This window comes from Rana temporaria, chromosome 9 (assembly GCF_905171775.1).
Source record: "Rana temporaria chromosome 9, aRanTem1.1, whole genome shotgun sequence".
Taxonomy (NCBI): domain Eukaryota; kingdom Metazoa; phylum Chordata; class Amphibia; order Anura; family Ranidae; genus Rana; species Rana temporaria.
Genome location: NC_053497.1, coordinates 119,128,609 through 119,189,556, shown reverse-complemented (window position 1 = coordinate 119,189,556; position 60,948 = coordinate 119,128,609). Strand labels below are relative to the sequence as shown.

The window sequence follows — 60,948 nt, the reverse complement described above, 5'->3', positions numbered from 1 at the left end:
TGAATTATGCGCGCTTACGCCGGCCGATTTACGCTACGCCGCCGTAACTTATGACGCAAGTGCTTTGTGAATACAGCACTTGCCTCTCTAAGTAGCGGCGGCGTAGCGTAAATAAGATACGCTACGTCCGCACAACGTAAAGCCGCCCTACGTGAATCTAGGCCTTAATATGTTTTCTATTTTCCATTGTGAATAAAATATGAGTTTGTGGTTTGCAAAGCATTGCATTCTGTTTTTTTGTAGATTTTACACTGCGTCCCAACTTTTTGGGAATTGAGTTTCTATATCTATAGCCTTGTACACACAATTGGATTGTCCGACGGGAATTAAGTGATGGCAGGATGTTGTCAGATAATCCGACCGTTTGTATGCTCCATTGGACAATGGTCTGAATTTCGGACAATTGTTGTTGGAATTTCCGACAACAAATGTGGGATAGCATGCTTTAAAATTTTACGACAACAAATGTGTCTTGTTGGATTTTCTGATCGTGTGTTCACAAGTCAGTCGGAAGAAAATTCAAAGTACAAACACGCATGCTCAGAAGCAATGCTAACCATAAGACAACATTAGCAGAAGTTGCCCAAAGGGTGGCGCTAAATAGCTGAAAAAACACGTTGTTTCGTGTTTGTTGGACGACAATTCTTTGCCTTTTTGTATGCAGGACAAGTTCACGGCCAATGCCCTTCGGGCAAAAGTCCTATGCTTTGTCTGCGGAAAATCCGATCGTGTTTACGAGGCTTAAGAGTGCTTGCACCAGGCAGTTGTTTTTCAGTATTTGAAAGGCTGCGCCTGGTCCTCTGTTCACTTGCTATGACACTGAATACCAGAGATAAATGAAATCTTGACTATAGAGTCCAGGATCCTGATGATGTTGGTATTATTAAATACATTGTATATAACTTGTGACATACAGGATATTTTATGTGCGTTATTGGAATATATACATGCCATGGCACTGAATATCAGGAATATTAACCTTACGATACACAGAATATAGAGTCCTGGGATCCTGATTATTTTGGCATTATGACCTCATACACATGGACAAAAAAAGGAAAGGATGCCACCCTAGACCACCAGGGATGAGGAGGACACAAAAAATGGATGCCAATCAGTGCCCACAATGGGCATCACTGATTGGCAGGCATTGTTTGGCACTGATTGGCATCCATTAGTACAACACATACAATAGTGCCCATCTATGCCCATCCGTGCCGCCTATCTGTGCCCGTCCGTGCTGCCTATCTGTGCCCAGCTGTGCCGCCTATCTGTGCAACCTATCCTTGCCCATCCGTGCTGCCTATCCAAGCCCATCCATGCCACCTATCCGTGCCGCCTATCAGTGCCCATCCGTGCCGCCCATCAGTGCCGCATATTAGTGCCCATCAATGCCACCACATCAGTGCCACCTCATCAGTGCCCGGCAGTGCAGTACCATCAGTGCCCATCGGTGAAGGAGAAACCGTACTTATTTACAATGTTTTATAACAGAAACAAAAAAAAACATTTTTTTTTCTAAATTTTCGGTAATTTTTTTATTTTTTTTGCAGAAAATAAATATCCCAGAGGTGATCAAAGCTGTTGAAAAATGTTGAAAGGGGGAGGATGCCCGTGGCATTAGACACTTGGGGCCAGATCCACAAAGAAGTTACGCTGGCGTATCTATTGATACGCCACGTAACTTCTAGTTTGCTCCGACGTATCTTTGTTTTGTATCCACAAAACAAGATACGCCTGAAGCTGGGCTAGATCCGACTGGCGTACGTCTTAGTACGCCGTCGGATCTAAGGTGCATATTTACGCTGGCCACTAGGTGGCGTTTCCGTCGATTTCCACGTTGAGTATGCAAATTAGCTAGATACGGCGATCCACGAACGTACGTCCGGCCGGCGCATTTTTTTACGTTGTTTCCCTAAGGCTTTTTTCGGCGTATAGTTACCCCTGCTATATGAGGCGTATCCTATGTTAAGTATGGACGTCGTTCCCGCGTCGAATTTTGAAAGTTTTACATCGTTTGCGTAAGTCGTTCGAATAGGGCTTTGCCTAGAATGACATTTACGTCGTAAGCATCGGCTTGTTGCTTGTTAATTTTGAGCATGCGCACTGGGATACCCCCACGGACGGCGCATGCGCCGTAAATTTTTTTTTTTTATTTACGTTGGGTCAAGTAAAATTAACATAAAACACGCCCACATCTTTAACATTTGAATTCCGCGCCCTTACGCTGGCAGATTTACGCTACGCCGCCGTAACTTTAGAGGCAAGTGCTTTGTGAATACAGCACTTGCCTCTCAAAGTTGCGGCGGCGTAGCGTTACTACGATTCGCCGGACTAAAATTACGATCCGCTACGTGTATCTGGCCCTTGGTGTAAGAAGATGGCATCCCCAAGCTTCCAGGTGTGAAACTTTGCGTCCGTATTTCCCAGAGGGAAATATGCATGACCAGTGAGCGGTAATAAAGGGGAATTGTGCAACCATTTTGTGATTTACATAATGCGTCCCAAGTCATAAAAGTGGACCAGGTGATCGGTGAGGTGGTGGGAGAGAGGCTTCTAAATCTCCTAGAAATCCAGATGTGGGGGAAGAGATCTTTCCCACTAAGCTCTATTTCAAGGTCCACCCAGAGTTTTTAGTTTTTTTGTAGTATTTCCAGTCTGACACTATTCAATACGATCGCCAGGTAGTAGCTCTTAATGTCCGGTAAAGCCAGACCCCCCTCTATTTTAGGTCTAATAAGTACATTACTGATCCGCCCCATGTGAAAGGGGCCTAAGTCTTTGACTGGGCCATTCTAACACATGAATATGCTTTGATCAAAAACATTCCATTGTAGCTCTGGCTGTATGTTTAGGCCCCTTTCACACTGGGGCAGGGGTGGCGTCGGTGGTAAAGCGCCACTATTTTTACACTTTACCGACAATTTTGCATCGCTATTCGGCCGCTAGCGGGGGCAATGCATAGGCACATTGCCGGTGGTATAGCCGCGGTGTCCCATTGATTTTAATTGGCAGGAGCGGTATACACACTGCTCTACAGATGCGGCTAGCAGGACTTTTTTTTAACTGTCCTGCTAGTGCACCGTTTCAGTGTGAAAGCCCTCGGGGTTTGAGCTATGAGTAAACACTGAAGTTAGTGTGAAACGCGTCAACTGTGATTTGTAGTGCCTGTTTCCATTTTTTTACATTAAAGTTACGTTGGATTGGAGTGCGGCTGTCCTGATCATCTTTTGTTCTTATTTGCTATGTGCAGTGCTATCACCCTCAGTTCCTGAGAAGAAGATTTGCACCCAACAAGACCTGCCTGGAGCTGCAATTTCTGTCTCTAGCCTGTCAGTTTAGGTTGACGGCCATGTCTTAGTAGGTTTGCAGTTGTGCCATACTCTTCATTTTCCGAAGATGGATTAAACAGTGCTCTGTGAGATGTTCAAAGCTTTGTGTATATATATATATATATATATATATATATATTTTTTTTTTTATAACCTAACCCTGCTTTAAACTTCTCCACAATTTTTATCCCTGACCTGTCTGGTGTGTTCCTTGGCATTTGTGATGCCGTTTGGTCGCAAAGGTTCTCTAACAAACATCGGAGGGCTTCACAGAACTGCTGTATTTATACTGAGATTAAATTACACACAGGTGGACTAATTAGGTGACTTCTGAAGGAAATTGGTTCCATTATATTTTAGTTAGGGGTATCAGAGAAAAGGGGGGCTGAATACAAATGCACGCCACACTTTTCACATATTTGTAAAAAATGTTGAAAACCATTTATAATTTTCCTTCCACTTCACAATTATGTGCCAATTATGTTTTTGGTTGTAACATGACAAAATGTGGAAAATTTCAAGGGGCATGAATACTTTTTCAAGGCACTGTATCTACGCAACATTAGAGGAAATATTCTGCGAAGTTCTGTCAGGTAAAATCTAACATATTGGGCACAAAATTCTTCCACCTGTGTGCATGAGGCGGTGGTGTGAGGTGTTGGAATGGATCCCGATGATGATATTTGTATTTTTAGATATATATTTTTTGTATGTGCGATATTTTTTGTTGTTTTTATTTTTATGGTTGAACCAGATGGACTTGTGTCTTTTTTTCACCTAACTATGTATGTGAGGTGTTGGAGGATTGTACATGCTATGACACTGAATATCAGAGGTAATAATCCTGACATACACACAATGGGTGATGTTGGCTCTATTTTATGTCATAAATTATAGTATGAAATCAGTGTGTGGTGAAGATAATGATGTACACACACACAGTGTGTGGAGGGTAGCATTGCTGGATGTCATTAGAGCATCTCCAGGGAAGATGATGCAGCGCGGAGGGATCTTCATCTCCAGCCTCATCACCAAGGTCATCCACCCTGTCCATCCTCCGCTGACACAGCCGCCCATTCAGAGCCCTGGTCAGCCTCAGTCGTTCCGGTAACTCCAGGGTACCCCTCAGCTTACCCGGTTCCGCCTCCCCCCGCCCTCTGGCCCCTCTCCTCAGCTCCTCCCGCCCCCGGGGGCCCCGGCTCTTCATCGGGGACTACTTGTCGTCGCGGAGGCAGACAGGGCGGTGCTGCTGTGCAGCCATCTTTGGTCCATTAGATCCGAGCTGTGCTAGAGGCAGAGGAGCTCCCCCCCGGGCACCGACTCAGGATGGATGAAGAGTACGATGTTATTGTGCTGGGCACCGGCCTGACAGTGAGTATGAGGGGGGACTTCGTTGTGCCAGGGCTGGGCTCTGCATGGGGCTGTGCCATCCTCTGGGGGGGAATACTACAAGTGCCAGCGTGCCCTGCTCAGTGTGTAGTGACTAGGCTGTGTCATCAACTGGAATGTATTGTCACCATGGCGGTTCCTTATATGGAGGGCAGGCCTTGTGTCTATGGAAGAACTACAAGTAACAGCACACCTTGCTTCATTGTACAATGACTGGGCACTGCCATAGGGGCACCTATACCCCCCTGTGCTATCAGCTGGTCCATATAAACAGATTGGGGGGGGGGGGGGGGTTCCTTATATGGAGGGCAGGCTGTGTGTCTATTGAAGAACTACAAGAATCAGCATGCACTGCTTCATTTTACTATAACTGGGCACTGCCATAGGGGCACCTATACCCCCCCCTGTGCTATCACCTGGGCCATATAATCACATTGGGGGTTCCTTACATGGAGGGCAGGCTTTGTGTCTATGGGAGGACTACAAAGATCTTCATTGTGCAATGGCTGGGCACTGCCAAAGGGGCACCTATACCCCCTGTGCTATCAGCTGGGCCATTAGTCATCATAGGTGTTCCATATATATAGGACAGGCCTTGTGTTTATTAAATAACTACAAGTAACAGCATGCCATGCTTTATTGTACAATGACTGGGCATTGCCAGAGGGCACCTACACCCCCTGTGCTATCAGCTGGGCCATTAGTCATCATAAGGGTGCCATATATGGAGGTAAGGCCTTATAATTATTGAAGAACTACAAGGATCAGCATGCCCTGCTTTATTGTATCATGAGCACCAACACCCACTGTGTCATTAGCTAGGTCATTGAACCATCATGGGGTCCGGGTAATGGAAGGGGCCCGGGTAATGGAAGGGGCCTGGGTAATGGAAGGGGCCTGGGTAATGGAAGGGGCCTGGGTAATGGAAGGGGCCCGGGTAATGGAAGGGGCCCGGGTAATGGAAGGGGCCCGGGCAATGGAAGGGGCCCGGGTAATGGAAGGGGCCTGGGTAATGGAAGGGGCCCGGGTAACGGAAGGGGTCCGGGTAATGGAAGGGGCCTGGGTAATGGAAGGGGTCCGGGCAATGGAAGGGGGCGGGCAATGGAAGAGGCCTGGGTAATGGAAGGGGTCCGGGTAATGGAAGGGGCCTGGTTAATGGAAGGGGTCCGGGCAATGGAAGGGGGCGGGCAATGGAAGAGGCCTGGGTAATGGAAGGGGTCCGGGTAATGGAAGGGGCCTGGTTAATGGAAGGGGTCCGGGCAATGGAAGGGGGCGGGCAATGGAAGAGGCCTGGGTAATGGAAGGGGTCCGGGTAATGGAAGGGGCCTGGGTAATGGAAGGGGCCCGAGCAATGGAAGGGGTCCGGGTAATGGAAGGGGTCCGGGCAATGGAAGGGGCCTGGTATCTGTTGGAGGAATACAGGTATCCCTATCTCTTCCCCATTGTGTTGTAGTGAGCATTGTAACCGGACACCACTGTCACCTGTCATCTGATGGATCATCATGGCTGCTGTACTTATTGGGGCCCAGGCCTTGCTGCCTTTGGAGAACTACAAGTGTCAGCATGTCCTGCCCCATAGTGGGCTCTGCCATCTCCCGTGCACTCAGTAAACCTATGGACTGTATAGTTGTGGGGCTATACCTATCCTCAGTGACTGGGCACTCTGATGCCATCTGCACTATATGGCCGTGTATAGTTGGGGGACTACAAGGGTCAGCTTGCTTTATCAATGCCCAGATGTCTTCATAGGCAGCTGTTAGACATGGCCGATGTAGCTGCCAGCATGGCCTGTTTAGGTTGTCTTCGCAGTACAATGACTTCCATGCACTGGGCACTGCCCTCCTAATGGCTAAACACACATTGATTGGGAGACAGTAAGGTCTCCCTGTTTATTGGGGAACTACAAGCTCCAGCATGACCTGACACTGTTGTAGAACACTAATGTCACCTTTGTGGCCAGCTAGATGTTATTATATACAACGCATTTGTTAAAGATTGGAGAACTATCAGCACCAGTTTTTGGAGTCCGCTTAGATACATACGAGTCCATGCAATCAATATTTTACATTTGTGCTTTTGGGGTACCACAAATCTCAGCAAGACCTGACTCCCCCCTCCTTACGATGCAGTGATGGGATGCCACAGCTGGCTCCCTGACTGTTGTCTAAATCAGTGGCCCCCAAACTGCGGCCCGTGGGTCTACCTATATCCGGCCCCCGGGTCTTTACTTCCAGTGACACTGGTGATGGGCCACTATTCCTTCCACTGACACAAACAATGGGGTACAATTCCTCTCACTGACACCGATGATGGGACGCAATTCTTCCCACTAACACCAATGGTGGAGCACTATTCCTCCCACTGACACCAATCATGGGGCTCCATTCCTCCCACATACACCAATGATGGGGCACTATTCCTTTCTCTGACGCCAATGATTGGGCACAATTCCTTCCCCTGATACCAATGATGGGACACCATTCTTCCTACTGACACCAATGATGGGACTCTAGTCTTAACACTAACACTGATGATAGGGCACAATTCCTCCCACTGACACTAATGATGAGGCACCATTCCTCCCACTGACACCAATGATGAGGCACTATTCCTCCTACTGACACCAATGACAGGGCATTCCTACTGACACCAATGACGCGGCACTATTCCTCCAACTGACACCATGATGGGGCACTATTCCTCCCACTGACACCATGATGGGGCACTATTCCTCCCACTGACACCAATGATGGGGCACTATTCCTCCCACTGACACCAAATGATGGGGCACTATTCCTCCCACTGACACCAATGACGGGGCACTATTCCACTGACACCAATGACAGGGCACTCCCACTGACACCAAGGATGGGGCACTATTCCACTCACTGACACCAATGATGGGGCACTATACCACTGACACCAATGATGGGGCACTATTCCACTGACACCAATGACAGGGCACTCTTACTGACACCAATGATGGGGCACTATTCCTCCAACTGACACCAATGACGGGGCACTATTCCTCCCACTGACACCAATGACTGGGCATTATTCCTCCCACTGATAGCAACGATGGGGCATTTATGCCAGGGCATTTTCCACTAACCCCCCCAAGGTCTGAAGGACAGTAGACTGGGTTTGGAGACCCCCGATCTACATGATTAGTATAGGGAGGGTATTTCTGCTCTCATTGTGCCCTTAGTGGAGACTTCAGGGAGGCTCTGCCATGTACAATGCACTTCACAACAACCATAAAACCTACATGAGCATGGTGGTTGGATGCTGTCATAGAACTAGAAAGCCCAGCATGTCCTGAGTACATGTCTTCTCACTTTATAATGTCTTATGTGAAATGTTATCATGACACCAGTTGTGTTTATGAATGAGACAATGCAGGGAAGATCTGTGATGCCAGGGAATGGGAATTGCATGTGAAGGGGAATAAAGCCGAGTGTGATGAGGCTGGGGGATGGGACCGTGCTTTCTCTTGCACAGCGGAGGGGAGCGGCGATAGGCCATGGACTGATGCAAGCTCCAGGTTTTCTGATGACAGCAACTGGCTGATTCAGTGTATCAGGCAGCGGTGATGTGTCAAGTGCAGTAACCTCTAGCAACCAATCAGATCCTCATTACTAGAGGCAGAGCAGGGAGACGTAAGCAGCGATTGGTTGCTGAGGAACTTTGCTCTTTGCCTTCTATGATAAGCCAGCGATTGTTCTCTCTCCCTGGTGCTGGAGGAGTTAATAGCACACCAGGCGGACCCACCCTTTTGCCCATACAGGAGATTGGGATGCCCGTAGGAGCGGGATGTGGATGCAGGCATCTGATGGGTGGGTGGCAGATGGCAGCCGGGGAATTGATATGTCGGCAGTACTGGTTGCATTTTTGCCAGATGATCTTCGATCCGCCCGTGTGTTCTGGGTGTCTGTGCTATGGGTGGGGGCTCTTACCCTAGCTGGATACTCTCATTGACAAGTGTCAGGTTTCTGCCGGCAGAAAGGATCTGCACATCCTGGAATTCCAGCTAAACACAAGCACTCATGCAAACCTGCCTGCCAGGGTGTCACCAAGCAACATGACACTCCGAGGTGTCACGTGGCAGCACAATGTCTATAGAGAGTGGCAGGTGTCACATTGTAACAGGATGTCAGTGTCTATAGTGTTGGGGTCACACAGTAACAGGATGTCTCTGTAGAGAGTGTCGGGGTCACAGTGTAACAGCATGTCTCTGTAGAGAGTGTCGGGGTCACACAGTAACAGGATGTCTCTGTAGAGAGTGTCGGGGTCACACAGTAACAGGATGTCTCCATCGATAGTGTCGGGGTCACACAGTAACAGGATGTCTCTGTAGAGAATTTTGGGGTCACACAGTAACAGGATATCTCTGTAGAGAATGTCGGGGACACACAGTAACAGGACGTCTCCATCGATAGTGTCGGGGTCACACAGTAACAGGACGTCTCCATCGATAGTGTCAGAGTCACACAGTAACAGGATGTCTCTGTAGAGAGTGTCGGGGTCACACAGTAACAGGATGTCTCTGTAGAGAGTGTCGGGGTCACACAGTAACAGGATGACTCAATCGATAGTGTCGGGGTCACACAGTAACAGGATGACTCAATCGATAGTGTCGGGGTCACACAGTAACAGGATGTCTCTGTAGAGAGTGTTGGGGTCACACAGTAACAGGATGTCTCTGTAGAGAGTGTCGGGGTCACACAGTAACAGGATGTCTCTGTAGAGAATTTTGGGGTCACACAGTAACAGGATATCTCTGTAGAGAATGTCGGGGACACACAGTAACAGGATATCTCTGTAGAGAATGTCGGGGACACACAGTAACAGGACGTCTCCATCGATAGTGTCGGGGTCACACAGTAACAGGACGTCTCCATCGATAGTGTCAGAGTCACACAGTAACAGGATGTCTCTGTAGAGAGTGTCGGGGTCACACAGTAACAGGATGTCTCTGTAGAGAGTGTCGGGGTCACACAGTAACAGGATGACTCAATCGATAGTGTCGGGGTCACACAGTAACAGGATGACTCAATCGATAGTGTCGGGGTCACACAGTAACAGGATGTCTCTGTAGAGAGTGTTGGGGTCACACAGTAACAGGATGTCTCTGTAGAGAGTGTCGGGGTCACACAGTAACAGGATGTCTCTGTAGAGAGTGTCGGGGTCACACAGTAACAGGATGTCTCTGTAGAGAGTGTTGGGGTCACACAGTAACAGGATGTCTCTGTAGAGAGTGTTGGGGTCACACAGTAACAGGATGTCTCTGTAGAGAGTGTCGGGGTCACACAGTAACAGGACGTCTCCATCGATATTGTCGGGGTCACACAGTAACAGGATGTCTCCATCGATAGTGTCGGGGTCACACAGTAACAGGATGTCTCTGTAGAGAGTGTCGGGGTCACACAGTAACAGGACGTCTCCATCGATAGTGTCGGGGTCACACAGTAACAGGATGTCTCCATCGATAGTGTTGGGGTCACACAGTAACAGGACGTCTCCATCGATAGTGTCGGGGTCACACAGTAACAGGACGTCTCCATCGATAGTGTCGGGGTCACACAGTAACAGGATGTCTCCATCGATAGTGTTGGGGTCACACAGTAACAGGACGTCTCCATCGATAGTGTCGGGGTCACACAGTAACAGGACGTCTCCATCGATAGTGTCGGGGTCACACAGTAACAGGACGTCTCCATCGATAGTGTCGGGGTCACACAGTAACAGGACGTCTCCATCGATAGTGTCGGGGTCACACAGTAACAGGATGTCTCCATCGATTGTGTTGAGGTCACATTGTAACTGGATGTCTCTGTAGAAAGTGTCAGGGGTCACATAGTAACAGGATGTCTCTGTAGAGAGTGTCGGGGTCACACAGTAACAGGATGACTCAATCGATAGTGTCGGGGTCACACAGTAACAGGATGTCTCTGTAGAGAGTGTCGGGGTCACATAGTAACAGGATGTCTCTGTAGAGAGTGTCGGGGTCACACAGTAACAGGACGTCTCCATCGATAGTGTCGGGGTCACACAGTAACAGGATGACTCAATCGATAGTGTCGGGGTCACACAGTAACAGGATGTCTCTGTAGAGAGTGTCGGGGTCACATAGTAACAGGATGTCTCTGTAGAGAGTGTCGGGGTCACACAGTAACAGGACGTCTCCATCGATAGTGTCGGGGTCACACAGTAACAGGACGTCTCCATCGATAGTGTCGGGGTCACACAGTAACAGGACGTCTCCATCGATATTGTCGGGGTCACACAGTAACAGGGTGTCTGTTAATTGTGTTGAGGTCACATTGTAACTGGATGTCTCTGTAGACAGTGTCAGGGGTCACACAGTAACAGGGTGTCCCTGTCGATAACGTTGGGGGTCACACGATAACAAGATATCCCAGTCATGTGTATCAGCATCACGCTGTAACAGGATGTCTCTGTAGAGAATGTTGGGGTCACACAGTAACAGGATGTCTCTATGTAGAGCAGTAACCATTTTTCTGATTGCTCTAATCTTCAGCCTGCGGGATGGTTGTGGCCCTTTACTTGCCTTTATCTGGCCCTTGGGGCACTGTGCAGTCCACTGACACCAGTGATGGGGCACCATTCCTCCCACAGACAGCAATGCTTGGGGCACCATTCCCCCTACAGACACCAGTGATGGGGCACCATTCCCCCTACAGACACCAGTGATGGGGCACCATTCCCCCTACAGACACCAGTGATGGGGCACCATTCCCCCTACAGACACCAGTGATGGGGCACCATTCCTTCCACTGACACCAATGATGGGGCATTATTCCTCCCACAGACACCAATGATTGGGCACCATTCCTCCCACAGACACCATAGTTGGTGCACCATTCCTCCCATGGACACCAATGATGGGGCACTATTCCTCTCACTGACACCAATGATGGGGCACTATTCCTCTCACTGACACTAGTTGTGGGGCACTATTCCTTCAACAGACACCAATGATGGGGCACTATTCCTTCTACAGACACCAATGATGGGGCACTATTCCTCTCACTGACACTAGTTGTGGGGCACTATTCCTCCTACAGACACCAATGATGGGGCACTATTCCTTCTACAGACACCAATGATGGGGCACTATTCCTTCTACAGACACCAATGATGGGGCACTATTCCTCCTACAGACACCAATGATGGGGCACAATTTCTCCCACAGACACCAATGATGAGGCACCATTCCTACCATGAATACCAACAATAGGTCACCATTCCTTCCACTAAAACCAATGATGGGGCACTTTCTAATCCCACTGGCCGCAGTTCGGCCCCCTAAAGCCTCAAGGACAGTAAACTGGCCCTTTGTTTCAAACATTTGGGGACCCCTGCTCTAATCTAAATAAAGTGGAGCTGTGGCCAGTAAAAGGATGTTTGGAGACTCTGCAGGTACAGAAACCTACCTGTTGATCTGCCAGAAATGTGTCCAGCGCCTAAAGCTGACCATAGACTTTGTTTCCTTTCAGCCTGATCTGATTCCCCCATCCCATCTACACGGTGCGGATGGACAAACCTCCCGCTGCAACTATTTTATCTTTTTTACTGACAGCCAGCCCTGCAGCTGTCAGATTCCCTAAACAGCACCTGCATCAGTCAAGTCAAGGCCAGCAGTCAAGGCCAGCAGGGCCACCTACCTACTCAATGAATTTGGGCTGGTTCATGAGGAACCAACCGAAATGTACTCTTTGTATGGCCAGCTTAACCACTTAAGGACCCCTCACTGTATATATATATATATATATACATCATTTTTTTAAAAATGGATATCTCGGTAACGGCAGCAGCTGCTGCCACAACCGAGATATCCATCTTTTCAGTGAGCGGTCCTTTAGCCCAGGTTCACACTGGTACGATTTGAGATGCGATTTTTACATGTCAAATCGCATCTCAAATCGGCGGCATTTGCCGGCAATTGTCGGCAATGGCACTGTCCTAATCGGTGCGACGCCGCATCTGCGGCACTGCACCGATTTCAAAAAGTAGTTCCTGTACTACTTTTTGCGATTTCGGGCCGCGATTTACATTGAACCCTGCACAGATGTCTCTTAAATCGCGGCAAAACCGCAGCGGCGAAATCGCGGTAAAATCGCGTTTTTACCCCGATTTTGAATTCGCAGCAGTGTGAACCTAGCCTGTAACGATAACGGATTTGCCGCAAGATCACCGTTATCGGCAGCGGGAGAGGGCCCCCCTCCCGCCGCTCTCTCTTGCCCTCCGCCACGTACCGGAGCCGTCGGCAGCGGCGGAGGCGTTCGGGTCCTGTGCCGTGCTGGGCTGGGATACGAGTGAGGGCAAGATGGCCCCCACCCGTCCCCATAGCATAGCAGGGCAGAAGCGACGTCAAAACCTCACTTCCGCCCATGCGTCTTAAAGCAATATTTTCTTGTTGTCAATTTTTCAAATGACAATTTTTTTTTTGGCATTTCAGTCTAAATATGAGATCTGATGTCTTTTTGACCCCAGATCTCGTATTTAAGAGGACCTGTCATGCTTTTTTCTATTACAAGGGATGTTTACATTCCTTGTAATAGGAATAAAAGTGATCCATTTTTTTATTTTTTTTTAGTGTAAAAATTAATAAAATACATAAAAATAAATAAGAAAACAAAAACATTTTTTTTTAAAGCGCCCCGTCCCGACGAGCTTGTGCGCAGAAGCAAACGCATACAAACCACACAAGTGATGTATCACCGCGATCGTTAGAGCGAGAGCAGTAATTCTAGCCCTAGACCTCATCTTTAGCTCAAAAGATGCAACCTATAGAATTTTTTAAACGTCACCTATGGAGATTTTTAAGGGTAAAAGTTTGAAGCCATTCCACGAGCGGGCGCAATTTTGAAGCGTGACATGTTGGGTATCATTTTACTCGGCGTAACATTATCTTTCACAATATATAAAAGAATTGGGCTAACTTTACTGTTGTCTTCATTTTTTTATTAAAAAAAGTGTTTTTTTTTCCGAAAAAAGTGCGCTTGTAAGACCGCTGCGCAAATATGGTGTGACAAAAAGTATTGCAATGACCGCCATTTTATTCTCTAGGGTGTTGGAAAAAAAAATATATATATAATATAATATAATATAAAAAAAAAATGAGCACAATATGAAATACTTACCTTAGAATGAAGCCCTGAGAGAGCTGACATCCCCCCCCCCCTTCCGGGTTCACAGGCTCCAGCAATGGGCACTGTGAGTGGCCAGAGCCACAATGACATCACTCCCACGGATGCGCGCGGGAGCCACCGTTTTCGGCAGGGGCTCTGATGGTCCGGCACTGTTAGTCAGACCTTCAGAGCGCATGCCCTGATGATGCGATCGGCTGCATGCACTCTGACTATCTTGTAAACTGTGCAAGTTTAAGAGTTATTGACAGTACCTAAAGATGAGCCTTATTATAGGCTTACCTGTAGGTACTAGTGGTGTAACAGGGTTTACAACCACTTTAAGATAACACATTTCCTGACTTTAGAACCACGTTAAGTCCTGTTGTGGGCTGATGACACAGCATTTTTTTAAACGCAGTGGTGTCAGCCTTGACCACGTTTTTGTTTGCTGAATCACACCCCTTTTCTCATGTTCACAATATAAGCACTAATCAATTTGTAGTCCAAGAACTAGGAGGGCTAATCGGGAGATAACACAGGAAGTGTGCACAGGACCCAGGATAGCTCTGAATTTTTGACAAGATCAGCAGTTTTTTTTACTTATCAAACAGATATAACAAAAGACTTTCAATGGCATTATCAACAGACCAAAAGGGAGCGAAGTTCTGGGTTTAGTAACACTTTCATGTACAAATGTAAAATGTAACAAAATTGTACAATCCATAATGTGTACTCACTGAAAATACTTGATGGTAGATAAGACCTTTCCTAACATGTGTGATACTTGTATTGGAACTGATGAGTTGTTTTTTGCCGTCTGACATGGATTGTGTGCTTTTCAGGAATGTATCCTGTCTGGTATTATGTCTGTCAATGGAAAGAAGGTCCTGCACATGGACAGGAACCCCTACTATGGCGGAGAGAGCTCTTCCATCACCCCTCTGGAGGAGGTACGTATCCTGCCCAGCGTTCATTTTTATTTGTAATTGTATGCATTTAAAGAGCACATGTCACTAACCTAAAGTGAGCCACTGTAGAGCAAAAAATTCAAACTAGCTGTAATTGGTCTTTTTTTTTTTCTTCTTTAAAGTGGAGTTCCACCCGTTTTTTTTTTTCCCCCCCTAAAGAATCTTAAAAAAATAAAATTGAATTTTTTTTTTTATACTCACCTGAAAGGGCTGCGGAGGTAGGTCTGCTGCCTCTTCTTCCACCGCGGTGGATCTTCTGGCTCGTCCTCCGTCGCTGTGTCTTCTGGTGAATGAGCCGCGCTGCCTTCTGGGAACAATGTGTATCCCAGGAGACAGCCGCCCATTCACAAAGCACCGCGCGAGTCGTGCATGTGCAGTAGGAAACGGGCAGTGAAGCCATAAGGCTTCACTGCCTGCTTCCTTTAGTAAGAATGGAGATGCCAGGACAGAGCGATCGCCATCGGGGGACCGACATCGCGGGCGACTAGGACAGGTAAGTGTCATTATTAAAAGTCAGCAGCTACAGTGTTAGTTGCTGCTGACTTTAAAAAAATAATAATAAATCGCGGGTGGAATCCCGCTTTAAGGATGTCCCTGAGTTGTTTTCTGTATGCAAATTTCAGGCCACACCCCTTGCGTCCTTCAATGCATTGCATAAGCCTGTGTATAGGTTATTATTTTGCATTGAATTGTGCTAGAGCTGCTAGAGTACTAGGTCGGCCTACAAGTTGGAATTAGCATACTGAATGTATGGGACTCCAACCCCCCCAGGGCCAACAGGATCACTTCACACAGGTTAATTTGTTCTGTGTAGGTGGACTTATATTGACTGCTATTAAGCAATTAGCTAAGAATGTTTCACTTTGAGCTGAACTCCAGGCACACAGCTAAACACAGATGAAATAGAAATAAGGGAGCAGTGTTACCTGACAAATTGTTTGTATTTCAGTCCATCTGGTCCTTAGATTTGCACAGCACAGTCCTGTCCGGCAGGGGAGGAGACCTGATCATTCTTTGCTGCAACTTCGTCTTCAGGCTAGGTTTACATATGTGCAAATTGGATGTGGGTTTCACTGCATTCAATTCACATGATATGCAAGTGTGCCTGGCTTGCAATAGAGTCGGTTTACACAGGACCAGGGTAGCTGCAGTCTGCATGCCTCTTTGGGTCCAGTTCAGGTGCGAATCCAGGCAAAAATTCGGACCTGATTTGCAGCCGAACTGGTGAACAGGAACACACTGGACCCCATGCTGGGAACTGCTGCCACACATATGTGAACCCGGCCTTACTTCACCCCTCCACCTGCTAGACAGTCAATGGAGAAGCAGCAGAATGATGAGCTCTTCTCTCAGTCATTATGTTCTTTCCTCCTATCAGGATGCTTTGTGTACTATAGTACACCTCATTGGCTTCTTGTGCTATTTCTCTCTGCCTCAGTTTGAGCTCTGCTGTACAGAGACCACAAGAGGCTAATTCAAGTACTTACACTTTTTGCATTTAGAAAAAAAATACATTTAATGCTGTATTAACCACTTAACCCCCGGGCCATACTGCTAGTCAAAGACCAGAGCCCTTTTTGCGATTCGCCACTGCGTCGCTTTAACTGACAATTGCGCGGTCGTGCAACGTTGCTCCCAAACAAAATTGGCGTCCTTTTTTTCCCACAAATAGAGCTTTCTTTTGGTGGTATTTGATCACCTCTGCGTTTTTTATTTTTTGCGCTATAAACAAAAATAGAGCAAGAATTTTGAAAAAAAATAATATTTTTTACTTTTTGCTATAATAAATATCCCCCAAAAATATATAAAAAAAATTATTTCCTCAGTTTAGGCCGATACGTATTCTTCTACCTATTTTTCGTAAAAAAAAAATCGCAATAAACGTTTATTGATTGGTTTGCGCAAAAGTTATTGCGTTTACAAAGTAGGGGGTAGTTTTATGGCATTTTTATTAATATTTTTTTTTTTACCAGTAATGGCGGCGATCAGCGATTTTTTTTTTCCGGTACTGCGACATTATGGCGGACACTTTTGACACATTTTTGGGACCATTGGCATTTTTATAGCGATCAGTGCTATAAAAATGCATTGGATTACTATAAAAACGCCACTGGCAGGATAGGGGTTAACACTAGGGGGCGGGGAAGAGGTTAAGTATGTTCCCTGGGTGTGTTCTAACTGTAGGGGGGGTGGACTGACATGGGGAAATGACTGATCTTCTGTTCATACATTGTATGAACAGACAGTCAGGCATTTCTCCCCTAGTGGCCGCTTCGAGAGCCCGACGTATAGCTACGGGCTCTCGCACAGGGGAGCCGACCTGCCGTCGTATAACTGCGGCGGCTGGTCGGCAAGTAGTTAATAACTCCCTGTGTTCATGTCCTTTACATTGTGTGCCTGAGCTGAGTAGATTTATCTTTTCTATTTGTTTTGGTGAATATTGTTACATCAAGACAGAAAGTCATGGGAAATCCAACATTTTAGGCCCCTTTCACACGGTCGGACCGTTCAGGTCCGCCTGTCAGTTTTGTCGGCGGACCTAAACGGCCCCTTCATGCAATCCTATGGAGCAACGGATGTCAGCAGAGACATGTCCGCTGACATCCGACCCGATCTGGTCCGCCAAAATCAGATGTATGGCGATACGTCCCCATCCGTCCATATCGGATCGGGTGAGATCTGATGAAAACGGACATGCTGTCCGTTTTTATCAGATCTCTCCATAGGAGACAGCGGTGCTGCACAAGCCCCTCCCAGCTCAGTGAGCAGAGAGGGACTTGTCATCCGCCTGCTCAGCGGAGATCAGCAGAGAGATATCCCACTGAGCCGGCGGGAGCTGGCGGACTCTGCTGAGACGGATCCGCCTAGTGTGAAAGAGGTCTTATTTAGAGTTGTGACCAGAACAGGATATGAGAGCAAATCTTCCAATGGGGACAACTGTCGGGGGTTCCCCTGTGTTAGTAGCGATTCCTTCTCACTTTTTACTGCGTCTCCAAGACGGGAAGTGAAGGGAAATCTCTGTAATGGGACACAGGCAACAGACAATGAAAAAACGTTTTTGCTATATATACACTTAATGCCACGTACACACGATCGGTTCGTCTGATGAAAACAGTCTGATGGACCGTTTTCATCAGACGAAGTCATCGTGTTGGGGCCCCATCAGTTTTTTATCCATCAGTGAAAAAACTAGGAACTTGTTTTAAAATTATCTAATGGTTAAAAAACCGATAGAAAAAAATGATCGTCTGTGGGAACGTCCATCGGTTAAAAATCCACGCATGCTCAGAATCAAGTCGACGCATGCTCGGAAGCATTGAACTTCATTTTTCTCAGCACGTCGTTGTGTTTTACGTCACCGCGTTCTGACACAAACGTTTTTTTAACTGATGGTGTGTAGGTAAGACTGATGAAAGTCAGCTTCATCGGATATCTGATGAAAAATCCATCAGACCGTTTTCATCGGATGAACCGATCGTGTGTACAGGGCATTAAGGAGGGTACGTCCTAGGTATATATATATATATATATATATATATATATATATATATATATATATATATATATATATATATATATATATATATATATAATTCCATGTTAATAATACAAATGTTATTTTTAATGTGCTGCATGTAGTTAGCGGTGTTCTGTCTGTGTATAAGCCGAATGTATGAACCACAAGCCAGAATGAACAAAATTACAAATATTTGGTGAAACAATTTACTGGATAGATTATACATACAGGTATCCAAGATGATTTACTAGATACAGGGCCAGATTCAGGTATATCTGCGTCGGCGTAACGTATCGCATTTACGTAAACCCGCCACAAGTTTTACGGCCAAGTGCTTGATTCAGAAAGCACTTGCCTGTAAAGTTGGGGCAGCGTATCGTAAATCCCCCCGGTGCAAGCCCGCCTAATTCAAATGATCCGGGTAGGGGGCATGGATCATTTAAATTAGGCGCGCGCATGCGCCGTCCCTAAAATTTCCCGACGTGCATTGCGGTAAATGACGTCGCAAGGACGTCATTGGTTTCGACGTGAATGTAAATGGCGTCCAGCCCCATTCACGGAGGACTTACGCAAACTACGTAAAATTTTCAAATTGCGACGTTGGGTTGGGGGCGGGTTTCATTTAAATGAAGCGCGTCCCTGCGCCGAATGAAATGCGCATGCGTCGTTCCTAAATTTCCCGCCGTGCATTGCGCTAAATGACGTCGCAACGACGTCATTTTTTTAACTTAGACGTGACTTACGTCCATCCCTATTCACGGACGACTTACGCAAAAAAAAATTTTTCTAGAGACGACGTAAGAGAATGCGACGACCGCGCGTACATTCGTGGATCGTCGGAAAAAGCTCATTTGCATACCCGACGCGGAAAACGACGCAAACTCCACCCAGCGGATGCCGAAGTATTGCATCTGCGATCCGAAGGCGTACGAAGCCTTACGCCTGTCGGATCTTACCCAGATACCGTTGTATATTGGTTTGAGGATTCAAACGAAAGATACGACGCGGGAAATTTGAAAGTACGCCGGCGTACTTGCTCTGTGAATCTGCCCCATGGTTTGCAATGACTTTGGCTACAACCTTTGTGATCTTTCCACAAACCCAAATTTCAAGCCTGCTAGTGTTGCTTTAATGGGCTTCTCAAACAATAGTGCCAATCCAAATCTACAGTCTTTCTGGTTGTTATATGCACCATATTTCTAACAGTCTCTTAGTCCAGGCACCTAATTAGGGCGGAAGGCCTGTGGGTAGTTCCTAGATACCACATAGAGAAATAACTGGGTGTTCAGAAAATAACAAATGTTGTCCCATTAGGACAAAACGGAAGTATACTAGGTGAAACTGGTAGAAACAAACAGTGGGTGCAGAGAAAATTCTGACTATTTACAGGTGGGCCTCGCTGTTGTAGTCATTTGAAAAGAAGTGGGGCTGTTATCAGTTTTGGAGATGGGTTAGAAAATCTGTCATGGTCCCCATTGTGGTAATTCTGATTCCCTTCCTGTGGGATCAGTAGGACAGGAAGCGAGAGGAAAGCTCTTCAACTGGATTTAAAAAAACAATAAAAACCTTACCTGTCACAGATTTTGTCCCTTATCATCCTTAAACTTAAAGCAAAACAGTTGTAGCCCGAGATACAATTAAGGCAGATCTCTAGGTTTTAGTGAACTTTAAATAGTCTGTTTGGACCAAGGTGGTCTAAACAAATTAATTACTTCACCAACAGATGCAGCGGCAGATTTTTGGGGGGTATGTGGATAGATTATGGAACCTTTAGCCTTTACTAGCAGTTTAAGGGAGCAAAAACAACTGCTAGGTTTTATATAATTCTGGACTGAAAATTTTATAATTCTGGACTGAAAAAATTGGCTTTAGACACACTTTATAGCCATGTAATGGGTATCATATTCTTGGGCAAGCTGTACATAAACTACTAGTCCCGGCATGATCAGGTACCATATCTTGAATATTGTGTATAATCTTCTTTTTTACCTACAGCTTTATAAAAGGTTTGAGATCCCCGATGCACCCTCTGAGAGCATGGGAAGAGGACGTGACTGGAACGTGGACCTGATCCCCAAGTTTCTCATGGCTAATGGTGAGTATATATTGTATCACATCCCAGATGCATTGTAGGAGGGAGATCTACTAAAAGGCTTAAATGGAGCGTTTGCACACGACAGGTGCAGTGTTCAAATTTGACTCAGAATTCAAGGCCCCCCTCCATACCATTGCATCACAGTAACATGGGTATTTTGTGCATTGCGGTAATAAGAGGCACCGTTTGCAGTCTTCATGAAGAATGGCCCCCCAGTGCATATTACAGTAGGTGCCGATGGGCCCACACCACAATTAAAAGTAAAAATCAGGTCCTGTTTTTACCCAATTTTGTGCGCTGGCAGCACATTCTAAATCAGGGGTGCCCAACCAGTGGCCCGCGACCTCCTGCTATGGGATGGAATAGAATACTGTTATTAAAGGTCAGTTTATTACTAAAATCAGTGTATATATGGGCATATCTGTTCTGCAGTGGTTACGGGGCTTCTTTCGAACTAATCCGCAGATGCAGAGCAGTGCACCTGTGGGTTACCTGCACAGAGCCAAAGACTTCTGTTTTTACCTGCGAGTTTGGTGAGCTTTCTGAAAGTGCACCAACCCTGCAGAATATAATGGAAGTCTCCAGTTTTAGTAAATTCCCCTCCTTCTAAGGCTGGGCTCACACTTATGCGAATTGGATGTGGTTTCCCCCGTACCCAATTCGCATAACAGGAGATTCTCTCAATGGAGCCGGTGCACACAGCTCCAGGGCGGCCGCGGTCCGCATAGGAAAAGGGTCCTGTGCGTCTTTGGCTCAGTTTCAGGCAAAAATTCAGATCTGATTTGCCCCTGAAATGGAGAACAGGGAAACAACGGACCCCTGCTGCGAGCCGTGGCCGCAGCTAGTGTAAACCTGGCCTTATTGGAATCTGGAGCTGTTAAAAAAACATGGCCTTTTTATCTGCTTTTCAGTTAACCACAATTGTGAAAAAGTTGAGTAATCCAAACACAAAAACGATGACTGCGTGTTGTTGTAAAACAGGAAGCAAAATCTGAACACAATGTTGAATCCGAGCCACAGAAGAGGAAGCGCCTGGATTGCAGCTGTATGTCAGTTTAGCCGGAGCTTCTAAGAATTGTGATGCAAACTGTGTATTTTCTGGGTGCTAATCTTCCTGTTTGTCTGCCACCTAATCCGCCATACATCCACGTATACTCCTCAGTTGTACTTCACTGTACTCCACTTCTCAGAAGTACCCAAATGTTAGCAAAGGGTAATTTAGTAAAATGTCCAACAATCCCTCCACCCTCCTTTTTGACGCAGTGAGAATGATTCTGATTGGTTTCTGTGGGCAATAAAGGAACTACTTTATCAAAAAAACGCCAGTAGCTTTGCAGGGAGCCTTTCAGAGTTTTTTTTTAGCGTTTTTGCAATAGCTTTAATCAGCGTTTTTCAGTGTAGCTTTTTTTTTTTTAATAGATAAAAAACGGCACTTTGAACGCAAATTTCGGGCGTTCAGAAAAAAGCCAATAAACTCCAAAGCTCATTAACACTAAAAAACGCCCAGGTGTGCATGGGCACATATGCTAACATAGAGTTCAGTTTATGGGCTTTAACCACTTAGTCACCGCTCTATAGACGAAAGACGTCTACAAGGCGGTTCCTTAACTCTGGGAAGACGTCCATGGACGTCCTCCCAGAATCGCGCTCCCGCGCGCCCCCTGGGGCGGGCACACGGGAATGTCCGTGACCGCCGGGTGATAGCGGCGGTTTACCACGTGATCGCTCCGTCCAATGACGGAGCGATCACTTGTAAACAAACCGCCGCCATGCGATGACGCTGGTTCCTCCCTCCCCTCTATGTACTGAACGGTACAGTGTGAGAGAGGGGAGAGAGCGGATGCAGCACGAGTGCTGTGGGCTGGATCTGTGACAAATGCAGTCACAGATCCAGCCATCCATCCATCCCTACATGCTCAGCTATCCCTACCCATACTGTGCAATACACAATACCCTGTGCAATACCCCACACTACTCTGCAATACCCCACACTACTCTGCAATACCCCACACTACTCTGCAATACATCACACTACTATGCAACGTCGCCTATGGGGATTTTTAAGTAGCGAAGTGTGGCGCCATTCCACGAGCGTGTGCAATTTTGAAGGGTGACATGTTGGGTATCTATTTACTCGGCGTAACTTCATCTTTCACATTATGCAAAAGAATGAAGAAAAAATAAAAAATGTGCTAAATTTTATAACAGAAACAAAGACAAATTCATTTTTTTTTACAGAATTTTCAGTCTTTTTTCTCTTATAGCGCAAAAAATAAAAAACCCAACGGTGATTGAATACCACCAAAAGAAAGCTCTATTTGTGTGAAAAAAAAGACAAAAATTTCATATGGGTACAGTGTTGTATGACTAAGTAATTGTCATTCAAATTGTGAGAGCACCGAAAGCTGAAAATTGGTCTGGTTATTAAGTGGGTTTACGTGCCTGGTGGTCAAGTGGTTAAAAAAAAAAGCTAAAAAGCCAATAAACTGCAGTTTATCAGCTTCAGTGTGCATGGAGCCTTAAACTGAGGGATGCTGGTAGTGGGAGGGCTTATTCTAGGCTGGGCTACAGTTCTTTTGCCAGTCCTCTAGTAGGCAGCAGTATACCCAAAGATGAATGACATCCAGTGTCCCTTAATGGACTCCAAGAAAAGGATTTCACTGTTAGTACGAAAAATTCCGGTTTTACTGGTCTCGCTACACTGAGCCTCTAGGCCCAGGTTCACACTGTACAGCAGGAATTAAATTGTGCGAGTTCAGCTGAACTCGCACAATATCATACCCGCATGTCAGTCCCGACTTCGAGGGCAATTTCAGAGACATCTGTGTGGGTTTCTGCACATATGTCTATTGAAATCGCACCCGAAGTCCCCAAAATTAGTACAGAAACTACTTTTGGAAATACGTGCGGCGCCGCAAAGTCGGCATCGCACCGATTTGGACAGTACCATTTCCGGCAATAACTGCCGATTTGGCATGCGATTTGACATGCCAAATCACTGCAACGTGAACCTAGATCTGTTTGTTCTTGGGTTTTCCTTCATACCACTTTTTATTTCAAGGTGGCAATGGGCATAACAGCATGGCTGTACCAATGCAGGGGATGAGACAACCATGTTTCGAGTTTGTTGGCATTGGATTCACTACATAATGTTCTCTCTCTTGCTTTGGAATGTTGGTGTGTCAAGGAATGAAACAAACAAACTTGTAACCTCTAATCTTTTTTTTTATATAATTAAAAAAATAATTTTTCCTTACACAAAAAGTACATGACTACAAAAACCTGTAACCAAGAGGTAGCTTGACATAAAGGTGCTCAGTATTTAATCATGCAGTACTATGACACATAAACAAGCATTGGGTAAAGGAAAAGCAGAGAGGAGAGCAGAAAAAAACTAACGTGGATCAAACTTACTGCAACCTCCCCAGGTGGAACACACTTAAAGTGTTGTGCATTTGGAAGGGTAGTGAAGTATGACTAGTCACTGGCAGTGGGGTAAACGAATGTGTCGTACCACACGGGAGGCAATGTCCCAGATCCACAAAGAGGAGTGTCTAAAAGGTCCCACAGTTCCCAGACTTGATTGTAGTTATCTAAGGTGGTAGTGTATTCCATCCCTGGATCCTCATATGAAGTTCAACCAAGGAAGGAGGCTCCCCTCTATTATATTTGAGTGCAACTAAGCACCTTGCTGCTGTTGCACATGAGCAAGAAGTATTTTTTTCTAAGTTTTAGAAAATAATCGTTGGGGGAGTCCTAAAAGTTTTAGGATTAAAGGGGATTCAGTATCCAATAAAGGTGATGAATAAGGATGTGGACAACCTGCCTAAGTAGGGTATGATTATTGGGCAAGACCAGTAAATGTGTAGAGTTCCCAGCTCTATCTTGCATTGTCACCAGTGATTGTCAGCAGAGGAATATATGGAGCAATCAATGAAAAAGGGGATTCTGTACAGCATTTCCTTATATAGAGAAACATATTGAGCTTTTAGAGTTCCCTCTAATCTTATCTAAAGACCACAATCATTATGTTTTACTACAGATTTACTAGTACTGTATTATGAAGCAAAGCCATGGAAAACTGCTTAGCTGGTTAATAAAACTGTGATTTCTTTATAAAAGGAGTAGTAAATAATGCATTAATATGCTAAATAAACCATCTATTAACTATTTCCTTAATACAATTTATTAAAAAATATGGCCCCAAAAACTACAAACCATAGTTTTAAAAATATATGATGGCTGGAAAAGTACAGCACTGCAGAGGGCTCTACTAGGTTTCTGTCTAGTTGCACTTGATCAAAACTCACTCTTCCTCTCCAGTTTCTACTACGTTTCCACCCAGGATTGAAAGTATAACAAGCATATGGTTAATATGGGAACTATGGACCCAAGAGAGACAGTATTCTCAGAACATGGTATGAGTATTCAGCTTTCCCAATATAAGGAAACAATAACCCTGTTTTATACTTAATTTTCTAGGCCAGCTGGTGAAGATGCTTCTATACACTGAAGTTACTCGTTATTTGGACTTCAAAGTGGTGGAAGGGAGCTTTGTCTACAAAGGAGGGAAGATCTACAAGGTGCCATCCACCGAGACTGAGGCCCTGGCATCCAGTAAGTGAAGATCTTGTTGTTAAACATCAGGAAAATTACTGAAATTTTTATTATATCCCCAAATCTCTAATATAGGAGAGCCACATACAGCTTTGTTTTCTGGGGTGATTGTAAAATATATTAAAGGACAATTTACAGTGAGGAAAATAAGTATTTGAACACCCTGCTATTTTGCAAGTTCTCCCACTTGGAAATCATGGAGGGGTCTGAAATTGTCATCGTAGGTGCAGGTCCACTGTGAGAGACATAATCAAAAAAAAAAAAATTCAGAAATCACAATTTATGATTTTTTAACTATTTATTTGTATGATACAGCTGCAAATAAGTATTTGAACACCTGTCTATCAGCTAGAATTCTGACCCTCAAAGACCTGTTAGTCTGCCTTTAAAATGTCCACCTCCACTCCATTTATTATCCTAAATTAGATGCATCTGTTTGAGGTCATTAGCTGCATAAAGACACCTGTCCACCACATACAATCAGTAAGAATCCAACTACTAACATGGCCAAGACCAAAGAGCTGTCCAAAGACACTAGAGACAAAATTGTACACCTCCACAAGGCTGGAAAGGGCTACGAGGAAATTGCCAAGCAGCTTGGTGAAAAAAGGTCCACTGTTGGAGCAATCATTCGAAAATGGAAGAAGCTAAACATGACTGTCAATCTCCCTCGGACTGGGGCTCCATGCAAAATCTCACCTCGTGGGGTCTTAATGATCCTAAGAAAAGTTGAGAAATCAGCCCAGGACTACACGGGAGGAGCTGGTCAATGACCTGAAAAGAGCTGGGACCACCGTTTCCAAGGTTACTGTTGGTAATACACTAAGACGTCATGGTTTGAAATCATGCATGGCACGGAAGGTTCCCCTGCTTAAACCAGCACATGTCAAGGCCCGTCTTAAGTTTGCCAATGACCATTTGGATGATCCAGAGGAGTCATGGGAGAAAGTCATGTGGTCAGATGAGACCAAAATATAACTTTTTGGTCATAATTCCACTAACCGTGTTTGGAGGAAGAAGAATGATGAGTACCATCCCAAGAACACCATCCCTACTGTGAAGCATGGGGGTGGTAGCATCATGCTTTGGGGGTGTTTTTCTGCACATGGGACAGGGCGACTGCACTGTATTAAGGAGAGGATGACCGGGGCCATGTATTGCGAGATTTTGGGCAACAACCTCCTTCCCTCAGTTAGAGCTTTGAAGATGGGTCGAGGCTGGGTCTTCCAACATGACAATGACCCGAAGCACACAGCCAGGATAACCAAGGAGTGGCTCTGTAAGAAGCATATTAAGGTTCTGGCGTGGCCTAGCCAGTCTCCAGACCTAAACCCAATAGAGAATCTTTGGAGGGAGCTCAAACTCCGTGTTTCTCGGGCAACAGCCCAGAAACCTGACTGATCTAGAGAAGATCTGTGTGGAGGAGTGGGCCAAAATCCCTCCTCCAGTGTGTGCAAACCTGGTGAAAAACTACAAGAAACGTTTGACCTCTGTAATTGCAAACAAAGGCTACTGTACCAAATATTAACATTAATTTTCTCAGGTGTTCAAATACTTATTTGCAGCTGTATCATACAAATAAATAGTTAAAAAAATCATACATTGTGATTTCTGGATTTTTTTTTTGGATTATGTCTCTCACAGTGGACATGCACCTACGATAACAATTTCAGACCCCTCCATGATTTCCAAGTGGGAGAACTTGCAAAATAGCAGGGTGTTCAAATACTTATTTTCGTCACTGTATGTCATACTATATTGGGTAAAACATGGAGGTTGGGACTTGTTTTAGGGACGTGGGTTTAATTCCATCCCACCAACTTGTTTTTCTGCAGACCTCATGGGCATGTTTGAGAAGCGGCGTTTCCGCAAGTTCTTGGTTTTTGTGGCCAACTTTGATGAGAATGACTCAAAAACATTTGAAGGAGTGGATCCCAAGAGCACAACCATGAGAGACGTCTACAAGAAATTCGACTTAGGCCAGGACGTCATTGACTTTACAGGACACGCTCTGGCCCTTTATCGAACTGATGAGTAAGTGGATTTATTAAAGCGGTGGTAAACTGTAAAAAAAAAAACTGGTCCCCCTGCAGATTAATGTCATAATGTACTAGTATACACCACATACTAGCACAATATGACAGACTTACCTATAAAACGGATGTGCTGTCATCATTAATTCCATCTGCTAATCAGTTTTTTTTTTTCTATTTCAGATATCTGGATCAGCCTTGCCTTGAAACTATCAATCGTATCAAACTATACAGCGAGTCTTTGGCGAGATATGGGAAGAGCCCCTACCTGTACCCTTTGTATGGACTTGGTGAACTGCCACAAGGGTTTGCTCGGTAAGGTGACATTGGGTCTAATACATTTATAGGAAGATCAAACATTGGTGGGGTTTAAGTTGCTCTAAGCAACTAGTCAGTTGTTAGGGGCATTGTTTGTTCTGGACATTTCATTCATTTCCCTAGACATCAAATAAGTCTTTTACTCTGTTTATCCTCACAGGCTGAGCGCAATCTATGGTGGAACATACATGTTAAACAAGAGTGTAGATGAGATTGTAATGGAGAAAGGAAAGGTGGTGGGAGTAAAGTCAGAGGGAGAGGTAAGTTCTAAACCAGTGACCGGAGGATATCGAAATGTGGTGTTTTAATGTTTGGGCTAATGATGCATTTTCAAAGTCTGCAAGTTCCTTAAATATGTATGGACAGTACAAGCCCTGGGTTTTTGAATTGTGCATACATTTCAGAAATATTTCTGTCTAGACATTAGACATCTGGCGAATTTCTAAGCAGTGACTGTAGGCCTGTTGTATCATCAAACAGTGACTGAATATCTGGCGAGTTTCAAAGCAGTGTTTGAAAGTTTTTTAAAACTTTTTTTAAGCAGTATTATGAAATCTTAAACTCATCAGTGTCTAGATAAATAAAATACCCTGAGCATTATATGGCAAGTTCCTGAATAGTGTTTTAAGATCTGTTGGGTTACTGAGCAGTGTATATATTGTATGTCCATTGAATTCCTGACTGTTCTTGAGCAGTCCCAAGCTGTGTCCGCACTTCAGGTGTGTTCCTGAAAAGTGTCTAAATGTGTGGTGGGTTCCTGAATATTTTCCTGAGCCTGGTGAGTTCTGGAGCCTTGTTAGATGCATAGTGAGGTCCCAAGCAATGTCTAAATGTATGGTGGATTCCCAAACGGTGTCTTAAACTGAATCTGTGACATGGATATGGTCATCGAGTATTTACATGTTTTTAACAGGCAGGAATGCTGTAGCTGTAGGCACTTAGAGAAATTCATCCTCAAAGTTCACAAGCAGTGAAGTTGTCCAAGTTGTTCTCGACAGCTCAGCCCACTTTGATTCCCCCTGCCAAAGTACATGCTCTTTGTTCCAGATTAATTTTCTACTGAGTGCTAATTTACTATATCTTTGAAATCAATATATACATATATCTGGGGGGTTTCTGGGCAGAGTGTATCTGGTGAGATCTGAAATGCTTATTTGTTTCAAGAGTAAGGGAACATAACTAATCACATTATGCCTGTATCATGTAGGTGGCACGTTGCAAGCAACTTATTTGCGACCCCAGCTACATTTCTGACCGAGTACGCAAGGCTGGTAAGGTAATCCGCCTCATCTGCGTCTTGAGTCATCCCATCAAGAACACCAACGATGCCAACTCTTGCCAAATCATCATTCCACAGAACCAGGTCAACAGGAAATCAGGTGAGAACAGCGGTGGAGTTATTAATTGTACAGACTGACGAGAATTAGATAATCAATGAAAAGTAAACTTTGTACTTCTGTTCTAATGCAGACATCTATGTGTGTATGATCTCCTACGCACACAATGTGGCTGCACAAGGAAAGTATATTGCTATCGTCAGCACCACGGTGGAAACACAGGAGCCTGAGAAAGAGATTGAGCCAGCCCTAGAGCTGCTGGAGCCTATAGACCAAAAGTAAGAATCTACATGATATCTGCCAAGACTTTTTCCTAAAATCTGTGATTGTCACTGTGTAATGTGCATGGATAAACTTGCAGAAATAAGTATTACCTATTCATTAAATACAACAAGTGAACACTTTAACCTCCTTTTGTTTGTAATAGAGAGCAACCAGTATTCAAACTCAGCTGTCCAGTAACTGACAACCTCTCGGTCTATATAATCTGTGTCTGCTATTTTTCCATACTAAACAATCATGCACTAGTGGTCAGGGAAACCTTACTAAGGGCTTGTGTTAATGGGCAAATGCAGCTTCCTTTCAGGTGCATTCAGCCTGCATTTGACATCAGTTTGAGATGCTGTTGAGATCAGCGTTTATTGATGTGCATTTGACCTGTAGTTGATCTCTTTTTGACTTGCATTTGGCCTTTTAAACTGGACCACCTTCCTTCAAGCTGCTTTTGCGTCCCATTGACTTGTACAGTAAAAGCAGCACATGATCTAAAAGAGTTGAGTAATATCGCAGACCTATCGCCCTTCTAAGTAACTGCTATACTCCTCAAAAGAAATTAAAGGCTGGCTCACCCTAGGAGTGTCTCTGAAGTTTGATCTTGTCAAGTGAAATGAGTTGTTAGAATCTAGAGTTCACACTTAGGCTCGGTTCACACTGGATGCTGATGCGGCTCCCAGCAGGGGTCCGGTGTGTCCTCGTTCACCGTTTCAGGTCCGATTCCAGCCCAAATTTTGGTCTGAATTCGGACCTGAAACGGACCAAAAGACGCACAGGGCTCGTCTCTGCATCGGAAATATGTGAACCAGTCCCATAGAGAGCCGGTCACATTCTCCTGCTATTGCGAATTGGATGCGGTCATTCCGCATTCAATTTGCAATAGTGTGAGCCTGGCCTTAGCCCTGGTTCACACCAGTGTGATTTGTCATTCGATTTGACAATTCAAAATCACATGACAAGTCACACCCCATTGCCGGAAATGGAACCTTTTAAATCACTGCGACTTTGAAAAAGGTTCCTGCACTATTTCTGTGCGATTTCATGTGCAACTAGGCTTGACATATGTGTAAATTAAGTCACACAGATGTCAGCAAGCCACACTGATTGGCGGCTTTAAAATCACACTGAAGTAGTACAATTTCAAAGCCGCACTGGTGTGAACCAGGGCTAAAACACTGAGATGTTTTGGCAAAGCATTCTGCCTACTGTATCTCGTGCTAAAATTGTAGTTAACTCAGTGGAGCCCATGGTTTATATGTTGCTATCTTTAGGTGACTGGACAAAAGTGTTGTACTTACAGTATATAACCCTGCCTACTTTTCGAGACTCCAGTTTTTTTGCTTGTGTCCTTAGGTGATAGACCCCTTCTGATTTTTGCCTATTTTTCACAAGCTTTCTTTTTCTTCTTTGACTGTCACTTCACTTCTATTGAGATCTGATTGATTATTGCCTTGTGGCTCACCAGCAGTTTCCAGATCGGTTACCCTCGTTGTATACCTTGGAAACCATACCCAGACCCCATGAGATCAGGGTTGGCCTGTAATATTTGCTTTGGGCACTGGATCCTGTGTTTGGTGCTCACCTTGGCACATGGTGCAACTAGTGGGTTAGCCTCAGGGTGCTATGCATGTCCAGGGACATGGTTCTTTCCTATGGCACTCTGACAACCCCTTCAGGGGTATGCCCACCATGACAGGTGAAGCCTGGACCCTGGATAACACCAGTGAAGTAGACAAACTAAGAGAGGGTTTCCCTGTACCTTTACACACCACAGGTCCCAGAAGACGGTGTCCCATTCACAAAGCGCAGCGCGCGTCACGCATGCACAGTAGGATGCCAGCTGTGAAGCCACAAGACTTCACTGCCAGTTTCCCTTAGTCAAGATGGCGGCGCCAGCACTCGATAGTCGATTGAAGAATAATTTATTTTCAGGAGATCTTATGCCCCGTACACACGAGCGGTTTTCCCGTCGGGAAAAAAAAACAATGGTTTTCCCGAAGGAATTCCTCTCAAGCCTGCCTTGCATACACACGGTCACACAAAAGTTTGGTGAAAGTTTGACTGTCAAAAACACAGTGACGTAAAAGACTACAACGAGCCATGAAAATTAAGTTCAATGCTTCTGAGCATGCGTTGACTTGATTCTGAGCATGTGCGTTTTTTGCGCGTTGAAATTGCATACAGACAAACGGTTTTCCCTCTAGGATTTTTTCCTGACGGGAAAAAAGAGATCCTGCTCTTTTTTTTTTCATGCAGTTTTTCTGTGGGAAAAAGTCAGCTGGAGCATACATACACGGTCGGGATTCCCGACGAAAAGCTCTCATCTGAGTTTTTCAGACAGGAAAAACGGTCGTGTGTACGAGGCATTATATGCACACACTTTTTCTCTTCCGTTCATGGACGGACACAGCAGCATTGACCTTAGGGTTATATATCCTTCCTTTCAGGAGAGACTAGGCAGAAAAAAACAGCACTTCAAGTGTTAAAAACACTTCTCTCAGTATAGCACCTCCCAGGGGGCAGGTCCCCCGGGTACATCCCACTCTCTGCATCATGCAGCCCCAGATTTTTTCTGCCTAGCAATAGGAGAAGACATGGCTCCTCTGGGCCCATGTGCTCTGGAGGTTTTTTTCTGCGATTTTGTTGCTTTTATTTTATTTTTCCTGCATTTTTGGATCCTGGGATCTAGAATCAACTGCCGACTGGGTGACAGGCTGGATCTGCGATCCTTGTAGTCCCCCCATGTTCGGTCATCGAGCGTGTGCCAGCCTTTAGCTATGCGCTGGGCCGTCCACGACATGTCCTGTTGCTTCAGGGGTGGCCGGTGAGCTATATGCTACAGGGCACACATACAGTGCCTTGCGAAAGTATTCGGCCCCCTTGAACTTTGCGACCTTTTGCCACATTTCAGGCTTCAAACATAAAGATATAAAACTGTAATTTTTTTTTGAAGAATCAACAAGTGGGACACAATCATGAAGTGGAACGAAATTTATTGGATATTTCAAACTTTTTTACAAATAAAAAACTGAAAAATTGGGCGTGCAAAATTATTCAGCCCCTTTACTTTCAGTGCAGCAAACTCTCTCCAGAAGTTCAGTGAGGATCTCTGAATGATCCAATGTTGACTTAAATGACTAATGATGATAAATAGAATCCACCTGTGTGTAATCAAGTCTCCGTATAAATGCACCTGCACTGTGATAGTCTCAGAGGTCCGTTTAAAGCGCAGAGAGCATCATGAATAACAAGGAACACACCAGGCAGGTCCGAGATACTGTTGTGGAGAAGTTTAAAGCTGGATTTGGATACAAAAAGATTTCCCAAGCTTTAAACATCCCAAGGAGCACTGTGCAAGCGATAATATTGAAATTGAAGGAGTATCAGACCACTGCAAATCTACGAAGACCTGGCCGTCCCTCTAAACTTTCAGTTCATACAAGGAGAAGACTGATCAGAGATGCAGCCAAGAGGCCCATGATCAGTCTGGATGAACTGCAGAGATCTACAGCTGAGGTGGGAGACTCTGTCCATAGGACAACAATCAGTCGTATACTGCACAAATCTGGCCTTTATGGAAGAGTGGCAAGAAGAAAGCCATTTCTTAAAGATATCCATAAAAAAGTGTTGTTTAAAGTTTGCCACAAGCCACCCGGGAGACACACCAAACATGTGGAAGAAGGTGCTCTGGTCAGATGAAACCAAAATCGAACTTTTTGGCAACAATGCAAAACGTTATGTTTGGCGTAAAAGCAACACAGCTCATCACCCTGAACACACCATCCCCACTGTCAAACATGGTGGCGGCAGCATCATGGTTTGGGCCTGCTTTTCTTCAGCAGGGACAGGGAAGATGGTTAAAATTGATGGGAAGATGGATGGAGCCAAATACAGGACCAATCTGGAAGAAAACCTGATGAAGTCTGCAAAAGACCTGAGACTGGGACGGAGATTTGTCTTCCAACAAGACAATGATCCAAAACATAAAGCAAAATCTACAATGGAATGGTTCACAAATAAACATATCCAGGTGTTAGAATGGCCAAGTCAAAGTCCAGACCTGAATCCAATCAAGAATCTGTGGAAAGAACTGAAAACTGCTGTTCACAAATGCTCTCCATCCAACCTCACTGAGCTCGAGCGGTTTTGCAAGGAGGAATGGGCAAAAATGTCAGTCTCTCGATGTGCAAAACTGATAGAGACATACCCCAAGCGACTTACAGCTGTAATCGCTGAAAAAGGTGGCGCTACAAAGTATTAACTTAAGGGGGCTGAATAATGGCCAGAAGGGGGGTAAAACGCGCCCCCTCCCTACACCTTCTTCTGGGGATGTCTCTGACACGGAATCACGCCCTGCTACTGCATCTGGCCCTGGTTCCGTCATATCAGATGATGCAGGCTTAGCCCACACGGACAGTGAGGATGACTCTGCTTCAGGGTCAGCGCATGATAAGGAGTTTGTTGGAGCTCTTATCACTGCGGTGCGGGATAGTCAGAAACTTGTGTCCAGACTGAACAAGGCCAGCACGTTACCTGTGGAAGGGGCTCCCGCTTTTAAGGACCCCGCAGATAGGAGAACTGAGGCTGTGGCCTGCTCCATGTTCACAGTGGTGGGGTCGGCGGTAAGACCGGTCTTGGTCGGGGCTCTGGTGTCGCAGACACTTACCGAATGGGCAAAGTCCTTGCTGCAGGAGCTGGAGGCGCAGAATTCTCCTGAGGCCTGTGTGGACCTGGCCGACCAGCTGGTGCAGGGCCTGAAGTTTGTCTGTGAGTCGGCCCTGGATACGCTACCCTTGCTCTCCAGGGCCTCCGCCTACGCGGTGGTGCTACGCCGCCTTGTGTGGCTGAAGTGTTGGTCTGCGGACCAGTCTTCTAAAAAGGCCTTGGTGGACTTACCCTTTAAGGGTAAACGGCTTTTTGGGGCGTCCCTGGATGACATCATAAAGGATGCCACAGGCGGTAAGAGCTCTCTGCTCCCGCAATCTGGAAAGGGTAAGGAGCCTCGCCGTAAGCAAGGGCCTTCCTTCACTGCCCCCAAGCGTTTTTTTCGCCCGCCAAGTGCGGCAGGAAAACGTTTTCAGGGTGCTAAGGCGCCCGCTGAAGGGCAAAAGGGCAGCTGGTACCGCAAGCTCAACAAGCCTGCGGACAAGCCTGCCTCTGCATGAATGTCTGCCCCCGCCCGGTCAACTGGTCAGGTCCTCCCTAGTGTGGTGGCTGACGTCTCCAGGACTTCGGACCGGAAAATTGTTTTTTGCCGTGCCATTGGACATTGGTCACGACGGATGCCAGCCTCTCAGGCTGGGTGGGTGTCTAGTCAGCACAGGGGCGCTGGACTCAGGAGGAGTCCCGCCTGCCAATCAATGTACTGGAGCTCCGAGCGATCAAGTTGTGTCTCTCCAAGTGGTCTCTGGGTCTGCAGGACCGACAGGTCAGGATCCAGTCCGACAACGCCACGGCCGTGGCATACGTCAATCATCAGGGGGGCACACGGAACTCGGCTGCATCCTCTGGTACGTTCCGGCTCTGTCTGCCGTGTACATTCCGGGGGTGCTGAACTGGCAAGCCGACTACCTAAGTCGCCAAACGCTAGACCAAGGAGAATGGTCGCTAAACCCGGAAGTGTTTCAGAGTCTGTGCCAAAAATGGGGCACTCCAGACGTGGATCTTCTGGCGTCCCGTCTCAATCGGAAAGGTGTCACGGTTCGTGGCCAGGTCAAGGGATCCGTGGGCGGACGCCTCAGACGCGTTGGTGGCACCATAGGGTCACTATCGCCTAATCTACGCCTTCCCTCCTCTGAAGCTTCTTCCTCGCCTGCTGCGCAGAGTGGAAGCCGAGGGGATACCAACAATCCTGATCGCCCCGGATTGGCCACGTTGTCCCTGGTACGCGGACCTGGTGCGTCTGGTGGCAGACGTCCCCTGGTGTCTACCCCTGAGAGAAGATCTTCTGTCGCAGGGTCCTATCTTTCATCCTGCTTTACAGTCGCTGGCTTTAACGGCGTGGCTGTTGAGAGCCAGGTGCTGAAGGACCGAGGCCTGTCGGGCTCGGTGATCTCTAAAAATGTAAACTGTATTAAACGGTCCCTAGCAGAGACCAGGTGTTTGAAGGGGCGATCCCACATATCCTCCCAGTCCTCCCCTTTGAATGTCTGAATTTTCCCTCTCCCACCTCTCCTTACATCTAGAAACCCCAAGAGGTGTCTTTTTGAATTTATACAGTTGATAGAGTCTTGGCCATATCCTCATCCTTCAAGAGAGTCTCCAGTGTCGAGGGAAGGAATTCAACTCTACGATCGCTGAACTGTGCCTGAAAGGCATGGCGCAGCTGCAGGTAGCGAAAGAAAAATGAATTCGGCAAGTCATGTCTGGCCTTTAATTGATCAAAGGAAATAAGATCACCCTCTCTGGTGATATCCTCCAATACCTTGACACCCCCACAGGCCTAAACCACCGGATCTGGGAGGGAGCAAAAGTCTGGCAAATTTGGGTTCAACCACAGCGGGGCTGAGGGCGAGACCCCTAGATAGGAAGGTGACATTAGGTTGGTGGCGGCCTCCCACGCCCGGATGGTGTTCATCGAAACAGTTAAGGGCAGGGTGGATTTTGGGCCCCTATATAGGGCTAGTCGTAAGCTTTTGTAGGATCCCAAGAGTGCCGCTTCCAGAACAGTGGCCGTCAGCCAACGCCTGGCAAACACCATCTGGCCCGCCAGATAATACTTTTGCCAGTCCGGAAACGCCAAACCCCCCTGCCCCATGGCTATGTTTTGCAATGTTTTAACCTGTTCCCTAGATCATGGATCTCCAAACTGCACCCTAAGGTCCAGATGTGGGTCTTTCCTAGCCTTTGGGGCACTATTCCTCCCACTGATATGAGGCACTATTCCTCCCACTGATATGAGGCACTATTCCTCCCACTGATATGAAGCACTATTCCTCTCACTGACACCAACAATGGGGCACTATTTCTTCCACCAATATCAATGATATGATACTATTCCTCCTATTAATAGGAACACTACTCCTATTGACCACAAACCCTGAGGCCATATTTATTCTCACTCATGCCAAGCCCATGACATTTTCTGGCCCATCCGTCCCTCCTAAAGTCTGAAGGACAATAAACTGGCCTGTGTTTGAAACGTTTGGAGACCCCTGATCTAGATCGTTTGTTTCAGGAACCACAGTGCTTGGTTATTCTTAAACCAGTAGATCAGTACATTTTTTACACAATATATACTATAAGGCAATAGTAAAGTTTGTGTTTTTTTGTTACAGGTTTGTTGCAATCAGTGACCTGTATGAACCTACTGAAGATGGAACAGAAAGCCAGGTAAGCCTCAAAGTGAAATCTTCTTTTCTGCCCTTGGTATTGTAGAGCAACAGACATCACAAACTACATGACAAGCCTGCCATAGAGGTTTACTGTCTCTTTATTTGTCTTTTCACTTATAATACCAGTGCCTTCCAAATTCATAAATCAATATGATGAATTCATAAATCAATAAATTGACGTGGGTCGGGGGTCCGATCGGGACCCCCCCGGTACATGCGGAGGTCGGTAAGCCTCAGGGAGCGATCCGGGACGACGGCGCGGCTATTCGTTTATAGCCGCTCCGTCGCGATCGCTCCCCGGAGCTGAAGAACGGGGAGAGCCGTGTGTAAACACGGCTTCCCCGTGCTTCACTATGGTGGCGCATCGATCGAGTGATCCCTTTTATTAGGGAGACTCGGTCGATGATGTCAGTCCTACAGCCACACCCCCCATAAGTTGTAAACACACACCAAGTGAACACTAAATGTTACAGCGCCCCCTGTGTTTAACTCCCAAACTGCAACTGTCATTTTCACAATAAAGAATGCAATTTAAATGCATTTTTTGCTGTGAAAATGACAATGGTCCCAAAAATGTGTCAAAATTGTCCGAAGTGGCCGCCATAATGTCGCAGTCACGAAAAAAATCGCTGATCGCCGCCATTGGTAGTAAAAAAAATAAAAAAAATAAAAATGCAATAAAACTATCCCCTATTTTGTAAACGCTATAAATTTTGCGCAAACCAACCGATAAACGATTATTGCGATTTTTTTTTTTTACCAAAAATAGGTAGAAGAATACATATCGGCCTAAACTGAGGAAAAAAAAATGTTATATATGTTTTTGGGGGATATTTATTATAGCAAAAAGTAAAAAATATTGAATTTTTTTCAAAATTGTCGCTCTATTTTTGTTTATAGCGCAAAAACTAAAAACCGCAGATGTGATCAAATACCGCCAAAAGAAAGCTCTATTTGTGGGAAAAAAAGGACGCCAATTTTGTTTGGGAGCCACGTCGCACGACCGCGCAATTGTCTGTTAAAGCGACGCAGTCCCGAACTGTAAAAACACCTTGGGTCTTTAGGCAGCATATTGGTCCGGGGCTTAAGTGGTTAAGGAAAAACACCTGACTAACCTCCTGCCACTTTAATGATGTAGAAATGTGATTGTTATTTTTACCTCTATCCAAACTCAATAGTGAAAAAATAAGTGGCGCTAAATTACACTCATGTGTATGGAACTCCAATAAAGTGCAAAGATAAACCTAAAAATAAAATAAAAACAACTTCATAAACGGTAAAATTTAAAGTATCATTATAAAGGTGATAACAATGTGACAATTCAAATTATCAGTGTAACAATATCACCCTGTGACAAGTGAAATAATACTACATTCAATAAAAAGTTCATAAGCATAATGAAATTTCATCTGAAAAAAAGTTGATCCAGTGTAAACTTTTCTGATCTTCCACCACACCACTAAGTGCCAGTGATTCCGCTCCCTTGGGATAACACACTCACCAGAGATATTCATGCCTTACACTCTTGTGCTTGGCAAAAATCATTTTAAACCACACATATAGGGTTAGCTGATCTTCGTTATCCAGCTGCAAGCATGTAAATAGGACCTCTCCACATGTAAATAAAAAGTGATCCAAATAGTGTAATATTGTAAAACCAGTTTAATAAAACGCTATGTGAAAAACTTCAACTATTACACTCACATCACATCACTTCAAAGCCAGCACACAGACCAGGTAGACAGACAGGGCATGAAGCATGTTTCCAGATCCCTGAGGTTTACCAGTGTGGCTCTGATCAAGTGTATGGCAGTATATTGATGAGGATTGAGGCCTGTTAACCACTTAACCCCCGGACCTTATTGCTGGTCAAAGACCAGAGCACTTTTTTGCGATTCAGCACTGCGTCGCTTTAACTGACAATTGCGTGGTCGTGCGACCTGGCTCCCAAACAAAATTGGCATCCTTTTTCCCCATAAATAGAGCTTTCTTTTGGTGGTATTTGATCACCTCTGCGATTTTTAGTTTTTGCGCTATAAATAAAAATAGAGCGACAATTTAAAAAAATAATAATATTTTTTACTTTTTGCTATAATAAATATCCCCCAAAAATATATAAAAAAAACAATTTTTTTCCTAAGTTTAGGCTGATACGTATTCTTCTACATATTTTTCGTAAAAAAAAAATCACAATAAATGTTTATTAATTGGTTTGCGCAAAAGTTATAGCGTTTACAAAATAGGGGGTAGTTTTATGGCATTTTTATTAATATTTTTTTTTTACTAGTAATGGCGGCGATCAGCGTTTTTTTTTTTTTTTTTTTTTTCGGTACTGCGACATTATGGCGGACACTTTGGACACTTTTGACACATTTTTGGGACCATTGGCATTTTTATAGCGATCAGTGCTATAAAAATGCATTGGATTACTATAAAAATGCCACTGGCAGGGAAGGGGTTAATACTAGGGGGTTAAGTATGTTCCCTGGGTGTGTTCTAACTGTAGGGGGAGGGGTGGCCTCACTAGGGGAAATGACTGATCGCTGTTCATACATTGGCATTTCTCCCCTGACAGGACTGGGAGCTGTGTGTTTACAAATGAAGCGTGTTCCCGCTGCAATACTTCGGCGTCCGCTGGGTGGCGTTCACGTCGTTTTCCGCGTCGGGTATGCAAATTAGCTATTTCCGACGATTCACGAACGTACAAGCGGCCGGCGCATTCCTTTACGTCGTCTCTAGTTGGCTTTTTCCGGCGTATAGTTAAAGTTGATATTTCGGCGCGTATAGTTAGACTTGCCATGTTAAGTATGGCCGTCGTTCCCGCGTTTAATTTGATTTCCTTTTTTTTTTTTTTGCGTAAGTCGTCCGTGAATCGGGATGGACGTAATTCACGTCTATGTTAAAAAAAATGACGGGAAATTTAGGGACGGCGCTTGCGCAGTTCATTCGGAGCGGGGACGCGCTTCATTTAAATGAAATACGCCCCCTAATCGCCGATTTGAATTCCGCGCCGTTACGCCGTTTGAGATACACTACGCCGCCGTAACTTACGGCGCAAATTCTTTGGGGATTTGAACCTGCCAAATTAAGTTACAGCGGCGTAGCGTATCTCACATACGCTGCGCCCATCTATTTGTATGTGGATCTACCCCTATATATCTTTTTTTAAAGCAGAGGCCTGGAGAATGAAATGGTTGTTGTTACAATTTTGTTTCATGATATTTGCACAGCAGTTTATCAAACGCAAATGTTCAGGAAAAAAATACACTTTAATGAACTTTAGTGTATAAAAAAAAGCAATTATGAGGCAGATTCAGAAAGAATGGGCTAACTTTCGGCGGGCGTAGCGCATCCCATATACGCTACGCCGCCGTAACTTAGAGAGGCGAGTACCGTATTCAGAAAGTACTTGCACCCTAAGTTACGGCGGCGTATCGTAAATGGGCCGGCGTAAGCCTGCGTAATTCAAATTATCAAGGCAGTGGGCGTGTTGTATTACAATGAGCCGTGACCCCATGCAAATTAGGGGCTGAACGAACGGCGCATGCGCGCACATTCTCAGAATCACGTCGCAAATACTCCCTAAGACACGTCGGCTCAATGCTTTGTCGACGTGAACGTAAACCTATGCCCATCCCCATTCACGTACGACTTATGCAAACAACGTAAAATACGACGCTTTTCCGACGTCCATAGGTTACATGACTTACACCTGCTTTATGAGGGGTAAAGTTACGCGGGTCGTACGCCTTATGTAAACAGTGTATATTAATACGCCGGGCGCAAGTACGTTTGTGAATCGGCGTATCTAGCTAATTTGCATATTCGACGCGGAAATATATGGAAGCGCCCCTAGCGGACAGCGTAAATATGCACCCAAGATACGACGGCGTAGGAGACTTGCGTCAGTCGTATATTGGCCGAATTCAAGCGTAACTGATTTTAAGAATCAGGCGCATAGATACGACGGCGCTCATTCGGACATACGACGGCGTATCAGTAGATACGCCGTCGTAAGTCCTTTGTGAATCTGGCCCATAATACCCAGTTTTTGGGTAAAATATAAAAAGATGTTATGCTGAGTAAATAGATACCCAACATGGGCCATACGCCCACATAATGGCGACAAATTATGAAACATTAAATTATCCGTAGGCATTGCTTTAGAAGCCTTTACAGGTTAGCAGTTTAGGAGGTCTGATGCTACAAATATTGCTTTCACTCTGACATTTCACAGTGATGCCTCACATGTGTGTGCAATCACTGTTTACATATGTGTGCATTTGTGTGTGAGGATAGGGAATTTTTCTTATTATTTATTTTATTTCAATTTAATTTTTTTAAGCTGTACCATCATTTTTATTTATTTTTTGTTTTGATTGAACTTTATTGCTATCACAAGGGATAAACAACACCTTTTGTGATAGCATGAGCCATGACAGGTCCTCTTAATGGAGAAATCTGGGGTCTACTAGACCCCAGATCTCTACTCTGCCCTCCAAAGCATCTGATCAAATTTAAGATCAGTTTGATCAGTAATGGCTTATGAACAAACCAACCGAAACCAAAAGTGACAAAATCCTCACTGCAGTTTAGCCACTTGATCGCTTTTACAGCGTAGGGAATCGCTAGCTGAACAAAAGATCTAGATTATAGCTGCAGCCATGGCCCAGATATTACCACTCCAATCCGAGGATGTACAGGTGCATCCTAAGGATGGGAAGTGACTAAGTTGATCTCTTTTTACACCTCGGCTAAGTTGATCTCTTTTTACACCCATTCCAAACAAAAAAAAAAAGAAAAAGTAATGACGGAAAAAGTTGGAAGATAACTACACCCACGGTAGTTGTTAATATCTTACTATCAAATGTTACCATAGCACCTGTTCAAGTAGGTAACAGTAAAGTAAATAATTGTAGATGCCTAAAGTAAAGTCCTTTTATATCTAAAATAACTTTTCTTAGTCATCCATGGTGTGTGAAATGGTTCTCTACAGCAGAATTACACTTTTTTACAATAAGTCTACCCCACTGTTCATCGGATATCTTTTTCTGTCCTGCAGGTGTTCTGTTCACGTTCCTATGATGCCACCACACATTTTGAGACTACATGCAATGACATCAAGGACATCTACAAGAGAATGACTGGAACAGACTTTGACTTCGAGAACATGAAACGCAAGCAGAATGACGTTTACGGGGAGGACGAACAGTGAATTGGGCATTTGGCTGGGGTAGGGTGGGATAGCAATGAGTTGAAAAGGAAAAACAACTACATTTTTTTTTTCCCCCGGAAAAGAGGGTTGGTCTGAAATTTTAGAACAAGCATGTGGGGGGAATCATGGTATGTGATGAAGCTGGGAATGGAGGTTACCTAGTACCAGTAAACAAAGAAACATAGCTAAATCTTCCATTCTCCCTTTTGTCCTCATGATTCCAGTTTAACTTTTTAAGCCTTGGGCTAACACTGTGGTGGAGCTTCAACCTCCTAGTTCCTCTGGCGGGGTTCAGTTCTCAAAATGTTATCTCAGCTGTACAAGCAGCCATACACTTGGTTTTACATTTTTTAGCACACTTAGCCCAGGTTGTCCCTCATCTCACAACTGAGTGTGAACATATATGTATAAAGTGCTTACTGATTCTTGTTACTTAACCTTGCCCTACTTACTCTGACATATTCATGGTCAGAGTAACTTGCAGATGGGTCTTCTGATAACTGGCAAAGGCTTATATTAACAAATAGATCAGCTAGATATTACAATTGTTTGTGTTGTCAGTCTTTCACTATGCCTCTTACCAATGTCACTCAACATTCCAGCATTGTGACAGGATTCTAGTGTCCTAAGTCATTGATTCCCTACTTTTTCATACTTTTAAGGTCCAAAAGCAAGATAAAGCCTTGCAGTTGGAGGATCTTTGTACATTTACATAACTTTTCTAGTTTCCATATATCCTGTTGATTTAATCTCCATGGCTTGTTGTCTTCTTGTGAAGATCTTTCCAACAAAAACTAGACTTTAAGTCTTTCCCAGTCAGTTTAATGTGGCTTGTGTATCATGTTGGCTTGAATGGTTCTCATGCCAAATGTCTTCAAGTTATGATTATGTCCCAAGCCTATGGTAGACCATTTGGCCAGCAGTTATCATGCGACATGGCCGTTTTAAAGTTGCCAGTTGGCCCCATACCACATGAAGATTTGTATCCAGTTGGCTTTACAGATAATTGCACACTGGGCCAACCTTTGTTTCTTGTCATATAGAAGTCGTATACCCACTTACTAATTATTAGAAAATGACTATGGCCAGACTAGAGGACAGGAATGTGGCAATACATTTCATGTTGAGTGCCTTCAGCAGAAACGTTTTAATACGTTCATTTAAAGAATTATGTTTAGTGGAGCTCCACAAAAGAAAGGTTTATCTTCTAGAATCATTCCAACTACCTGGGGTATTATCGATAAAAATGTTCATGTGAAATCCCACCTTTCTTTCATTCAACAGACTATCAAACTACATTTTGCCTGCAGAGTCCAGGGACCTGGGCACACCTTTCCATATCAAGATCTTACAACTAATCCAAAATGTCGATTGATTACATCAAGTACACAACTCATATCATCAATACCATAGCTGAGTTGGCTTCCATCCCCAGTGTTTTCTCTAATAAGTGGCTTAAAAAGTTACATTAACGCTATTATCTTCCTAATCTAATTTATTTAACTTATTAGCAAACAGGTTTTAAAGCCATGAGTTTCAAAAACAATATGTTCAATTTATGAGGGAATACACTAAAAGAGAAAAGAACAATAAACATCCTAGTTTGCTGGTAACTAGATGTAGTGGCTGAAGTACAGACTCTAAAATATTTTATTTTATTAAAAATGTCTTAGAACATTACGCCAAAAGAAAAAAAAAATAGAACACTGAACAGCCAAACTTTTATCACTGAAGACAAGGGACCAATTTCATCACTCATGTGCAGGATTCCTACTAAATCAATAGGCTATATTTATTTGATGGCTGAATGGCCTCAATGGCTTTGGCAACAAGAACACTTTAAGGGTAGTCCAAGCAACCATATTGAAGTCTTCTGTACTTCAGTCACCACTGTGCTTACAATAAACAACACTACAGGCTACATTATAACTATGTTAAGCTCCACTTAGGTCCTTGTGTTTTTATTTCAAGTGTATATCCTTTTACAAAAAATAAGGGCAGCCTAGAGTATTGATCAGTTTTCTCAACAAGTCACCATGTAGTAGATACAGTCCAGTGAGATCAGATCCAGTTTGTCAGTTAATATACTTAACTCTAAGAGATCGTTTTATACACAGACTTTGTGTATGCAGGAAATCCTGCGGTGGTCACTATGTACAGTAAATTTGGTGTCTCCTGAAGGTCAGTGATGAAATATCCCTCTGGTGCCATACAGTATGTCTTCTGTGTTGGTGACAGCGGTTTATGGAACGTGCCTCTTGCAGTGCTGTTTGCATGGCTGGGTTTCTGGACCTAGGACAAAGTACCACCTGGAATACTTTTAAATATTTCTAAAGTCTTATGTAGTCTGTTAAATTGAACCCACATTTTGCCGTTATGGTAAATGCCAAAAAAAGGAATTGTTCATAAAATGTTCACAAAAAAAAAATACACTGAACATTTTAAACAAGGGGGTTATATTATAAAGTCAAAGTGTGGTACTTGAAACATGGTGTGGAAACCCTTCCATCAATAATGTTATTAGTGATCCATAAGGAATTTTCTTTCTGTTCATTTTCTTCACCAGTTAATTGGTTTCTGAAATTCACCTTATTAGGAGGTTACTGACAATTATGACTCCCCTCTTCTTTGCTAGTCACCACTAAAAAAAATTGTGGGTGTCATCCGATATTGTGGTGACTTCAAACTTTAGATCTCGTTTTCTGTGGTGGTCATCCGAGAATACGGATCTTTTCTTTTCTCGGTGGTTAACCAGAGAATGTTAATGATTATTTTGGTGATTCCCAAAGAACTGCACCTTTCTCTAGTGGTGGTGACCATCCAAACATGCCTTGTCTTTGGTTGTCTTAATTTTGGAGATGGATCTCTTCTCCTATAGTAGTCTTTCTATCCCTTGTAGTGGACACCATGAAGTTTGGACCTTGTGTCTTTGGGTGGTCACTGTACATACTATGGATCTCTCTCGTGTTGTGGGTGTATTCCAAATACAGCTTAATCCACTTTGCTGTCTATATAATTTCTTTTTTGAAATGTTTATTGTCTTTTTTTCTCTCACAATATGTATCAGCTACTTTGCATTGTCTGCCCCCTATAAAAAGATCTTCTTACTAGTAGATATTATTAATTTACTGTGTTTGACAAAAAACAATATCAAGTAAAAATGTTGTGGAAACTCTGTGTCTTGTTTTAGGTTTTACCAACTCATACAACTTTACACATATTTGAACATGTTTGTCTTTGTGTAGGAATAGTACAAGTACAGTAAAATGATTTTGAAGTCATTAAATTAAAAAAGGCAGAAACTACTGGATTATGCTTTACACACATAGGGCCGGATTCAGATACATTGGCGTATCTTTGAGCGGGCGTAGCGCATCTCATATGCGCTACGCCGGCGTAACATAGAGAGGCAAGTACTGTATTCACAAAGCACTTGCTCCCATATGTACGCCGGCGTTACGTAAATGGGCCGGCGTAAGCCCGCGTAATTCAAAGTAGCAAGGCAGTGGGCGTGTTGTATTGTAATGAAGCGTGACCCCATGTAAATGAAGCGCCAAACGAACTGCGCTTGCGCGCGCATGCTCAGAATCACATCGCAAATACTCCCTAAGATACGTTGGCTCAATGCTTTCGACGTGAACGTAACTTACGCCCAGCCCCATTCACGTACGACTTACGACTTACGTAAACAACGTAAAAATATACGCTTGTTCCGACGTCCATACTTTGCATTACCTGCGCCTCATATAGCACAGGTAACTTTACGCCTTACGTAAACGGCGTAGCTAAATCCGACGGGCGCAAATACGTTTGTGAATCGGCGTATCTAGGTCATTTGCATATTCGACACGTAAATCGACGGAAGCGCCCCTTGCGGCCAGCGTAAATATGCACCCAAGATACGACGGCGTAGGAGACTTACGTCTGACGTATCTCAGCAAATTTCAGGCGTATCTGGTTTTAAGAATACGCGTATAGATACGACGGCGCACATTTGGAGATACGCCGTCGTAAGTCCTTTCTGAATCCGGCCCATAATGTTAACTAAATTAAACTCAAAAGTTACAAACTGCTTTACACACATAATGTTAACTAAATGAAACTCAAGTTACAAACTCAATGATTGGTTACTGTTTTGGAACCAGTCAGCTCTTCTTTTTTTTTTTTTTTTAAACCTAAAAAGATCTAAAAAAGAAAACCAATGCATTACCTTATCTAAGGATGTATAAACTACATTATAACGGAAAATTGTTATTAATACCTACGGTAATTTTCCTTTCCTGGCCTGTCCTCACGTCAGCACACCATGGGTTAATCCCTCCTCCGGTCCTCCAGTACCACCTTCTTCTTAGCTGATAAATAGGGGGCCCTCCTCCCATACCCTTGTTCCACTTAACTGGCAGACGATGGCAGGCTTATAGGGAGGGAAAAGAGCTGTGCTGACGTGAGGACAGGCCAGGAAAGGAAAATTACCGTAGGTATTAATAACAATTTTAAGTTTTCCTGGCCAGCCTCACGTCAGCACACCATGGGATTTAATTTAGCTCAACTAGGGTGGGGAAAATATATACAAGACTCAGACAACAACTGGAAATACTGCTTTAGTGAATCTTTTATTTTTCTTGAAAAGGTGCCGATACTACGGCATTCCCGAAATTCGATGCATTAGCCGTTGTAATGTCTAAACTGTAATGCCTTGCAAAGGTCTTGCAGGAACTCCAGCTAGCGGTCCTGCATATGTCTTCGATTGGTATCTTAACAGACGCTGCCCACGAGGCTGCCACCCCTCTGGTAGAATGAGCTCTTATCGCCTGTGGAGGCGTCAGCCCCTGTTTCTCATACGTAAGACTGATGGGTGATCCAGGTAGATATGATTCTTGTTTAGGCGGCTTGTTCTGATGGCAGGATGAAAAGGGAATCCGTTTTGCGCACCTGTAGAGAGCGGTGTAGATACATTGAAAACAGGTTGACCATGTCTAACGGTCTGAGGTCTAACTCCTCTTCTTGCCTTGGCGGTTGTGTGAAGCTAGGTAGAACCGCCTCCCAATTCACATAAAACTTGGAAACCACTTTAGAAGTTATGGCCGATGAGGGCCTTAGGATTACTCTATTCGGGAGAATGATGCAATATGGGTCCTTGCAGGATAGAACTGCTAGCTTGGAGACTCTCCTTGCTGACATTATGGCTGTGAGAAAAATCAGCTTGACTGTTAAGAACCAAAGCCGACATGTCTGCACTGACACGAATGGATGTTGGAGAAGAGCTTTTAGTTCCGTGCCTAGGTCCCAGGCTGGGAACAGAGATTTTCTTGGTGGATTCAACTTTATGGCCGCCTTTAAAAAAATTCTTATTAGTGGTTAGTCTGCCCATCTGTGCCCTGTGAAGCATGTTAAGGCTGACACTTGTACTTCTATTGTGTTATAGGCTAAGCCCATTTTTAGAGCCGATTGTAAAAAGTCCAGCACTTGTGCGATGTTTGGGTCCAATGGGGAGAAATTTTGTTGTAAAGGAAATGTGAATTTTCTCCAAATTCTGTTGTAAGTAACATTGGTCGTGGCCTTCCTAGATTTCAGTAAAGTTGAGATTACTTCTTCTGAGATGCCTTGCACCTGTAGTCTGGCTGATTCAGCAACCAGGCCGTCAATTGCAACCTGCCCGGATTGGGATGGTGCCACTGGCCCTGCTGCAGGAGGTCTCTCTCCAGTGGCAGACGTATTGGGGGAACTGCCGTCATCTGTAGGAGCAGAGGGGACCATGGTCTCCGTGACCAAAAGAGTAGAATTACAATTGCATGGAAAAATCACACGGAATAGAGAAGGCATCTTGGGCTATGGCTTCGTTGCAGTGGAACCTTGAGACAAACTGGGGTGTCTTCGCATTGTCTGGGGTCGCCATTAGATCCACCAAGGGTGTTCCCCATTTGCAAAAGATTGTTTCCAGGACCTTTTCGCTCCGTGCCCACTCGTTCTTGTTGGGGAGCTCCCAACTCAGACGATCTGCAATGCAATTTTGGCTGCCCAGAATATAGGCTGCTGTCAGGGCCTCCAAATGTGCTTCGACCCAGATAAATATCTTGGTCGCCACTTGCAATAGCGGCAAGCTATTGGTTCCGCCTTGTTTGGCCATATATGCCACCGCCGTTCTGTTGTCTAACATCAGTTTGACCCGGGCCCCTTGAACCAGATCCTCAAAGGCCCGCAGGGCCAGATATGCTGCTTGCAATTCAAAGAGGTTGGAGTGTTTGGTTTCCATCTTGCCCCATACGCCTTGTACCTGTCTGCCGAGGCAGGGAGCGCCCCAGCCCCGGAGACTGGCACCCGAGGTTATCTGAATCCAGCCTCCGGGGCTGAGGGGCATGCCCCGCGACAGATTTTCTGGTGCTGTCCACCATGCTAAGCCCTGGCGGATCCTTCTTGGTATGCAATCTTTTTGGTGAAGTGATACACCATCCCACTGGCTCAGAAAAGTCGCCTGGAATGCCCTTGTATGGAATATTGCCCAGGGAACGGCTGGGATCGCTGCAGTGAACATTCCCAGAAGCGTCATACAGTCCCTTGCCGACAGCGATGAGGACTCCCTCAAGCTATTTACACGGGCTACTAGCTCGGCTGTTTTGCGTCTTAGTAGCGACACATGGCCTTTTGCTTGTATCGAAAACAAGCCCGAGGTATTCCATCTCCTGGGAGGGACTTGTTGACAATCCAGCCAAACTCAGATACAATCTTCCGCACCACCTTGCGTTGTTTTGTCCACTCCTCGCTTGCATGGGCCACTACCAAAACGTCATCTAGGTAGTGGAAAATCTTTATGCCCCTCAAATGTATAACGGCGATGATAGCTGGCAAGATCTTGGAGAGACTCGAGGTGCTGTGCTGATCCTGAAGGGTAGACATTTGAATTGGAAATGGTCTTCCTGTACCATGAATTGCCAGACCCCATGCAATGGCGTAAATGATGTTGGAGGTCTGCAGTTGGGAAGGCTTCTCTCCCTGTGCAGTCCTGCCAGGTAAAGGAGATTGGCCCATGCGTTTATACCAGCATGATAGAAGATGCCTTGCCAAGCTCAGGGTGCATTTTGGGCCTGCATGCAGTCTGCAGTGGCAGATAAATGAAATTGCACAGGTTACCTCACAAGTATGTGGTTGTGCAACATTCTAAGGCCTATTAAGGCAGCTATAACAGAATGTATGCTGCCAAATATCCACACAACAAGCAATACCCCTAACGATCGAGCGTAAATCGCTCATTCACAAAGTATGGTCCTTTCCCATAATGGCAGAGTGTAAATCGAGACCTCGTCAGAAGACCAATTTACAGCAACAAGTTCTCTGAACTTTATCCAAATAAGATGGCTGACGTATGTTTATGCATTGCATTTCCAGGGTGGATGCTGCCCTCTAGTGTCTGGGACAGCAAGTGTCTTCCAGAGATCCTTTGGATAAAAAAAAAAAAATGGACTTGCTCACACCGGATGCAGTTCAGTGCGTTTTTTATTCTGCATTAAGAAACGCATTAAACAGTGGCAACTTTGTGTCCATTTATTTAGTTCACACCAGTACAGCTCATTCTAGTGTAGTCAACAAAAGTAGAATGTTGCCTGCTTTCTGTATGGAACACATCTGGAAAGTGGCAAAAATGCATTGAAAATGCATCAAAAACACTCATGCAGAAACACATCTGGAAAATAGTAATTGTGGCAATCTGGCCATCAGACTTGCACCAAACCTTGCCAGTGACAGGTTTTGCCTACCAATCAGCAACAGAGAAAAACTAGCTATATATATATGTGTATATGTATATATATATATATATATATATATATATATATATATATATATATATATATACATATATATATATATATATATACATATATATATATACACACTCTTCAGGAATGGTATTGCTTTCAACCCAGGAAACTACAAGACTTGGCAAAGTTTCCAGAAAGAGTTGAATCTAGCAACTGACTTCTGGCTGATGCTTTTGGTAGACCTGTTACGAGCGCTGGCGCACTCAGTCACTGCTATGAGAGCAGTATGGCTATGCCACTGGAGGGCGGGCAGGCTGAACCTCTACACAAGCCTTCGACATTTCTTATAATGGGAGGTTATTGTTTGGCCAAACACTGAACAAAGCAATTAAGGGAATGACAGGAGGAAAAGTCCAGGCCACAGACTAGTAAGAGGAAGCCGACATCCTTCACTCAAGCCCACCGAACTTCAGAAGGTGCAGGCTGTAGATTTAACAGATCATAGTGGAGAATTCCAAAGTTGACCACTTAATTCATCCACTTTATGTTCACCAAATCTCCAGAAGAGAAAAAAAAAAGTTTGGAAGATCTTCATACTGCTACAAGGCCATCATGACAGTGATGCCAGAAACATAGAATCATCTGTGGATCTGCGTATGAGAGTTTTCCAGGGGCAGATGGCGCTAAACATGCCCAGCAGCGGCCCTCGTCAGGACGGCCTCTTGTCGTGTTTGGTTCTGCCGCTATCGCGGTCTGATCAGCTTTGCGGCCTGGACTGGCCATTGATTGGGATCTATGTACTGTGCATGACCCAGACGCATGCGGAGATTTTGAACGGTGGCGGGACTTTTTCTTCCGCAAATGTCTTGTTTTAGGGCTTTTGCTTCTATAAGACAAAACACCTCCTGGTGTCGCACTCTTTTGTTTTGTGGCCCCCGTAGACCCCTCCTACCTTTCCGACGATCTTCGTGCATTTTGGGGCTGTGGTGAGCTCATGCTGTACTGATGAAAGACAGGACATAGCTAATAAGCTTTTTTTTTTTTATTCTTCTTCTTTTTGAGTAATTTTACCTTGCATTGGTAACGGAATCTCTCAGGGTGGCAGTGGATTTGTGAGAATATCTGTTTAGCAGGTGTGAACAAATGAGGTTAATCATTTAGTGGAGACAGCCTAGTGCACACTGACACAGCCCAGCCACCCTTTCCTCTCTGTGAAGGAGACTCAGAAAAACTCTTCTCACTAGCTGTAGCAAAACAGCACTGAATCCTCTGGCTCTCTAATTTTTTAAATTTAGGCTATACCGGACATCCGCCAAACAGAAAAACACGGAGAAGGCAGCCAGCGCGCTCCTACGGCACGGATATTTAGAGAGCATGATAATACAGCAGCTCCACAGCCCAGGAAATGGTAAGCTCTTTAAGCCTTAATCTGCCCACATAGCTCCTGCACATGGAGCGTCCAGTGTAATAAAAAGGAACTACCTTTATTGTTCTGGACCTTCCAGTCCCAGGAGAGGCTTGAACCTGGGTGGGTTGGTTCGGCAGGGTTTTTTTTTCTTGTCTGCAGCTTCTTTCTTTCAGCGTGTCTGGTGGCCTGAAGTCCGCCCCAAAAAAAAGGAACAAGGGTATGGGAGGAGGGGCCCCCTATTTATCACCTAAGAAGAAGTTGGTACTGGAGGACCGGAGGAGGGATTAACCCATGGTGTGCTGACGTGAGGCTGGCCAAGAAATTACAATTTTGATTTTAGGCTTATATACCATTAAATCCGGTTTAAGCTGCAGTTGGCCTTACTGGCCTTCTACCCCATTCAGAGACAGTGAAAGCAACGAAAGACCTTTTCTCAATGGATGAGGAGGGAGCAGATCCTGATCAGGAACCTTTTCTATCGAATTCAGAACGGAGACCCAAAGTAATAAGGCCCTTGTTTGCAGGAGATTCAGAGACAAGAAGAGTATGAGGCATTCCTGCAGTGATGGTTTATACAGGATTCAGCTGCCTGCTCCACATGGGATGTGCTTCATTACTGGTAAGTTAGGTCAACAAAGCTATAAAAATCATTTTTTTGTGGGAGTACATTACTGGACACGGGTCTTCAAATCATAACAGAGCAGTTATACGCCACACCTTCAGGTGATTAGATACTGGCAAAGCCCCTCAAAGCTTCAGACATTCCCTCATATAATCCCTTCCACCATGCAAGCCTCAGATCTGTGGCAAGCAATGTTAGGACCATCACATACTAGCTCATTATGAAATATTTGCCTTAGAATGAAATCCCTCCCTCCACCTGCAAACAGCCGAGATGGCTGACATATTTCCCGGAGTTTCTTCTGATTTTGTGGGCCCTGTTGCTGCGAGTGGATGGAACAGTATGACGTCACTCCTGGAGCTGCCTTTAATGGCATGGGTGTCTTTGGCTGCACGAACTCTGAATATCTCCTAAACTGCAAGTTTTGGAGATATTCACAGTACCTACAGGTAAGCCTTTTAAAGACTTACCTGTAGGTACAATTAAAAAAAAAATAGTAAGACTTGCTCTTCAAAGTATAAGTTCACCCTTTTGGAACATGTTGCATCTGTTTTATTTTTTTGGGTGTAACATGTTCCAGCATCTGCAGCCTGTCAACGCACCCCAACCTCCTATGTGACAGCGGGTGGGGGATCCTCTCCCTGCACCTGCTGTCACAATTTGAAAACAGCGCTTTCCCCACCTTTTCATTCCCCGACTTGGTTGGGGTAGGTGGCGCACTTTGGTGGGGGTGGATCAGCCACGCCTCGTGATCAATGTCCTCTGGGAACCTTTTGACCTCTGGGGAGGTCCCTGTTCCAATTCCTGAGTCCTAGCCTTATTCTTCAAGGGGAAACCCTAACCCTGTCATTCATAGTTTCCTGGGAGTGAATGCCTACTGGTACCATCAATGATGAGCTGTGAGGGTGCTCGTGAGCATTTGCGTAGTCCATTTATATTCCTGCTCTCAGGTAACTGTCTGCCCCTACAGGCAGACCACTCTGCTGAATGTCTTCAGGAGCCTGATACTGCACCCGCAATCTCGGGTGCAATGCTCTGCAGACTCCTTTTTTGGAAGAAAATATTAAATGCACTTTTTTTTTTTTTTAAAGGTGAATTTATCCTTTAATATTATTGGCATAAGTATGAACTGTAGCAGGTCCTGTTCAAAAATTGTTGGCAGTTTTAGATTCTATACTTAAAGTGGGTGTGCCCACTTTTCCACAGATCAGCCACAGGATTCGGCATGTTACAAGAAAGCCAAACTCTTGTGTAGAATATTATGCTGGCCATACACTATACGAAAAATCCTTCAAACCCATTTTTTAAAAACAAACATTTGACAGTGAGAGCAAACAATAGCGCCATAATGTAGTGACCGATGAATTGTTCAGCGGACATAAATTAATCAATTTTTTGTTTTTTCACATATACCTAGCGCAAACAGTTTGGACGGGAAACACATTAACCTTTCAATTTATCGTTCGTTCGGCAGAAAATTCCCAAACTCGTTTTTTTTTTTTTTTGGGCTCAAAAATGCCCCTACTGATTTGTGCCCAATAACTGGCCAAAACGAAATCCACTCTGTACATATAATTTAAACAGTTGGTTCCACCAGAATTCTTAATATTCACTTTGCTGCATGTGCTCCTATTTTTTAGATCTTAAATGTAAAATAAAAACTATTAAAGTACACAAAAAAAAATAAAAAAATTAAACAAAATGTCTTAATAAACGCATTTTTGCGATTTTTCATATGGCCAGCATTAGTGTAACGATATGTATAAAAAAAAAAACACAGGGAACATGGCTCTTCTTATAGATTTATTACATCATGATTCATTTCACAATGCGGGAAACACTAATAATCCGGAAGGAAGGGAGAGGATATGTACATGATGCTGATCCTCAGGCCACAGTGTGACATTTTGCCGAATAGATATCTGGCAAAAGCCCACTTGATGTAGATTGTTCTGGAACTTGCTGTGTTATGAAGATTGTATTGTCCGATATCTCTGCAGTTTCCTTGGAGATAAAACAAAGGTCATTACCTGTAAAGTCCCCTCTAGAGACTCTGGTGTATGGCTGGATGCCGTGTGTATTTGGAAGGTGGACAACCAGTTAAAATCTGGGAACCAGAATGTGGTCCCTGTAGCTTTCTACTCAAGTAGAGCAGTTTACAGGTCTGTTTGGTGAATATCCTGCAAATGGTAATCCCAAATCCCCAAAAAAACACCAAGAAGCTTTACTAGATGGTGATCTAAGAAACATTCCAAGCTGTGCCTAATATGCCAGCATAGATAATAATAAAAGAGCCAATTCCATTCCTGCCTTTACTTTTTACTGTTATCTTCAGGGCTGTCTTTAATTTTGATTGGACCTTGGGCAAATTGTATCAGCTAGACTTAAAATCAGTTTACTGTATCAGATCAGGCAGTGATTGTGATTGGTTGCTAGAGGTTGCAGCATATCCTTACCACTTACTGACTGGTTGCTAGAGGTTACAGCACACATTACGGCTCACTGATTAGCTAGTAGAGGTTACAGCTCATGATTTCTTCTTGTTGATTGGTTGCTAGAGATTACTGTATAGTAATACTACTCACTGATTGGTTGCTAGAGGTTACAGCACATCATCTCTTCACTGCAGAGGGGCATGATATACATATGAATGCTCCCGTTATTTACATATGAATGACTGTTATTTACATGTAAACACAGGGTCTGCAGGTGAGTCATCTGTACACAACAATAGGGCAGAGTTGGGCAGCATTAGTAGCAGCACTTCACACCGAGATATCCGGACACAGCACAGAACTAAAACTTCAAGGGAATTTAAACTGGGATAGTTGGCAAGTATAAGGCAGCTGCTTTGGGCCCCACAACAATGACAGGGCCCAGGGCAGCTTCCCCTTTTGCCCTGCCTTAAAGACGGCCCTGGTTATTTGGGTATAGTGGCCATCACATCTTACCTGGGTTGAGGATCTCTAGTTCCAGAAAACTTCACAGCTTTTAGGCCGGAATCACACTAGTGCGTTGCTTTTTTGAGCTGCGTTGTCGTTGCAGATTTCTCTAGAGGGTGTTCTGCAGATCAACTGCGGTTTAGCTGCAGATCAGGTGCGAATTTGGAGACCTGGGAGAACTTCCGGGTGAGAGGAGAGTGGGGGAGAATTGTATTGAGCTGAATGAGAGAAACTCCTGCAGAGAACTGAACACATGTGCGAATTAGATGCGTACCCATAGAAGATAATGGGACTGAATTCGCACCGCAAGACATAAAAACCGCATGCGGTTTGGAGGCAATACGCAGTGCGGATGCATCGCACATATGTGAACCAGCCTCATTGAAAACAATGTATTTTGAAATGTCCTGCGAATTAGATGCGGTTTAAACCGCACTCAATTCGCATAGGTGTGAACCTGGCCTCACACCGGTCCCCTTTTTCCTGGTATGAAAAGGAAAAAGTCAGCATAATTTCAAGAAAGAATGTATAGGTAGATGGCGCATGACTACACAGGCACAATCAGTAATCAATAACATCAGCACATCATAAGGTCCATGTCAATAATGAAAATTGAGTGAATATAATCATCCAATAATAGTCCAATAACACTAGCGGCAGCAATCCTGAAGCAGAAGCAAACTCTGAAAGATATATATGAACAAAAAGGACATGCGCCAAACTAAGTGCAGTAAGTATGAATTTAATTAAAAGTAATGTCTTAAACAATAAATTGGTTACTCACAAAAGGAGTGAAAACACAAGCATGGTAGGGCAGAAGGCTGGTCTGGTGTCACAGCGTGTCATCTGTAGCTGCAGGGGTTCAATCTGTCTGGTCTCATACTGTGGAACCGAAGGAGATGGAAATCCAAGAGTTAGGAAGCCATAGGGAAACACAGGAGCTCCAGGAACCGCTGGTGCTGCTTCAGAACGGCGTGCGTTCCACCGTGGAACGCAACGTACCGGAAGTGACGTCGGGACTTAGGCCAGCCAATAGGATAACGTTTCTCAGCATCCGCTGTTTCATCAGATCCAAAACGTCCAATAGGAGCAGACGTATTATATAAGCGGGGACAAGCCGCGGCGCTAGTAAACATAAGGCACATAAGAAATAGCAGACTGGGGACAGTATAATGAGGTAGATCGAAAATAGAAGGATATTGACAATTCAACAGATAATTTAAACGGACAGCAACATTTCGATGGAAAAGCATGTCTATAAATACAAAAATACTACAATTTCCCAATTAATATCAAAGTTAAAATTTAAAATTAAAACACACAATCGAATCAAAGATTATGCATAAACATGCACACATAGACAAATATAATAAGTGTATATGCAACAACTTATAATGTATATTAAAATAAATATCAAAAGGTTACTCTAGTCTGTGTGTATATGGTCAATTAACATAGACTAGAGTAACCTTTTGATATTTATTTTATTTTTATATAAACTTTACCTTGAATTTGACTATATCCTTACCAGAACATAGTGCCTTTAAAGTCCATCAGCTGGATTCAGGTAGGGGCGCGCATTTTTGCGGCGGCGTAAGCGCGCCTAATTCAAATGAGGATGTGGGGGCGTGTTTTATGTATATTAACTGTGACCCGACGTGATTGATGTTTTTTACGAACGGCGCATGCGCCGTCCGTGTACATATCCCAGTGTGCATTGCTCCAAAGTACGCCACAAGGACATATTGGTTTCAACGTGGACGTAAATTACGTCCAGCCCTATTCACGGACGACTTACGGAAACAACGTAAATTTTTCAAATTTCGACACGGGAACGACGGCCATACTTAACAATGACTAGTCCAGCAATGTGATGGAATAACTTTACGCCTGAAAATGCCTTACTTAAACGGTGTATCTTTACTGTGATGGGCGCACGTACGTTCGCGAATAGGCGTATCTAGTGATTTACATATTTTACGCCGAACTCAATGAAAGCGCCACCTAGCGGCCAGCCTAAATATTGCACCCTAAGATACGACGGCGCAGGCTGTCGTATCTTAGCTAGGTTTAAGTGTATCTCAGTTTGAGAATACACTTAAACTTAGGACAGCGCAGATTCCGAGTTAGGTCGGAGTATCTACTGATACGCCGGCCTAACTCTTTCTGAATCTAGCTACATGACTTGCCCATTTTGGTCATTTCTTTTTTTGAGTCCTGTGTATTTGATGAAATTCACGGGGCGGCCGGTTGGTGCACGTTAAAATTTGTAATCCACGGGTGATAGTTAGAGAGGGCAATCACACACTAAAAATGTCTATGGTAGCAGGGTAGTGTGAAGTTGATCGCCTTTTGTGTGATGATCACTCCGGTGAAGTACTGAAACAATTTAACTAGGCCTCTAAATTTCAACCGTGGGCCAACATGTGTTCGTGGCCTAGGGAATGGACAGGATGTCTGTGATAATCAAAGAAAAGTCAGGAACTGAGCAGGTGCTCTCTCACCCAACAGGCCGGCCCGCTTGATCTCTCTCTTCGGCCAGGGACGTATTGGCGGAGTACTGTTCCACAGCATCCGGAAACCCGGACGGAGGTGCTCCACTGTTTCGGCTGTCAGCTGGGCTGCCTCTCCGATCTCCACAAACACAGGCTGGTATGCTGGGGTCTTGCTTCCGTTTGGAAGGCTGGTCTCCCGGTCAACCTAGGCCCTGTCTTCCGGCTTAACAGTACAGCTGACTCCGCGCAGGAGAGAAGGCCGGTCCCGAGAGAGCGAAAAAGCGCCACTCCCCTCCCTTAAGTAACTTTCTTTACTCGCCTGGGCGAGAACGTCACATCCTCCTAGGTGGCAAAGCATTGCGAGAAATGTAGTTTGTTTCTCTGAAGAGCCTATGGAGTCCGTGTCTCCTGCTACTAGTAGTCCCGCAATGCATAACTCCTTAACAATATCCAACATATTTACAATTTAGCATATAAGTCCAGCGGGAATGACCTGTCATGAAGCCCTGACAGGGAAAAGCCCGCTACACAAGTCTTTATGAATACGTAGTCATTTATTTTTATTTATCTACTTTGTTTTAATAAACTGTATCCATTTGATCCATGCATTAGATCACGCACCTTTTTCCTCTTTTATCACTTGGCTATCTACGGACCACCCTAGGTCAGTCTAGGCAGCGGGATTTGCATGTTTATCCTACACAAACTCACCATCTGAAATTACTACCACTTCACACCAATACCGCCTTTACGAGCGCAGGAGAAATATACTTTCTGTCCATACCTACACTGCGTCAGATTCCCGCCGGACGCATGCACAGTAACGTTGCGTGAAAAGGCCTCCTAGTATGCATTCGTCAGATTAAAGCTCAGACGCGTGCGCAGTAGCACCACGGGAAAAGAGGCTCCTAGTACGCATGCGTCGGATCCCCGCACTTATGTGCCATATGTCTATGATCTGCTGTATATTCTCTATGCGATCGTTCAGTAAACGCAGTGTGGACTCTGCGGTGGTCACTTTACTCTAAGCACCTTCGGTTCTTAACCTGGGGAGAGCAGGAGAAGATCGGACTATAACTGCTAAAAAACAAATTGGAGATTCCGTCCCGTCCTATGTTGGAATCTTCCTTCTCTGGAGCGTCCACACATTTTACTGCGCCCTCTTGTGGTGGTCCCGATCCTCACACACCCTTTGTACATTCAGATCTATGTGATAGCTGTGTGTGTGTTCCTAGGTACTGACATGACATTTAATTGATGACCTCCTCATTAATAAAGGCACATTTATTGCTATATGTATGATTATTAGAAAGATCCTTTTCTTGTCCTGAGAGAACAACAGGATTGTTCACCTAACAACTGGAAACACAAATACCCAATGAAACCAGCAGAAGTTATAATCCTCCCTGTTCTGGAAACTACTCGAATGTAAAAAAAATAAAAAATAGTTTGGTGTTTCGTAAAACAAACTGCAGCTTGATTGTGATTATTTTTTTGTGAGTCATGGAAAAAAGTATGTTTTTTTTTTTATTTTTCTTTAATTCATACTTAACTCGGTGGATGGAGCATCTGTCCCCCGCCGCCTCTTCACTGAGAACCGAGTGATCGAACATCGCCGATCGCTCGGTTCTCACAGATCCCCGAGAGGAGAGCTGGCGACTGTCGGTCAGTGTCTCTCCTCTCTGCTCCCCCACACTCATTGGATCGCTGAGCGGTTGAGACTGCCATCAGTCCAGGCAGCTGGCAGATCCAGACTCATGAAGTTGGAATGACACAGTGCTTCGATTGATGGCAGTGACGTCAGCGGAGAGCGGACTTCAGACCACTCTTTGCTGAAAACGGGTCACAGGAGTGCAAAACTAGTTGAACTCCTGTGACTCAGAGGAGAAGCCCAGCCTAAAAATCTCAGGCTGGAGTTCTCCTTTAAAGCCACATGTGTCAAACATAAGGCCCCCAGGCCATTTCATGTGATCCTTACACCCAGAGCTTTTTTTTTTTTACCCAGAACATGCACCACCTCCGACTCTTGCCTTCCCCTCCCAGCTTACCACTGTCACTTGTACACACAGAAGCCTGCTGTGTTCTGTGATTACAAGGACAGCTTTCCTCTTAACAGCTCTTACAGATCTCTGCCTGCCCTGCATTAATGGCAAGGGGGATGTGGGTGCAATGTGGGGATGGGGCATCACGTGGTAAGCTGCACTGTGATCCCCCGGGTGCACAGATCATGTGACCTGCAAGTGACAAAGAGAGGCAAGGCCACCTACACTGATGGGAGATACTAGAGTACTGGGTAGGTGAGATATGAGGAATATTTGGGGGGGATGCAGACTGTGGAGAGAGATGTGTGCAGGGTTGGGGGATGGGAGTGAGTGGTGCAGGTCAGAGCAGAGAAGGAGTGGAAGTGAGATGTGGACAGCCTGTAAAAGGAAGCTGAACCCTCCATACTTTGTATATAGCGCACGCCTCAACCCTGCACTCTGTACACAGCACATCCCTGAACTTTGTATGTAGTTCACCCCTGAACTCTGCACTCGATATGGAGTGCTACCTGAAACTGTACTCTGTATGTAGTGCATTAATAAAAAATATTACACTGTCTCTTTCATTTATTTTTAGATCACTTTTATTCCTATTAGAAGGAATGTAAACATCCCTTGTAATAAAAAAAAAGGATGACAGATCCTCTTTATGGAAACATCTGGGGTCTATACCAGTGGCGGCAAACAAACCACCCCAACACCCCCCCCCCCCACGGGTGGTACTCATGCAGTTGGGCTCTGTGTTGGTGCCGAGAGATCGCTCCAATGAGGGCAGCCATCTCCCATATCTCCCTGTACATCCTCCCCCCTGCCCGGCCAATACGGTCGCTTCTCCTCATGGCCAATCGGGTCTCAGGACCCACTTCCTGATTGTCCAGGAGAAGCAGGAAGACAATAGCGAATATTAATTAGCTATTGCTACACAACTGCCACGCAGTGCTCTGCACCCCGAGCCCACCCTTTTTTAAGAGCCATTCATGTGCTTCAAAAGAGAAAAAAACAACAACATTGGAATCCATGCGTTTGGCGCCCTGCATGTAGATAAACATACAGTATAGTGGTTTTCTACAGTGGGGATCGAAAGTTTGGGCACCCCAGGTAAAAACTTGTATTAATGTGCATAACAAAGTCAAGGAAAGATGGAAAAATATCCAAAAGGCATCAAATTACAGATTAGACATTCTTGTAATATGTCAAAAAAAGTTAGATTTTATTTTCATCATTTACACTTTCAAAATGACAGAAAACAAAAAAATTGCGTCTGCAAAAGTTTGGGCACCCTGCAGAATTTATAGCATGCACTGCCCCCTTTGCAAAGCTGAGACCTGCCCGTGTCATGGATTGTTCTCAATCATCGTCTGGGAAGACCAGGTGATGTCAATCTCAAAAGTTTTAAACGCCCAGACTCATCTGACCTTGCCCCAACAATCAGCACCATGGGTTCTTCTAAGCAGTTGTCTAGAAAACTGAAACTGAAAACAGTTGACGTTTACAAAGCTGGAGAAAGCTATAAGAAGATAGCAAAGCCTTTTCAGATGTCAATATCCTCTGTTCGGAATGTAATTAAGAAATGGCAGTCATCAGGAACAGTGGAAGTTAAAGCAAGATCTGGAAGACCGAGAAAAATATCAGACAGAACAGCTCACAGGATTGTGAGAAAAGCAATTCAAAACCCACGTTTGACTGCACGATCCCTCCCACTACAGTCTGGGACTCCCCTCAAAATGAAAAGGGGATTGTCAAGGACTGTTCCCCCCCACAGGTAGGCCACGAGCTTGGACCTGTAGGGCACCTGGAAGCAATGCACACACTGCTTCGTGGACCTGAGTATGTCTCTTGTACTCTGGGTCCACTGTTGTTGACCTTACAGGTCTGCCCTGCTCCTATCTTCAACTGGGGTCCAGGTACAGTCCCTGGAGAATGAAACTGGGGGGCACTGATCTAGAAAGCTGAACCCTTCGTCTGTTAGTAAATTAGGGATACGTCTGTTAGTAAATTAGGGATACGTCTGTTAGTAAATTAGGGATACGTCTGTTAGTAAATTGGGGATACCTCTGTTAGTAAATTGGGGATACGTCTGTTAGTAAATTGGGGGTACGTCT

The 60,948-nt window shown here is 44.7% G+C and overlaps 1 protein-coding gene across 1 annotated transcript; it reads left to right on the top strand.

Annotated features, from left to right (window-relative positions):
* Positions 1–4,565: 4,565 nt before the first annotated feature.
* Positions 4,566–44,758, top strand: GDI1 (GDP dissociation inhibitor 1). Its single transcript, XM_040324285.1, has 11 exons — positions 4,566–4,703; positions 14,719–14,826; positions 20,357–20,456; positions 24,939–25,073; positions 26,909–27,107; positions 27,290–27,421; positions 27,585–27,684; positions 28,632–28,803; positions 28,895–29,039; positions 36,312–36,366; positions 41,431–44,758. The coding sequence occupies exons 1-11, from the start codon at positions 4,659–4,661 to the stop codon at positions 41,581–41,583; spliced, it is 1,344 nt and encodes a 447-aa protein (XP_040180219.1). The 5' UTR covers positions 4,566–4,658; the 3' UTR covers positions 41,584–44,758.
* The last annotated feature ends 16,190 nt before the right edge of the window (positions 44,759–60,948 follow it).

Bases quoted from the DNA above. Each gene is read 5' to 3' on its own strand.
- GDI1 (XM_040324285.1), top strand. From the start codon at position 4,659: ATGGATGAAGAGTACGATGTTATTGTGCTGGGCACCGGCCTGACA. The intron at 20,457-24,938 runs GTGAGTATATAT...TTAATTTTCTAG, and splicing joins CAAGTTTCTCATGGCTAATG to GCCAGCTGGTGAAGATGCTT. The intron at 25,074-26,908 runs GTAAGTGAAGAT...GTTTTTCTGCAG, and splicing joins GACTGAGGCCCTGGCATCCA to ACCTCATGGGCATGTTTGAG.